At 42.4% G+C, this 67085-nt stretch overlaps 3 protein-coding genes across 6 annotated transcripts; all 3 read left to right on the plus strand.

Moving 5' to 3' along the window:
- Window positions 1–539: 539 nt before the first annotated feature.
- PRKCI (protein kinase C iota) lies at window positions 540–29466 on the plus strand. 3 transcript variants are annotated; one of them, XM_041406002.1, is made up of 18 exons: window positions 540–833; window positions 10672–10793; window positions 15117–15206; window positions 15933–15983; window positions 17174–17259; window positions 18283–18423; window positions 19275–19329; window positions 19797–19855; window positions 20337–20513; window positions 21247–21344; window positions 22109–22195; window positions 22788–22923; window positions 23407–23494; window positions 24428–24553; window positions 24657–24736; window positions 25692–25781; window positions 26091–26206; window positions 26953–29466. In XM_041406002.1, exons 2-18 carry the CDS (start codon window positions 10679–10681, stop codon window positions 27038–27040), a joined length of 1683 nt encoding a protein of 560 aa, XP_041261936.1. In that variant the 5' UTR covers window positions 540–833; window positions 10672–10678; the 3' UTR covers window positions 27041–29466. The 3 variants fall into 3 exon arrangements, with proteins under 3 accessions (XP_041261936.1, XP_041261935.1, XP_041261937.1); XM_041406001.1 differs by lacking the exon at window positions 540–833 and adding an exon at window positions 3443–3581; XM_041406003.1 differs by lacking the exons at window positions 540–833; window positions 17174–17259 and having other exon boundaries at window positions 10742–10793.
- A 3730-nt stretch (window positions 29467–33196) lies between these two features.
- SKIL (SKI like proto-oncogene) lies at window positions 33197–52689 on the plus strand. 2 transcript variants are annotated; one of them, XM_041405887.1, is made up of 8 exons: window positions 33197–33288; window positions 34201–34334; window positions 35448–36130; window positions 40932–41029; window positions 42788–43029; window positions 43230–43471; window positions 44493–44717; window positions 47543–52689. In XM_041405887.1, the coding sequence occupies exons 2-8, from the start codon at window positions 34256–34258 to the stop codon at window positions 47702–47704; spliced, it is 1731 nt and encodes a 576-aa protein (XP_041261821.1). In that variant the 5' UTR covers window positions 33197–33288; window positions 34201–34255; the 3' UTR covers window positions 47705–52689. The 2 variants fall into 2 exon arrangements, with proteins under 2 accessions (XP_041261821.1, XP_041261820.1); XM_041405886.1 differs by lacking the exon at window positions 33197–33288 and having other exon boundaries at window positions 34206–36130.
- A 3336-nt stretch (window positions 52690–56025) lies between these two features.
- Window positions 56026–66085, plus strand: CLDN11 (claudin 11). Its single transcript, XM_041405912.1, has 3 exons — window positions 56026–56403; window positions 58968–59132; window positions 65085–66085. Exons 1-3 carry the CDS (start codon window positions 56178–56180, stop codon window positions 65315–65317), a joined length of 624 nt encoding a protein of 207 aa, XP_041261846.1. The 5' UTR covers window positions 56026–56177; the 3' UTR covers window positions 65318–66085.
- The last annotated feature ends 1000 nt before the right edge of the window (window positions 66086–67085 follow it).

The raw sequence follows: 67085 nt of genomic DNA on the forward strand, positions 1-67085 counted from the left end.
TAATAACAAACCCTGCTGACAACCCACATCCACAACCACATGGTTTATTCTTTTTTTTTTTTTTTTTCAATTCACAACCTCTCCCTTCAACTCCAAGAGAACAAACCACAAAAAAAACCAAACTAAATAAAATTTTCCACCAAGCCTAACCCCTGCAGGCATTCCGGTATTTGACAGAGAGCTCCGAAATAATAAAATAATGATAACAACGAAGGTATGCTCTGTGGGAATACACCCCACGACACGTAGAGCACCGGCCCCGCGCTGAGGGGCCCCGGTGGCCCCTGGCCGGCCGCCCCCCGCCCAGGCCGGGCTGACCCACCCTCAGCCCCCGCCTCGCCCAGCCCGGCCCCGCCACCGCCCCCTCAGGAGAGCAAAGGCAGGCGGGGGGGAGGGGATTTTCTCGCCTCCCTCACGGGGGAGGTGCCGCGCGCGCGCGGGGCGCGGCCGCCGCCGCGCACGTGACGGGAGCCGCCGCCATGTTGGCGGACCCCGTGAGGGGCTGAGGGAGACCCGCGGCGGGGCCGGGGAATTGAAATGTGCGGTGTTTTCAGCACAAATAACTTATCGACTTCCCTGTGTAACAAAACGGGGCACCTCTTTCAAGTGCCTCCTACACTTAGCAGCTGTTGCTCAGACACTGTTAGCAGTGCATCCACCCTAATCACGGTGTGAGCATCTCTTTCCTTTCTGAGGCTCTGCTTGCTTCCTTCCATCCTTCCTGCAACTCACCAGCTCAAAGCACTTTGTGAATACGAGTTAGAGTAATTACCTCTGGTCTCTCTTGCATCGTGCCTCGTTTTTTTAGCACCTACAAAGTACGCACCTACAAAGTAAGTATAGTAAGCCTGTGTTTGGATGACTTTGGGAGGTGCCTTCAGGCTAAACCCTCTGTGCCTGCCATGCTTGAGAGAGTTCAAGAAGTGTCTGGACAATGCACTCAGGCACATGGTGTGGCTCTTGGAGATGTTCTGTGGAGGGTTAAAAATTTGCCCTTATGATCCTGATATTTCTCAGAAGCCAGGCTGGGGGATCCCCATGGAATGGTCAGGGATGTGGGGGCCACACTGGGGGATCCCAGAACGGACTTTTGGAATTCCATTTGGAATGGAAGTTCATGTGATGGAGACTACACAGAGAGGTGGTGGAGTCCCCATCCCTGGAGGTGTTCAAGGAGCAGCTGGACATGACATTCAGTGCTCTGTTCTGGTTGACAAGGTGGGGATTGATCAAAAGTTGGAACTCGGTGATCTTTGAGGTCTCTTCCAGCCTAAATGATTTTTTGCTTCTAAGAAGGGAGGGAAATTGACAGACACTTAACAGCTAGTTGGGATAGCTAAGTTCTTTACAAAGAAAAGAGACTCAGCAAGTGCCTAACAAAACTCAAATACCTGCAGAGGCATTAGAGATGAGCTTAAACTGTTGACAAGTGAAACAGTTGCACTGAGTAGAGGTGAGATGCCTGCGACAAACAGTGACAATTCCACAGGTCTAATGAGGATGCCTCCTTTCTATAAAATATTATATAATTCAGCAGGAGAAAATGGGAATTTTCATAGGTTAAAAATAAAGGTGTAGGGAAAATGATGACCCATTTTGAAGTACTCTTGGAAATCCTCTAGGATTGCTTGCAGTGACAAGGTGGCTTGTGATTTGTAGCCTTAATAAAATACCTTTTGTTAACCACCCTGCTTCACCCCTAGTTGAAACACATCCTTCATGTTACTTTCTTTAAAAATATCGCAGACATTTGATAAAAGGGAATTAAAGCTTTGCCTGAAATTAACACATTTTCTTGTGGGCACTGCACATTGCAGGAGTCTCCAGAATTCCCAATGAAGACACTTTGGTCAGCAGTCTTTGTGAGGAGCACATTGCCATTGCCTCTGAACAGCTCCTGTTGCCCCTCAGCTCTGTGCCGGCTGCGAAAGGGCAGCGTGCTGCTTTTGCCATGGATTTGTGTTAAAATCCCGATTTTTCTCTCACCTCCCAAACTGGGTTGGCAGCAACCACAACAGTGGAGGAGCCGTGGTGTGAACAGATTGCCGAGGTGCATAGTTAGATGCGTCTGGTGCTGTTTTTCCTAATGCTGGGACGGGCTCGGTTTTATGTAACAGCTCAGATGCAGAGCCTGGTCCATGGCTACCACCATGGGCACCTCTGGTTCTTTCGGGCTTAGAACGAGGGCCATTGCAGAATGGTTGGGACTGGAAGGGCCCCAGATGCCATCCACTTCCAACCCCTGCCATAGGCAGGGGCACCTTCCCAGGCTGCTCCAAGCCCCATCCAGCCTGGTGAGTCTGGGCATTTCCAGGGATGGGGCAGCCACAGCTTCTCTGGGTAATGTGTGTCAGGGCCTCATCACTGTCACAGGGAAGAATTTCTTCCTAGTATCTAATCTAACCGTTCTCTCTTTAAATTTGAAGCCATTCTTTCTTGTTCTGTTACTCCACGTCGCTGTCCAAGTCCCTCGCCGGCTCTCTTGGAGACAACTTTAGGCACTGGAGGGGGCTCTGATGTTTCCCTGCAGGCTTGCTGTCTCTGGGCTGAACAACCTCTCAGCCTGTCTCCAGAGCAGAGGGGCTCCGATCCTTGGACCCTCTCCTTTGCCTCCTCTGGACTCGCTCCAGCAGCAGCACGTTCTTCTTCTGTGGATGGACCACACCGCAGAGCAGGACCACAGCACTGCAGGTGCTCAGTAGGAGGTGGAGAATTCCCTGCTGCTCACGCTGCTGGGGATCAGCCCCATCGCTACTTGGGCAGAACAAGTTTCCCTCCTTGGCTCCCTATCACGGCGGCCACCCGCGGCTGAGGCGTCCCACAGCCCGCATCCCGCTCCGCTCCCGCCGCGCCGGCGCCACGGCCGCCCCGCCGCCCTCAGCCCCGCCATGCTTCGCGCTGGGCCGTACCAACTGTGGGTGGGGCAGTGGCACACGCCGCGGTGTCGCCCCCGTTGCGGACGCGGCGGCGGGAGCGGAGGGACCTGCGTGCGATCTCGCACCCGCCTGACCCGGAGCGGCCGCTGCGGCGGCTCCGCTACGGTGCTGCCGGTTACCTGGGTGCCGGTGCCGCCGCCGCCGCCCCCCCTCCGTTGCGGCGTGGAGCATCCCGCTCCACAGGTGTGGAGTCCCGTCGGAGAGAGCCCATGTAGAGCGCAGGGGGACGCGCACGGGACTGGCACCCGCATCCCGGGGCGGCGGAGCTGCCGCTCGACCGGTCTCGGGGCGGCTGCTCCGCCCCGCCGGGGCAAATCCTTCGCTGCCCTCCCGCGCCGCCTCGCGCAGCTCCGCGCTCCGTCTCGCCACCGCTTCTGCGCGGTCCCCTCCCTCCCCCGCGCGTGGTGCCGCCCGGCGCGGGCGGGGCGCGCTGGAGGCGCGGGGGTCGCGCAGCCGCCGCCCCGGCCCGCTCCGAGCCTGCGGCTCCCCCGCTCCGAGCCTGCGGCTGCCCCGGCCCGCCTGGGCGGCGATGCCGACACAGCGGGACGGCGGCGCCGGGAGCACCATGTCGGCTCCGGGCGGCCTCGGGGGCAGCCTCGGCGGGGACGGCGCCCACCAGGTCCGGGTGAAAGCCTACTACAAGGGGTGAGTGCGGGCGCCGAGCCCCCGGGGACGGCCGGGCGGAGAGCAGCGTCCGGAGCGGCGCCGCGGGTGTTCGGGGCACCCGGCACGGAGTCCCGGGGACACTCCTGGCTCAAGCCCTGGGAATGCCCTGACTTGTAGGGGAGGAGGGAAAGAGCGGAGGAAAAACACTCCACGGCTAACCGGCCGTGCTGAAGTGGATGTCAAGTGCAGGACTGGTGTCAGGGTTCAGGGGGAAGTGGGATCCTCCCTTCTCCTGGGGTGGCCGTCCCGGTGAACAAAGATGTGCCTGAGCAGCCTCTGCCCTGCTCACCCTGCTTCCCTTCACCCCCAGGCCTTGGCTGCCAGTAATAAGTACACATTCCTTCATAACACACGCCAGAATGTTTGGGATCCAGCTTTTGTCCTGGTCTTTCTATGTTAAGTGATGTTCAGGACTAAAGGAAGAGGATGTTTGTATGAAAATTTGTTTCGTGGGGTTTTAGGCTGTTTGCCAGGGACCGAGAGATTTCCGGGGGAGTCTGTGAATGGTAACTCAGATGCATCTACTGTCAGTTATGCTTCTGCTGTTAAAAAAAACCCAAAATACTCAGTGTCTGCAGAAATAGAAATCGGAATTTTGTGGGCCTAATTCAGTGGCTCTCCAGCAATAACACACAGAGCAAAAGAAACGTCCTGCCTTGTGTTCACAGCCCACTATTAAATAGTAACAGTTCCGGGACTTAATAAGTTTCAGTGCAAGGGTTGCCAGTAGTTCACTGGGCCATTAAGTTTGAGGGGAGGTGATCTAAGCAGAAAACAATGTAGGTTGCATTTTTGGATTAAGTGTGAACACGATGCTCTTGATAGCTCTTGAGAGCTTCCAGTTATATGTGTTGAGCACAAGAAGAGGTGAAAATACATTTTCAGTATTTACTCTCTGCTATCTCTAGCTGTGTAATTTTAAGGAGAGGCATAGAAACTACTCTGAGCTTTTGGTATTTGCTGCTGTGTTTGTTTTCTGGCTTGTGTCTGCTTTGGGGCTTTTCTTGACAGAAGTCTGTAGAAATTAGTGTAGAGACTGGCACAATCTGTGGTTTTAAAGGACATGTGAGACACTGTCCAGGTATGTGAAATTCGGAGCTCTTTGTTTCACAGTCCCTTTAATCCACTTTTTCTTAAGGAAGCAAAGATGCCCCTGGCAATCATCTGGTAGAGGTGTTCATTTGGTCAGATAGTGAACTACAACGGGAACTCTTCTGGGTGAAAACTTTTTCTTCTGCTGGGTCAGTTTTAATCTTGATCATTTCCACATGCAATCACATGGATTCTTGCTTTAGCATAGGGAGGAAGCAGCCCAGGGTTGTGGGAGTGAGGAAAAAAATCTGCTACATTGGGCAGGAATGCTGGCTCATGACACTGGTAATAATTTCACAGGCACTGGAATGTTTCTTTTGAGTCCTGTCCATTGACTTTTTATCTGTTAATGCAGTTATCAATTTAATAATGGCATTGAGTCATAGAGGGTGTTGGTTAACCATTGTGAATACCAACAAACTAACAAGCTGAATGCCTTAGTCATGATTTATTTTGAGATGTAGGCTTATTCTCTCCACTTTCTTGCAACAGCAGGTCTCAAGCCCCCTCTCAGACTTGCACTATCAAGTGGATATCAAAGCCAAACATTTTACCTGCACTTACCCTGGAATGACTCGGAGACTGAGAACTGAATGCTGATACCAAAGGCAGCTTTTTCCCCGTTCTGCAAATAAACTGTCTCAGAGCTGGATCGAGGAATTAATGGGAAACAGTGTTAATCAGGAAGCGTTAATCTCTCCTAATTTCCTTTTAATGGAAGCATTTAAGTGGGTTGTAGAAGTTATTGGGAAAGTCTGGCTGTGAAGGTCTTTTCATCTTCCAAAAAGAGTTTCTGGTTAAAAAGAAAAAGAAACAAAAAACCACCAAGCCAGCCCAACCCAGCCACTTAGAAGCACAGATTTGTTCTTGAAGCGTTTGGGAATCTGACAGTCGGGATACTTGCCTGGGGCAGAGAGCCGAGCCTGAATCCCCAAAACTCGGCTGGGTCTGGCCAGGAGCCCAATTGCTTTTCTCAGCCAAGACAAAGACTTCACACAGGACCCTTTGAAGAGTCTTTGTTTCATTGAACCGTGCGGTGGTAATTCTTTATCTGAAATTCATGAAATATGTTAAAACAGGACGGGAAATTTTCCTAAAAGTGAACACGGATCATGAGAATAAGGGGATGGGGAATTCCCAGAGGCTTGGGAATTAGGGCATTAAGTTGAGCTTTTCCAGGTATTTCCTTCTCTCAGTTAAACTGTGCTTATCTTCCACATAGGGTTGGTTGTTTAAAATTCTTAAAATAGTGTTACATATTTTAGAGAGTTACTTTGATCTGTGCAGCGTGTGTAACAGATTCCTGAGGGGGTTTTTAGGAATTCTCTTTGTCACTCTAAAGGTGGATTTTTGTTGATAGAATAACAAAGTATAGCAGCTCCCAGTGTGTGGCACTGATCAGCATCTGTAATTACAACCATTTCAGTGCTCTGATGATATTCAAAGTTTGCCTTTTGTTTTACCTGATGCGCTGGAGATGCTTTTTGTCAGGTCAGTACAAGAAGTTGTTACATCATTCATACCTGTGCTGTAGGAGTAGGGAACAGGTAGGAATAATTCACTGCTTGTGCTCAAGGAATCATATAGAATTCATGCTGATTTGAAAAACCAAACAGCTATAATAACCATTTTTCTGTCACGATTGGATCTGCTGGCATGTATTCTTTCAGTGCCTGACATAGATTTTATGCTGGTTTTAACTGTGTAGGCTGTAATGAATTTTTAATAAAAAGGGGTAGATACCAATGTTTTGCTCACCTTCAGTTTGATTTGGTTCAAATGAAGAACACACCTGACAGTCTTCTCATGATACATGGTATACCTGCTTCTTTTCTTAATTTTACTTAATTACTTCAGTTGCATGAGTAGAAAAAGTGTGAGGAGAAAATATGTTTTAATTGTAAAATCTAAATGTACCTCCATGAAGATTCCCAGGGTATTAATTTCTTAAGGATTCTTGAATTCTTGCATAATTTCTTTTTATTTATCTTGGGCACTTTTTTTGATCAGTTCTTCAGTACGGTTCAGTCCTTCTGTTGTCTGTTGACAATCAATTTCTTTGTAGGAGAATGTTCAGCTTAAGAAAACTTTGAATTAAGCCTGTGAATACATTTTCCCCCCTTGATGTTTCAATATTTATTTAGCTTTCTGACAATATATTTTCTCCAGAACACAGACTTGAACAGGGAGAAGCAACACTGTAAATGGTTGTGAATGGCAGTGGCTGCAGCTCATGGTACAGAAATTACCCCGACACAGCAGAATTCCCCACGAGTCCTGTGGGAGTTCATTGTGGGGAGCTCTAATTAGACTTTTTCAAAACTCTTAATGAGTGGCCCAGGTGTGTGATGCAAGTGTGGATATGTAGGTAACATGTATAATGTGTCTGTACATTTCCCTATACATAATGTGGGATATATGAGGCTGCAGGTGGAAAAGTCTAAAGCAGTAGTGTCTGTTCTCACAGGGTTGTTCTCTCACAGGAGTTCAAGACCAGAGTGAGAAATTAGGTACAGATACTGAATTGTGTTTAATTGTTGCTACTAGTTTTGGGATTTTTTGTGTTGGATCTTTTTTTTTTTTTTTTTTATTGAAGGACATTACAGATCTTGGGTGATTTGTAAAAGAAAGTGAGGAAAGCTGTAAAGCTGTAAGATCTCAGGACAGGTGGACAATATGGTCTTCTATATTTAAAATATGTTCTCTACTGTGTTTACATTTACCATTTGCCTTTTCTTGGTCTTCCTAAGATTTATTTTTTACTGATTCTGATATTTGCAGGATATTGACTCAGGCCTTCTAGTAGTATGAATAAATAATTTTTATTGATATTTATGAAAGATAGAAGTGATAGCATTTTCAGTGAAAGCAATTCAGGACAAGTTCTGTCTTGTATAGTTGCATGTTTCCTACTCACAGGTCCCTGATTAAGACCAACTACAATAGTGCTAAAACAAATTGTAAAAAGTCCAGTGCATAGTAAGAGTTAATTGGCCCCTCCAGATGTGGTGGTGCAAAAAGGTGTTCTTGAATCAGATTTTCTTCTAATTTCCTATGTGTGCCAGGAGGGGACAAACAGAGATATTTATTTCACCTTGGGATAGCTTTGTGACAAACGTGTTTATTCCCAGCAGTGTATATATATAACCTTATCTTCATCACAAGGAAAGGCCTATTGCCAAGAACATTTTCCCCACATCTCAGTAAAAGAAGACATTTTGTATCTTTAATGCAAGTCAGCAGGCTGTGGTCCATATTCACTTTCATTTGGCCAACTAACTTTTATTCAAAATGCAGAATTTTTTCTTGATACAGTTTAGCTTCTTCTTGGCTTGAGTGAATGCAGCTTTTTCCTAACAAAGGCATCATCGGTGCTGTGTTAGGGGCAAGAAGTGTGGAGGCACAAAGGTGTGACAGCAGTACCTTTGTGAAAGTGAGATCTGTGTCAGCAGGACGTGTGGGGTCATCAGGGGAGTTCAAATGGCAAAATAAAGCACTAGGGAGACCTGTAACCTTTCAGTTCCTGTGTTATGTAGATATTCCTTGTGGAACCTTGTTTATACTTGACATCATCTTTCACTTTTAATATTGCTGTTGGCTAGAGTTCTCTGAAAGACTGATTACTGTCTGCTATAGCAGAAGAGATATTCCAGATTATTTGGAAACTGTTTGATACATGTCCTGCTAGAGGTATTAGAGTAATTTAGAGAACATGCTTGAATTCTGAAATAATTAAACTCCTTTTTTTTTTTCCTGAAGGAAAACTGCTTTGCTACTTAAAGGTACCAACAAGTAGTACAAGTAGTAAGAGATTTTTTTGCAGTTGGTATCATCTTTTACTTTAGAGATATGAAGAGATTCCAAGGCTGTTCAGTACATGTTAACATTGTGATTTTTCCTTTTTGCTGCAGTACAGATAAGTCTATTTTAAGTTAGCTTGGATCATCACATTTGAAAATGTGCTGAACAGATTTTCCTAATATATATATAATTTAATCTTCAGTTTTTGCTGAAGCATCGATGATTAGTCTCAAAAAGTGTGGTCTGTAACTTTCTGCTTTTCTGGCAGTAGTAGTCATGTAACAAACTTTCTACTGGCTAGTTCAATCCCAGAAACCCCTGCAATGTAAATTTATATAAATACTTTGGCTTCTCAGCACTCTTCAGAACTAATTTTTCTGTTTAAGAACATATTCCACAGTGAATAAATCTGTGCTAAAATGTGAATCAAGGAAGGGATGGTAAACTCAGTGGAGCTGCTAACTAAGCAGTGCCTTATTTCCTTCCCGGAAAAACAGGAAATACAGGTTAAGGCTTTGCCTGCTAATCCAGGCTTGCTGTGTGGTGGCTGCTGTGTGTCTGTGACAGTGACACACTGTCAGATCCTGCCAGATCCACCTTGCTGGCATTGAGCTCCCAGCTGCTGTTTCTGTAGAAGATGCAAAGGGAGACCTGTGTGTCTGAGAGAAGAGTTTGCTGGGTTGGATGGATGTGACTGGGGCTTTCAAATAAAGCCCCATTTGCTGTAAATGACTGTGCTGTGTCTAAATACCAGGGTCCAGTTGTTGTTTGTTTTGCATTTTGTCTCACGTGGAAAGAACAGGAGTGACTCCTCTCCCAAATCACGTAGCAGCTTTTTGACTGCTTTATTCAGATTATTGAAGAGATGTTGTGTTTATCCTGGGCACACATCTGCTGTATTTACTGGAGTCTGTCCCCTAACTAAACCTGACCCAAATGACGATGCTCATAAATCCAGAAGCTGGCTTGTTGTTCTTCCACAGTGCTTAGAAATTGCCAGTTGATTTTATTCCTGCTGCTGCTCTCAGAGGAGCCTCAGGCATTCAGTTTGGTTTTTGTGTGCTCTCTGCCCCTCCTGAACACTGTTCCGGTTCCATAACCACAGCATTTTATGTTAAGTCACCTTCTTGATCTCAATCTGCCCATGCACATGATGATTTAAAGATATTTAACTTGCTGCATACATACACTTCAGTCTGGTAGGAACCTTGATGATTTCTGACCAGTAAAAAAATCTGTTGTTTCAATTATTTTTTTTAGCACCCCCAAACAGTCCTGGGCACTGGCACCCACCAGAGCAAATCCAGCTGGGTGAGGCTTTTATGGGAAGATTAATCTGGTAGCTCAAACATGGAGCTTTTGTGCTATGTTTGAAGAGTGTGCTGTAAGCCTTCCTCCTTCCTCTGTGTCTCCCAACTCCTTTGGTTAAGGGTCTGAGCCCTGTCACCTGTACCCCTTTAAGGCCCAGCTAATACAGTGAACCAGCATTTTTTGCTAACATATAAAAACCAGGTTAACTCACTTTTAATTTTCACAGAAATATCCATTCTGCACAACAGTAAAGCTGTACATTTCAGTTCCAAGTATGTGGCTCTCTGTCAGCCTTCCCCTTCATTGTGTGAAGCACCACTCTTTTTTTAAAGGCACTTTGAATATTTGCACATGCCCCCAGATCTGCTAGGAAATCTGTTTAGTATTTGTCATTAATTTTTCGTAACATCTACACAATCAAAATCTAGTTGGAGTAGATGTATGCGTTTTTACATTTTGATACTAATAACTAAAGAACTGTTAAAGAGGAAGTAAAACTAGAAATGTGTTTTGACCATTATTCAAACATTTGCAGCATTTCATTCTTGAGTTTCCACTGGTGTAAGAGATCTAATTTCTCTGTGTGGTTATTGCCTGCTGCAACTCACTTCTTAGTTACTTATGGGCATAAAATTTGAGTTTTCTGAAGCAGATACCTGGAAGATTAAATGTCAAGTAATAAAAATCACTTGGAGCCCAACTTTGCTATAAGAAGGGAACTTAGGTACTTTATTTTACTTCAACATTTTAGAGGGAGCTGCTCAGGGATGGGGTTAATATTAGTGGTCTGTGGAAGGTGTTAGAGATGATGTTCATTGTTATGTTTTGTGAAATAGTTTCTGAAGTTTATTTTTCTCTTTCCCAGGGACATCATGATAACCTATTTTGAGCCTTCCATCTCCTTCGAGGGGCTGTGCAGTGAAGTTCGAGACATGTGCTCCTTTGACAACGAGCAGCTTTTCACCATGAAGTGGATTGATGAGGAAGGTAAATCAGTGCTCATCAATGCATTGCTCAGCTTTCCAGCTTTTCTGTCCCTTTCATCTTTTCCTCTCCCTCTGCCTTCATAAGATAAGCTTATAAAACATAGAAACTGACTCCAAAAATAAGTTATCCAATGCCTTCTTAAGTAGAGCTTAATGAAGAGGTATTTGTTTCACACTACGTAGTGTGTAGCTTGCTCTCAGTCTTTGTAAACCAAACAAGACCTCAGTGACTATGAAAATGTTAATTCAATGTTAGGATTCCTTTTGAAGGCAACAGAAAAAACTCCTTTATACTGCTGAAGATTCCCTTTATATCTTATATTTTTGAAAGAGTCAAACTGACATTAAGTTATATAAATTGCAGTCTTTATTTAAAATATTGATATCATTTAATGTATAGTTGAGTTGTATGTGTAACCAAAAACATTATATCTCAAGTGTTATTATCAGCTGATACTTTAGCAACCTAAAGTCTATTAACACATAGCCAGTAATAAAACTTCTTCCAAATACTAATGATGTGTGGTAACTTTTCATCAAAATGCAGTGACAGCCTTGACTGAGAACTCATCTCTAGTGCTTACATAATCCATCTTCAAGTTTACCTTGGATGAAAGAAGTCCAGAGTCTGCTCTCCCTGTTAATAATGTCATCCATTGAGCTGTGTGTGTACAGTAGTAATTTTTTTTTAAGGCTATTTGTAGTTCTGTTTTCTCAGTGGAATTAGGTTTTGAGCTACAGCTACAAGGAAGAGCTCTCTGAATTATGAGATTGCTGTGGAGTTATTTTAGCTGATGCAGTGCATAAAAGGCTGCAGTGTGCAGTGATTTGTTGGCTGTGGTTGGTGTTTGCATGCAGCCATCAGCATAAATGGTGCTTATGGAACTGTTTCCTCCCGTGTCAAATTGGGCCACTGCCAGTTTAGTCAGCCTAAAGCTAAACGTGGAGCAAAGTTGATTTTTGGAAGTGCCATATAGGCAGGTGTGTTGAAGATTATGTGGTCTTGGGAGTCTGAGTCTTCTCCTCATCATTCCAAAGTTATTTATACCAGGCAGATGCAGTACAGTAAAATGGACAGTGTTTATGACTGAACTGTGCAGCAGAGCTACTGGGAGTTGAACATTTACTTTATAATATACTGGCTGTGTTGTTTTATCATCAGGAAGATAATGGACTCCTCACTGCAGTGGAGGAGTCTGCAGTGTCACTCACAGCAGGAAATATATATATATTTTTAACAAACATTTTGTACTGATTCAATAATTTACTTGAAGCCACAGTTTATTCTGTCTTAATTTCTGCTCTTTAATTAGAGATAGGCCTATTGAATAAAAAAGGAAGGTTGCAGTTTGCCTGGACTATTTTCATGTGGAGAATTTGATTTTCACAAGCAGTCCGTGTTTTCTTTAATCATTGACTTACAGTTTAATGTCAGTGGAGAAAAAGTTAATCTGCCAATGAGGAGTGTGTTTAAAGCAAATCCTCATGTCTTTATTGTGAGTAATTCCTGCATGTACATACAATACATGGCTTCTGGCCAAGCTCCCTGCCTCTTCTCTCAGCACCACTCTGTAGTGTTTTCAGTTGATATTCTTTCTAGAAACCTGTTTTGCTTTACTGGAAAATGCCTTTATCACATCCTCTCCACCAGCCTGAAGTTCACTGTTTAACAGTAGCATGAGGAAATGTGTGTGCTGTAGGCTGGTGCTTGTTGCACTGTTACTCATGGTTTTTATAGTCTGAGAGAAGATAAGGGGTCTGGGGCATCACTACTTCCTGACTAAACTGGATTTACCTGGACACTGAGTTTTGATTTGTCATATATTAAATGCCTTTGCACGATGAGGGCTTCATGTGTAGCTACTCTGGTTTCATAGAGGTAATGGCACACAAAGATACCATTTAATTGAGTGGAGTAATTTCCAAATTTTTCAGATACAACTGGAAAATAGAATGAACTTGATTTGATTTTAGACAAATTTCTGTTTTTTCCATATATAGTCAGTTCAGCTTCACTCTGCCTTCTGAAATATCCTGTGGGTTGGACACTGGCCTCGTGTGTGTCTTCAGTCTGTTGTTTCTTGCTGTATAACTCAAAAGTAAATATTTTCCTATGTATCCCAGCTGTCTTTAGCTGCAAAATTTGTACTACTCAAGCCTGTTGAGAGAGATGTCTGTAAACCTTCTGTTCTGAGTTTGCTTGTTCTTGGGACCCTCTTTTGCTTCTGCCAAAGGAAAACACAGAATTGTTTGCACAGGTGTCAGAAACAAATGAAGAAAAACTGGTTTGTTGATTCTCATAGTGAGTCTGAGTAAATACAATTGTTCCTTCTCCTCCCACCCTGCTCTGCACAGTGTAAGTTTGTGCTGTGGGTGGGCACTGTGGTGTCCAGGTGTCCAGCTGTAGGGGGAAGTGGTTTGGTGGAAAATGACTGGTGGCTTCAAAGACTCATCTGGAGGATTTGATGTACAGGAAACAATAAAGACAGAACTCTGAAAATGGACCATTTCCATTTATTATTTATCATTTTTTGCAATAGCATAGAATGCATAGAACCACAGAATGGTTTGGTTGGAAGGACATTACAGATCATCTCCTTCCACCTTCCACAATCCCAGGCTGCCCAGAGCCCCATCCTGTCTGGCCTTGGACACTTCAGGGGTGGGATGGCCAGAGCTGCTGTGGGCCACCCTCACAGGGGAGAATTTTTTCCCAATATCTAACCTCACTCTGTCAGTGTGAAGCCCTGTCCTGTCACTCCATCCCTTGTAGACAGTCTCTCTCTTCACATTCCTTGTTGGCTCCTTCAGGTCCTGGAAGGCCACAATTAGGTCACCCCAAGCTGCTCCAGGCTGAACAGTCCCAGCTGTCCCAGCCTTTCCTCATAGCTGAGTCCTCCATCCCTCTAATCAACTCAGTGACCTCCTCTGGGCTGGCTCCAGCAGGTCCATGTCCTTCCTGTTCTGGGGGAAGATACATTGGAACAAAGCATTGTGATACATTAGAAACAAAACAAATTCTCTGGGAAAACTTCTGTGGGGTGAGTTGAAATGCCTCCCGCTGCTGGGTGTGTGGTGGCACTGAAAAGCTTTAGCAGTGGCTGTATTAATTTAGATGCCTTGCAGTATAAAACACAAAGAGAATAGTTAATGGTCTGTTGCTTGTGAACTTTCTGACTGTGGTATTGACTCAAAGCAGTAAAACTTCCAGACTGGATCCAGTTTAGCTGGGATGGAAATGATTCTGCCTTCCTCCAGTTTGGTTAACTATAACCAGTTTGCCACTTAATGACATGGAAAGTAGTATTTCTGTTAAAAATTAGGAATATGGAAAGGCAGGGTTGCTGTATGGGATTTGGGCTAAAAATGAACTTCTGCTCATGCTGGAGGGCAAGCAGGCAGAGATAAATCCCTTGTTCTTGCACAGAACATCTTGTGCAGATGAAGAGCGGGGGAAAAAGTTGAGTTTATAACTAAAAGTATTTTCTTTCTTTGGGGCAGTGATGATTGAGACTCAACATTGTTTTTAAAATATTTCATTTACAGTATTATTTTGAAACAGGCTTATTCTCTTAGGGGGCTAATTTTTAAATAATGTTACTAATCTGCATCAGACACCAAAGAAAACAGAAAAGTTTGAGAAACTTTATCATCAAGGATTTGGTATGTAATTTAGTCTGCACCATCACAAATGGTCAACAAAACTGCAGTTGTTTTATTTAAAAAAAAACCAGCCAACTCCCACCTTTTTTTTTTGCCTTGGTATCCTTTCTTTAAGGAATTTTATTTCAAATAGTTGTGTGAGTGTGAAAGTAGTAGTTACAAATCAGAAAAATGGGATGTTGCACTTAGATTATGTTATTTGTCAAAAGTTTCATTGAGGTTTGAGGACAGACTCGAGCTCTAACATCTTTTGCAAGTCCTGGTGCAAGTCTTTGCAGTGCTGAAGCAGCTGTGAAAATAGAATCGACCCAGTTTTAATTAAAAATCAATGAAATAAAAGGTACTCTTAGAAGGGTTTTAGGTGCTGGAATATAGCCTGCACCTCCTGTACTGAAATATGTGTAACCATGCTTGTAGCAATGATGTTTTGTTCTTATGATCTGCTTGCCTCTTGGGAATATCCCATATTTTTATTTTCCCTGAAAGAACTCAATATGATTCTATTTTTAGATATACTCTTTGAACAGTGTTAAAAAGAAATACTACCACATTTGAGAATATTGGATTTTTCTACAATAATTATCCTGGAACCAACTGTGAGGGAGCTACTGAATGATGTGGAATTGACTGGGTTGAGTTTTGTGCTATTTTCTTTCCACAGGAGATCCATGTACTGTTTCCTCTCAGCTGGAGTTAGAAGAGGCCTTTCGGTTGTACGAGCTAAACAAGGATTCAGAGCTTCTGATCCATGGTAGGTGAAATTTACTGAAATTTACTGCTGCTCATGTTTGTACCTGTGAATGAGTGGAATTCTTACCTTCCATTCCTGTGCCTTTCACACCCTTCTCTTCTCAGGCCTGTGGCCATCCTGTCAAGGGATGCTGATGACCATTCACTGTGCTTTTAGCTCTTCTTTTTTAAATTAAGGGAGAAAAAAATATTTTGCTGTTAGTTTATTCATGAAATCCAGCCTCTGTTTCATGCATTCAGCCCAAGTGCCTTGAGACACGTGCTGGCAGCGAATGGTAGAAGTGATAAAGTACAATTTATTCATTTATTAGATTTTTACATTATCCTGAAGTTGATTGTAAGTGTTTTAGAGCAGCATCTCTATTAGAGAAAAAAGTTAATGAGCTCCATTTGTAATGGCAGATTATTGAAAAGTTAAACTTTTCTAAAATTATGTACTTCAGTTTTAAACTTAATAATATCATGCCTCTGTTTAGTGTGTAGTTGCTCAATTTTAATTGTTCAGGGTTAAATGCCTATTTTGGCAGCTTCTCCAGAATATTTTTCTAGCTATTTGTAACATTTTATCTGAAGGTCGATCTTGGTTTATCAGTGATTAGAGCAGAAAAGTCATCATTATGAAGTGTTGGTGTGTTACACTACAGAGTCTCAACAGGCTCCTTCTCTTAAAAAGATGCAGATTTATTTTGTGTCTGAAATGAAAGCTAATCTAATGTCTTTCTTGCAGTGTTTCCTTGTGTCCCAGAGCGGCCTGGCATGCCTTGTCCAGGAGAAGACAGTAAGTAGGCATTTCAGCTAAGAAACACAGAAAATCAGTTCAGATTTCCTGTCTTAGCAGATTTTGATGTTCTTTGTTTGGCATCCTGCACTTATGAATATTAATAATGCAAATCTGTAACAATCAAATATTTAAAAGGAATAGGAAATCTTGCTCAACTTAATGTTTTTCACTTCTGAATCATTGTTAATAAGCATTTCACATTCTTGTTAACTACCCATGTCACTCTGCTTTCCTTGCTTTTGCCTCTTCATTTATGACAGTTTTTTATCCTATTCCTGTCTTTTGGGGATTTGCCAGATTGCTGGCTGACAATTGTGAGCAGAGGCTTGTAACCAGTGATAATGACTTGTCATGTCACTATTTACAAATCTGTGGTTAATTCATTTGAAATTGATGTTTGGGTGCTGTCAGGAGGATTCTCCCAAAACCTCTAGTGTGTTAACTGTTCTAGACATTAAAGAGGTTATTTCCCCCCAGTCTTAAAGTTTTATAAAAAAGGGTGTGTCTGTTATGCACACAAGCATCTGTCAGCTTGGTGTCCAAATCTCTGACCAATCCAATCTACATGTGCATGTTTAAAAGTTAACTTGGGCAGAATGAGTAATGCTGGTTATCTGAAAAATGAGGTTGCAGACTAAATCAGAAAGAGATTTACAGCTCGGTGTAGTTTTTCATATCTCTGTTTTCAGTTTTGGTTTCTGACATGCCTCAAGTAATGAAAAATAAAGTAATAGCTAAAAAAAAAGGATGAAATTAATAGTGGCAGCTGTGGATTTAAAACACTGGAGGATTTGTCAAGCAATCCTATAAATCATGACATGCTCCCAGTTTGCCTTCCTTCCTCCTTTCCCTTCCCCACAGCTTCTCCCCAGGTTGAGCTGAGGTGTGTGTGTACTTTGCACACAAGTACTTGTATTGTTTTGACAATTTACTTTCTCTTGACTCACTGTTCCTTTTAACTTCAGAAAAATCAGAATTAACTTTGAGTTGATCAGGATATTCTACTTCAAATGTTCTCCAAAACTTAAAAAACAAAAAAAGGAAAAAGATACTTGGAGCATTTCTCTGTTTCTGTAAGGAGCAGGAGTGAAACTTTGCGAGTTACTCTGCACAGAAACCTCCAGGAGAAGATGATGTAGTTCTGTGTTTGTATTTGTCTGGATATAATCCTGTGTTTTTCCTCTTAGAGTCCATTTATCGCCGAGGCGCCCGCCGGTGGCGAAAGCTCTATTGTGCAAATGGTCACACTTTCCAAGCCAAACGCTTTAACAGGGTGAGACTCTTGTTGGGTACTTAAAGCCGTGATACAGGGATGTCTTATTTTCATAATGATGATGCCACTGCCTTGAAAAGTTGTCAGGTAGTTTTAGTCTCATTTTTGTTGTTTGTCTACGCACTTCTGGTAATCCTGTATCTTTGGGAAACTTAAGCAATATTAAATCATCAGGAACTTGAAATAGAAAGAAACAAAGCAAATTGGTTGCAATTCACTTTACATGTACTCTGAAAGCATAATGTCAAAGCTCCTGTGTTCCCTTAAAATCTTCCCAGAGGGCAAACTGGAATGTATGACATGGCTAAAAGTAAATACTCAGTTTTCCAACTTCTGTGAGTAAAATGGTCTGAACTTGCTTATGATGCACAGACTTTTCTTTCATGACTTTTAAAGGCGAAAGCTGAGATGTTTCTCCAGACAGTCTGTTTCTGGTGCCATGTAATCAACGGAAAATAACAAACCATTCAGAATGTTTTCAGGAAGCAAGGGTCAAGTATAATTAGCTAAGGACCAAGAAGGCTGTGCTGTGTTTAAAAACAGCAACAGCAAAAACCAAACCCAAAATATTTGAGTAAGTCAGGTCCCTTGACAGCTTCAATAATCTTTCCTTCTTCTCTAAGCTTAGTGTATTGTGTGCTTAATGCTTGAGATCGTCTCCACTAAACTTCATCTTGAGCATCCTCATGTCTAACTTCAGCTTTTTTGTTGTTGTTTTTTGATGTCATCTGGGTTAAAGGCTGTCAAGGCACCACAGTTAAATCAAAATCCACTCCTGCCTCCATGGGCAGCCTGTTTTCATGGATCTTTGGAGTTGTTTTGTGAGCATCCTTCAGCGAGTGGTGATCTTCCCATTCGCATTGTCTGGTTGTTTAAGGTGTTGAAGCTTCTCCTCTTCTGCCTTCCTCTGTAAGGGCTCACCTACAGAGAGGTGACGAGATGAGCTTGTTTAATGCACGAGTGGCTGGATAGTTTTGTTCTTCAGTTTTGCTCTCAATGAGTTTGGTTGGTTTCTGGTTGCAGAGAGCTCACTGTGCCATCTGCACTGACCGGATATGGGGCCTGGGGCGCCAGGGCTACAAGTGCATCAACTGCAAACTCCTCGTTCACAAGAAGTGTCACAAACTTGTCAACATTGAATGTGGCCGACACACACTACAGCCAGTAAGTAAAACCTGAGAAATAGTCTCAAAAAAGCAGCAACCAACCAATCAAACAAATAAACCCCCCCCATTTTGTACTGTTGGTTTTCAAACTGCAGCCTGCAAATAATCGCAGTAGTTGAAATATAATTTTTATGGTTACCATGACTTTTGCAAGAAAGTTTGGGGTTCACTGAGCAAAATTGCAACTTCTAGCAAGACAGGAGTCTAATCTGCACATCTAACATGATTTCCCTTGTCACATATAAGGGACATTTATCCTCTCCTTCATGGGGACTTTGCACAGCATGTATATATGTACACACTATTTTACATCTTTAAAATGGATAGGTGGAGTAAATTCTCTAAATATATGATAGATTATTGGATTTTTTCCCATTTACAGCAAAGGAATATGAAGAGCAGAAATTTCTCCTATCCTGAGAAAAATTTAGATTATTACTGCTCCTGGTTTCATAAAGCAGACAGCTTCAAGTGTATCTTCTGGGAATTCTTTTGACTAATATGTATATTGTGCTGAAAGACTTGAGTTTTTCTATCTCACTTCTCATCTGCTGTATTGCTTTCTCTTTTGTCACTTCTGCAGCTTCTGGAAACATGTCATGACTTCCAGAAAAGAGGGAAAATAAAGAATGCAGTTGTTTAATTCATTGTGTATGTTCTAGTTACTAAGTTGACTAATCAAGTTAGAAAGTAGCTAGATTATTATTATTATTATTATTATTATTATAATTTAGTAGCTAGATTAATATTATTATATTCCTCAGGGCTCATTAATTTCATTTATTGATTCTAAAATAATGTGTCTGACACTTGGACAGTCTATTACAAAAATCCTATTTATGATTGCAGGAGCCAATAATGCCTATGGATCCATCATCAGTGCATTCAGATAATGTAGAAACAGGTAAGATCAATAATGTTTTTCTTTAAATTACTTCAAGCTGAAAAGTGAACTTTGAAGTAAAATTATTTTTAAAAGCCTTCTTTATTTTTTCATAGAATAAGAAAAGTAAGACAGCTTCTTAATGCTAAGGGGAATATAAATATAAAAATTCCAGTTTTCCACATCTTAGCAGTTTCAGAAACTTGACTAAACAAAGAAGAATTTATGCTGTCAGTTACATTTAGTAAGCTGAGTAAGCTGTGACCAAGCAAAAAAACTCAAAACCAAACATGTTTATTCTTATGGCAGTCAGAGTGATGGTCCTAATGCCAACCTATCTATTCTGAATATTTTCAATAGAAGCATTTAAACTGTGTTTCTCTGACTGATAGAAGCATGTAAACTGTTTCTCTGACTGTGGAGATTTTAAGGCAGAAGAAAATCCTGCTGTGTTGCATCAGTCTAACAAATTTTTCTTGCGCCTCCAGTGATACCATACAATCCCTCGAGTCATGAGAGCCTGGACCATGTTGGTGAAGAAAAAGAGGTAAGATCTCTTATCCAAGCTAACTCTGCACACAGAATCACGAAGTATCTGAAGGTGGAAGGAACCCTTGAGGATCTTCAGAGATCTTAAAGCCTGTGTGTCTCAGTTTCAAGATTTTAGTAGTTTAATTTGCCACAAACTGAAAATTAGCACAGAGGGCACATTTGGGTTGCTTCTGAGATGTGTGCATGTGTGGCTTGCATGCTGCTTTATTTTGAAATAAAATAAGGCTGAGTTGAGATGTGCTTTGATTGACAAAGTGTTCTAAATTCTCCTAGTTTGGTTTGTTTCTTATCTGCCAAGACTGCTTTGCCTTCTTTGTTTCCCAGCACATTCCTTTCCAGGACAGTACAGTCTTAAGATAACAAGTGTTAATTGAATTACTTGTTTATATTAATTTTGAAATGTTTGAAATGCTGACTTTTGCAGTTGCTGACACTGGCAAGGCTGCTTCCTCATTTCAGTGCATCTTCATCCACAGGCAATGAGCATTAGGGAAAGTGGCAAAGCTTCCTCCAGTCTGGGCCTGCAGGATTTTGATTTGCTGCGGGTCATTGGAAGGGGCAGCTATGCCAAAGTGCTGCTGGTTCGGCTGAAGAAAACCGAGCGCATTTATGCCATGAAGGTGGTGAAGAAAGAGCTCGTCAACGATGATGAGGTGGGCAAGGTGTTCCCAGTGAATTGGGCAGCTCTTCCAGACAGCTCCAGGGTCCCCCAGGAGGGGGGAGCCAGGTCTGGGCTGCAGCACCCAGTGAGAATTCTACATGTGGTTTCTTGTACTGCTCTGTACGAGGTTCACAAGGCAGGTAGCCAGCTGGAGTCTGATTTTCATAGGTTCAAGTCTGGGTTTTTGTCACAAATAAATCTCACCATGTTATTTTAATTGCTTCTTATATCAGACCCCCATCTTAACAATTTTTGCACAGTGATTAGTGAAAACATGTCAGAAATTGCACTATTAAACTGCTAAAGACTTCTTGTTCCTGAGGGTTTCCCTTGGGTTTCTTTAGACTACTCTGAAAACACTGGAGTGACTGTGGCTTGCTGTCCAAGAGCTTTTGCATTTATTTCTCAGTCTACCATTGATTCCTTCTGCATTTCTTGGTACTACTTTACATTTCCCTGCACCAGTTTATCTTTTAGCTTATCTTATCAGTGTGTTTTCATTCTCAAGGTGCTTACACAGTGAGGCTAAGAGTAGAGTACATCCAGGAAATAAAAAGTATGCTATCAGCTATTGCTTCACATTTCAGAGCTACAGAATATTTAATTTCTTGCAAGTAAAACAAGGACAGCAAAGCCCTTGAATGTCTTTCTGCTAATTGTCATTAATTCTTGAGCTAAGAAGTGCAACAATCCTTTTCTGAATGTCATTTTTCTTCAAAAAATAGGATATTGATTGGGTTCAGACAGAGAAACACGTCTTCGAACAGGCCTCAAATCATCCCTTTCTGGTTGGACTGCACTCTTGCTTCCAGACAGAGAGCAGGTAAAGGTCATAAATTAATAATAAAATAGTCTTATTAAAAACATTTCATCCTATCAGGCACCTCAAAGGCATGAAGTGTTAAGTAGCAAAGTCAATGTTTTGTAAATCTTTGTAGCATTTTGTGATCCAAATGCCATGTGCGTCCGAGGTTTTCAGATGGAGAAAATGCAGAAGAATGTAAAGTAGTGGTAGATGTGGTGGGAAGGATTCTGGACAGGAAGAGAAATGCAGCTAGTAGAAAAAAAGGGATTGAGAATATGTGATAGAAGAGAATGTACAATGGAAGTTAAAAAAATGCTTGAGGAGATGAAAATCAAAAGTATGAAAATGGAGGAATAATTGTCCCAAACTTGTCTGGATTCTTTGAAAACAAATCTGTGAGCAAGACTCAGAAAATAGCATGTGAGTTTCAAAAGGAAGACCAAGTAACAGAGATGAAAATTTTGTTATTTTTCTATCCTGTACAGTAATAGAAACTGATGTGGCTCCATACAGTGACGTGTGTAGTAATGACAAGCAGTACCTGTAATGGATGAGGAATATGGGAACATTACATTCCTTTAGCAATGAAGGAATTATCTAGAGAAACTTTGTATACTTGATTTTTAACTTTGGGAATTTATTCAAAGGAGGTGAAAATGGTAAAACCAGTGGTGCCAGAGATGGGAGGAGTGGACTGGGCATTGTTCTATAACAGACCTGCAACATCTCACACCTCTTTTAGCTGTGCACACAATCATTGGTAACAATCCTGTGTGTTCCAGGTTATTCTTTGTTATAGAGTATGTCAATGGAGGAGATCTGATGTTCCATATGCAGAGGCAGAGGAAGCTGCCAGAGGAACATGCCAGGTGTGTCTCATTCCAGATTTCTTGCATCAAAACAGTGGTTTTCTGACACGGTGCAGCAGTGCAGAGATGATAAGGGATGAGCCAGCAAATCCTCTGCAGATGTTAAGGATTTAAGAAATGTGAAACTGCATCGTCCTTTTGCTGCTGCAAGCCACCGTGGTTTTGTTTCAAGAAGGAGCTGTAATAGGAACATTTAGATGTTGTTTGCATTGGCATTATTCTGTATGACTTCAGTATGCTATTTTTTTCTAGAAGAACAGTTTTGTGGTATTTTTTTTTTCATATCTAATGATATCAATGTGTTTCTTGTACAACAACCACTACCAGCTGTCCAGGCAAATGCTGAGTTCTTGGTGCATATGCTTAATCTCAGATGGTGAGATAAAAGGATGATTGCAGGAGACATTACTATTAACTAAAGACAACTTTTGAAGTGCATAGAAACATTTGTATGATTATAAAGAATTTGCCACTTCTCTGTGGAAAAATAATAGAATACTTGGGATTATGTATAGAAAATATCATACTACCAAGACTGTGTTATTGTGTTTTTGGGTTTTTATTACTTAATCAGTATTTCTTTCTACACTAGGTTTTATTCTGCTGAAATCAGTCTAGCACTGAACTATTTACATGAGCGAGGGATAATCTACAGGGATTTAAAACTGGATAATGTGCTCCTAGATTCTGAAGGACATATTAAACTCACAGATTATGGCATGTGCAAGGTAAGGTCTAGTTTCTTGCTTACTAGAAAAATCAACAATTAAGAAATTGTTATAAATTAAAAGATGCTGGGACTTTTAAAAGTGAAATTTCAAGGTCTCTCTTTGTACACAGTGCACACAAGCTGTATATTCATTTCAGTTCCACATGTGGAGAAAAGGCAGATGCCAGAGTGCACGGACTACACTTACATAAAGCTCCTGGATCAACTTGTCTGGGAGGGGTTGGCTGAAATAGTCAGGATAAGGTGATTTCAAAAGAGGTTGAAATGATCAGTCAGTTGCTCCTGTTTGGATTCTGTGGCACTGCTCATTTCCCCTGGGAAAACTTGTCACTACAAAGGCACTTGGAGCACAGCTTTGACTTTGCCATGGAATTGCTATAATGCTGATTATTCAAGACTTAATTCAAAATGAAGCTCTTAGCACAGGAGTGGGGGATCTTCAGTTAACTGTAAAGTATTTTCTTCCCATCTTTTCCTAAAGGAAGGTCTGAGGCCTGGTGACACAACCAGCACATTCTGTGGGACTCCAAACTATATTGCACCTGAAATTCTCCGAGGAGAGGATTATGGTAAATGGAATTTCTTGTTGCTACTTTCTAACTTCCACCTTATCTCTTCTTATTTGAGTTGTCTAAGCAGTAGAAAGTAAAAAATATCCATTAGACACATGATCAGTCTTGATTCCACATCCTGTCTGAAAAAGTAAATAAAGCCTTCAAAGGAAGAGCAGAAAACATCGCACAAAGCAAATGAGATACTCTGCATTGCACATTTTAAATTCTTTTGAACAGTATTGAAGAATAGCTTGAGTCATCCAAATTTATTATTGTTTTATAACTATTTTAGGTACTACTAATGATATACTTGCAGTCTGGAATTGTGTTTGGTTTTGGAGTTTTACATTTGGCAGCAATGATAGATTAGATACAAATTCATTGCAAAAAGGCCTAGATAGTAGATGTCCCTTTACATATTTTTTTTTAATTTGCCATCTTATTTCAATCAAATATTTCTTTCATGCTGGCTTCAGATATTCCTGCTTATCACAAGCTTTCTAGGCCAGCCAGACTGTATCAGCCCCAGCCTGGCTACTGGGATTTCCTTTAGCAGTGGATAGTAGGGGAGATATGCTTTGCTCCATGAATGACTGACTTGCTGCTATTAAGACTTACACGATCCTTCCTTGGCCTTATCTCCCAGCCTGGATAATGCACTGTTGGTTAGTAATGATTAGTAGTAGTTTAAATATTACCTAAACCTTGGTTAAGGGCTTAACACCAACCTTCAACCTCTTTGCATTTCCTCTGCAGAGCATCATCTCCTGTTGTGTACATAATGATTCACGTAATGTCTGCTGTAGTCCTTATCTCCTTTATTCAGCTAATTGGAAAGACTGGCAATTTACATTTTTAACTTGTTCTTTTCTGTCTGTTTTTAGCCCCAGAGGTGTTGGTATTTTTGTTGTGCAATATCTCCAGTGGTGTTTTCTCTCTTGAATTCAGGCTTCAGCGTGGACTGGTGGGCCCTTGGCGTGCTGATGTTTGAGATGATGGCGGGCCGGTCGCCGTTCGACATCGTCGGGAGTTCTGACAACCCTGATCAGAACACAGAGGATTATCTCTTCCAAGGTGAGTACCATCAGTGTTCCTACACTTCAGTGCTTTGCTTCTACTTAGCCTTTAAATTAACTTCAAAGACACAAAGGCTGATAGGATCCTTGTTTTCTTGCAGTAATTTTGGAAAAACAGATCCGAATTCCCCGATCCCTCTCTGTGAAAGCAGCAGGTGTTCTAAAGAGTTTCCTTAACAAGGTGAGAGCTGATGTACTTTATCTGCCATATACAGAAACAGGGTAGAAAAGGTGAGAGCCTAAAGCAATTTCAATGGGGCTGGGGACCCTGTTCTAGATACTTCTCTTAAAATCTGAAGCTCCTGGTTCTCTGGCTGGGATTATGAGTAAATTCCTAAGTGAAAGGCATAGAAGTGCTCCAAGCTATTTCTTTAACGTGGAGAATTGAACAAACTTACCAGATTTAGGTTGGTTCTGAGAGAAGTGGTTTAGCAAATCATTTGGACAGCTTCTGATGACTTCCAGGAGGGAGATGCAGAGGCAGGATGTGCTCACTTCTTGCTGGGGGCTCTCCAGCCTGAGAGCCAGAAGGTGCACGTGTGGTAGTGGATGATGAGTCCAAGCACTTGCTGGCTTTTAGTGAGTGTTACGTGAGTGGGAAGAAAGAGATACAGGAGAAACCAGATTTGGATAAATTATTCTAAGAAAGTCACACCATTCACTGCACACTGTCACAGCTCCCTGGTAGTGTGTGCATGTTTGTACCTAGAGATGGAATTGTCTTGTTAAAATAAGCTTCTTTCCACAGTATTTACCAGGAGCTGCAGTTACTGCCCCAGTGTGATCTCCTGGCATAATCTGTTCAGAGAAGAGCAAGGGAAGGTGTGGGGAAAGAATGAAATTCATTAGTAATCTAACCAAGCCTGCTCTAAAACCTATGGAATGTTTAACAGGTCTGAATGAAAATGAAGAAAATCAGCATAGTCATTTATATAAAATTTAGTTAAGGGCTTCCATGTATTCCTCCCTATTTCAAAGAGTAAATTTGAGCAGTTTCCAAAATAAATAATGCTAATTTAGTTCTTCAGCATTCCTTGTAAATCTGGTGTTTCATTTCTCATGGGATTTGTAACATTGGCATTTTATTCATGTGTAGGCTGTGGCATTCATTTAGAAATATATTTTTCCTTGCACAGGATCCAAAGGAACGCTTGGGCTGCCATCCTCAGACAGGATTTGCAGATATCCAGGGCCATCCCTTCTTCCGTAACGTTGATTGGGATCTGGTATGTGAATGCCCCCTGCCTTGGCTGAGGTTCTTGGCATACAGTGACAAAGTTGTTTTGAACTTGACAAAGTTGTTTTGAGTCTAAGAGAGGACCTTAAGCTCAAAAACATTAAGCTCTTAATTTATATTATACCAAAATGACAATACACAGTCTTTTTCCCCTTTTACACACAGTAAATGCAGTAGATTATTAGAATGATTGTAGAACGTATAAAAAATAAACTTAATGGTAATTTCCAGCCTTGTTTAAAAATAATTCAATAGGTTGCAACTCATTCTCAGTGTGACTAAGTGCATTTATTCTTAGATGGAGCAAAAGCAAGTGGTGCCTCCATTTAAACCAAATATATCTGGAGAATTTGGTCTGGATAACTTTGATTCCCAATTCACCAATGAACCTGTGCAGCTCACTCCAGATGATGAGTAAGTAATGTAGAATTTAAGAAGTTCAGAGAAGAGAAGAAGCATTTTTTTTTTTTACTTGTTTGGGTGTTTTATATGCTAGTAGTCAGTGAGACTATCCTGGCTGAAAAACCTTTATAAAATGCATGATGATAATGTGCTTGGTTTTGGTAGTGGATTTGTGGTTCCTTACTCTTGAGAGGCCCTGATTTGGGATGAGGAGGAAAGGACCTTTCTAGTTTAGTTGAGCTGCTCCTGTTCACATTTTAGGAACTTCTGTAGTGTTTTATATAACATTCACATAAACAGTGTGTATTAAATGTTAACATAAACATGTAAACATAAACAGTGTATATTAAATGTTACCTATGCAATCCAAGTTCCTTCCCCATCCCTTTCTAAATGCAGACTGTACAAATTGTTTAGAAAAGCTGCTGATGCAGGTGCACTATCTATCACATCCTAATGTTTTCAGGTCCCTACAAAACTGACTGTTTAGGGCAAGTTTTGAAACTGCAAACCTTGCAGACTGCTTTGTGAGTTAGTGAGTGAAGCCCAGTCACTGCTTTTGAGGGGTTTTGTGTTTTGGTACCATTATTGGGCTTAAAAGAACCCAGTGATAACTGTAAAGGTGGAGAGGGACAAAAAAGGGAAAGGAAATTTTCTCAATTGCAGTCTACAGAACAATTTAAATTTTAAGTCAAACTATCAGTTAATGTTATCTTTCTAATTCTGCTCAACTAATGATTGTTTTTTAATCCTAATAGTGATATTGTGAAGAAGATTGACCAGTCTGAATTTGAAGGCTTTGAATACATAAATCCTCTATTGATGTCAGCTGAGGAATGTGTCTGAATTCTCCATTTCTGAACTGTGCCAATTGTTACTCCGTTTGTTTCTGCATGGATAAACATCTCTCCATTTGGATGCACTTGCATAAAATGAGTAACTCAACATCCTGCCCTTGCCACCACCTAGTGTGAATTTTCTTTTTGTATTGATTGTTGTCCAGGACAGTTGTTGTGCTGAACCTTCAGCTGCCAGATTTACAACGTTAGAACTTCCTAACAATTTTGCCAAATTTGAATTTTAATACAGGAGTTGATCTCTGGGGCTCCTGACTGAACAAAGGGTCTGACTGTATAGTTTGCCAGTACAGTGTTCTGAGCAAGGAAGGGTTTTCAGTGCTTAATGAAAAAACAAATTGCATCAGGTGACGTAATAAATTATCCTTCAAGGATTTCAGATTTTTCAGCAAGATAAGTAAGAACTTAGTTCCTAATCTCTTCTCTCTGAACATCTGATTTCCCTGTTCTAGACATAGAAATTAGAGCTTTGTTTGTGCCCTTCAGACTGAAATGACAGCAAGGAGAGCAGATATTTACACTGAATAGGTCAAGACTGGCTGCTTTCTTGGGAAATATTGATCCTACCCTGAAGGAGACTATTAACTCCATATCAGAATTGGTAGACTTTGCTCCAGTACTCACACTAGGAATTGTACACTGATACAGAGAGTGCCTTCCTAGCCTGGCCCTTTCAGCAAGGGTTGGACATGGCATCAAGTGTCAGTTTAATGAAAGAATTTAGTTAACTCTTTGAGAAATTAAAATCTGTACAGAGTAATTCAGCAGTAATGGGCAGCTTATACTGAACCTCATCCTATTTATTGCTTTTATATTTGCTGTCTTAACTGCATCAGAAGTGCACACGGTACAGCCACAGCCTGGAAAAGGGCATTGGTTCCTTTTTTTATCTTACTGCCACACTGCTGAGAATGAGTTCCGCTTTGCCAGTGGAAAAAGCATATCTAGAATAAAATAGGTGCTGTCCACAATGACTCCTTTAACTTCTGCCCTTAGAGATGGTGATCTGTACTCACAATCAAACCTGAAATGTTGGTAGCAGGCTCAAGGAAAGCAATTGAAAGAATGGGTGGAACTAGGACTAAGAGGTGTGTTTCTTACATTTCATGTTAGTAAGCAGTGTAATATACAGCACAGATAATTCTTATTTTTAATGCTAAAGCAATAGTTATGAATGTGTTGGGCTGAAGAAATGCCAAATGTACCACTTTTTTTTATTATTATTTTGGGGAAAAGGGATTAAGAGACACTGAGGAAAGGAATCTGTGTTATGTAAGAGCTGTAAGAGAAGATAAGCATCACTGAAAGCAGATCTGAGAATCTGTAAGCACAAGTTGGCAAACATTACCTGAAGCTTTTGGTAGATTTTTGCTTGGCCAGTGTCTTTCTGTGAAAATTCTTGTATGGCAACACTAATTTCATAGCACAAGTTTTCTGTGTATGTCTGTTCACTTCCATGTCAGCTGCAAGCAGAGAGATTGCACAAATCCACACTGGTGTCATGGTATGAGATTTAGTTCATGTTTTAGATTGCAATGTGAATAGGAAACTCTTTGGTATTGGGCTGAGTTTCCAAAACTGAGAAGTGATTTGAGGGGCTTCAGTTTCAGTGAAGCACTGAACCACCTCGCTGTTAAAAATCAGGTTTCCTTAAATTCAAGCTGCATCTTTTCAAATGTAAAATATCAGAGTTCTCTAAAGAACCTTCCTTTAAAGAGCAGCTAATGGGGTCAAGTGAACTGCTCTGCATGCAGCTTGAAAATGGTGATTGTTTAGCCTCTGACTCCTGTACCCACATGATCAGTTTAGACATTAGGGCATAACTGATAGTAAACCTGGGAATCATTTAAAGCAAACAAGAAAAGCCTTGTCTCTACAGTGGCATAATTTCCTATAAGGTATTAAGGGAAATGGCTTTATGTAAGGAAGGACATTTCTGCCATTCAGCACAGAAGAGTAAAGCAAAAGTTAATTTTTTTTTATAATGTCATAGCAAAATACTTTTTCTATTTACATATCTAACCATTAAGAATGTTGCAAAGTGACAAATATCTTCAATTACAGTAAATCCATTTTTAAACTTTAATTTTCTCCAAAGTGCCATGACATTAACTGTTATTTTTCATTGTTAAGCATACAGAAATTGTCATAAATATTCAGAAGGGATATTGGGTGTAAACAGTCCAGTGCAGTAGTTTTTGTTTTTTGGAGAACGTGTCTGCATCAGAAGCATGATGTATTTATATGGAGTAACCTCTTTTTTGTACACGAGTTGGATTCCTATGGGTGCTCTGCTAGTTAATATTGTCACTACTTTTTTCCTGTTTCATGTGGATTATGGTCTTGTACGTTGTTGCGTAGTCATTCCCTTTATTTGTGCACACTTTTTACTTTAAATAAAACATTTATATTAGACCCCTGTGTGTTAAAATCTCAGAGAAATACTGTGAAATGCTGGTCTTGGGATCATCATCTGACCCTTTTAAACTATCCATATCCCATGGGAGCCTTGTTCTAATATTTTCATTTCTTATAGAAAATTGCACTGGGATGGGCCACAGCAACCCAAGAAATGCCTTTCTCACCCTGCATTTACTAAACGTGTCTGAGAATGCAGGTTGTGCTCCAGCATCACTCCCAGCCTCATGCTCATCTTGCCCTTTGGAATAATACCATCCTTGTAGGTTCTGTCTTTCCTTCCAACACCAGTGATGAGGCAAAAGCAGTGAGGCATCAGTCCTCTGCACAGAGACAGAAATCTTAAAGGAAAATACAAAATGCTACTTTAGCCTGCTCGTCCAAGGGCTCTTTCAGCTGGAACTTGTACAACGTCATCTCAGCTGCCGGAGCTGGGATTTGGAGTTCAGAGCAACGCTCTCGCTCTCGTCTGCTGCACTTACTTCTGCATGATTTATTTCTTTGTTTCTTCAACTCCTCCCCTGCATTCTCAGATTTCTGACACAGAGGGTGATGGCACTTAGCTCATACCCCGCCACAGATGCAGTGGTTTAATTTCTGTATTTCAGCATCTTTTAAAAGAGATTTTTGTCTTGCCGGTTAGCACGGCTGTGCGTCGGCAATCCTGGCGAGCGCTGCAGATGGCTGCATATCTTACATGCTTAACCTCCCCCCACGCACCTCCCTCTCTCTGTTCAGTTGGGTGCCCAGCTGCTCTCGCCTCAGTCTGAGCAATTGTTTATGCTGAGGCACTCTATGGAGGAAGCTAATAGCTTGGATAATCCATACATACGCTTGGTAAGTGCTAAGCAAGCGTCCTCGCTTCAGCGTGGATGGTGTAAGGCGTTGAAGCAACAGAGGTGTCTGCAACTGAGCACAGAATAATGATGTTTGCCTGGGAAGAGAGAAGGTAGGCATTGGAGCCCCTTTGAGAAGAAACAGATTTTACCATAGCTCGCTTTTTTTTTTGTCAAAGAGATCCCCCATGGGTTTATTTTAATTTTTTTTTCCTGCTTATAATAAAGGGATCTGGACTGAATACTTGAAAGGTGGACTCTTACCATTTAATCACCAATAATTGAAGGCAGAGCAGCATCTATATCCCAGGTCTGTGCAGCTTTGGTGGGAGGTGGCTTTTTCAGGCATAAATAGAACCAGGAATCTCTTGTGTCCACATTGGACTGCTAAGGATGAGTAAAGTGTCTGGGCTTATACTCCTCTTACATCAGAGGAATAGCTCAAGTCCTTCAGGAGTGTTTTGTGCACTGTCCCCACTGTGACTTGTCCTGCAGGATGTGGTGTTTGCAAAATCTATCAACTTTTTGTGCTTAAAACACAACCTGTAATAGGATATCTATTTTACAAGAGTGAAACCTCCCATGACAGATTAGCTAAATCTGAACTGTTACAACTTACTATTAAACATGACTTCCAAAGTGATTTTTTTTTCTTTAAAAAGCACAGTGTAATCTCATCAGAGAAGAAAATGTGCATCTTTGTTCACAGTTAAATTGTGCTCTCCAGGGCATAGTTTGTAGTTAAATTGTGTATCTTCAGGGACTGTGTATCAGGGAAGTTTGTGAGCTTCCCTAGAGCCTCAGCACTTCTTGAAAATTCAGACACTTTATTAATCAAAGCAAGATTCCTCCTGTGCTATTAATGCACTTTATTGCCACTTGCAAAGGTCTGTAACTCACGTTTTAGCTGCGCAGTGTCTTCAGAACTGCTTTTCACAGTCCACAGTAGAAGCTGTAGGCAGAGCTAACACCTTTTTTTAGACAATTCTCTACCTACAAACTTTGTATTCCATCGCCTGATTATTGTAGCTCTATAGCAACACTATCATTACAGCACAATAGTTACCAAGATTTGTAACCTGAAATGGAACATTTCTGCTGCAGAACCTGAAAAAAAAAAAAAAAAAAAAAAAAGAACAAATTAAACAATGCTACTGAATCCTAATGTTCCATGTCATCAAGAGGTCTAATAAAAGATGGAATACCTGCCTACATATGTTGCCTTCCTCACAGACACTGATCAGTCCAGCTCCAATGTTAGATGTTACATTTTCTTCAGTAAATTCGAAAGGGATTATGACATAATGCATTTCACTGATTGGTATTTGAAGAGACTTTTTTTTTTTTTTAATCAGGTAATAAAGTCCAAGAGGGTGAAGCAGACAGGAATGTCTGTAATGTCTAGACAATTCACTCATAGGTTGATATCTTTCAGAATCAGCTCCAAAAGCTGGTGGATTCAGAAATCTTGTTTAATGCTGCCATATTGTGGCTTTTAAGCAGCCCTTATATCTGCTTAATAAATAAGTAGTGGGTGTTAGTATTCTTTGCAAAAATGTTTGCTTTTCTATTAAACCCTAGTGATTTGGGTTGGAAGAGGTCTTAAAGATCACTCAGATCGAAAGATATTGTAGATATTGTTGCAGATAGTGCAACTGATGAGGTGGTTTAAGTGCGAGCTAAGAGGCGACTCCTGAAGCAGCTTTGCAGTGATGCTCATGGGCCTCTCCATCAGCGAGCCAGCCCGGAGGAAACCTGAGCATATCAAAGGTGCGAAATCAAGGATTAAAGAGCACCAAAAGCCTCTCCCAGCAGATCAGCAGCGTTCTGTGGCCGTGCCATAATCCTCCTGGGACGGAATTAGGGATCCCGGCGGCCGCGGGCAGCGCTGCCCGGTGCTAAGCGGTGCCTGGTGCTTGTACAGCTGCCCCATTTTCATGTGCCGTGCTTTTGTACTCGCATCAAAATATGTAACTGTGTGGGATGAAAGGAAACGGCAAATTGGATTGCGCCGTAATCCCAGCAGAAGCGCTGTCTTCACAGAGATGTAAACTGAAAAGCTTTGGGCTTCTTGCAGGCAGAAGAAACTTGTAATACACGAACGAGTTGCACAGCGACTAAGCTGTCCCCGAAGAGCATCTTCTCCTCCCCTCCGCGGTTTGATCATTTCGCTTCCCAAAAACATCTCATCCTGCGAGCCCGTGGCTGGAGGGAGCGGTCTGTGACACTGCTTCGGGGACAGGCACCCTCACACTGACCCGCCTTCCCAGTCCCCAGCAGCGGGGTGCCAGGCCACTGCCCTCCCTCGTGGGGACCCTCGCTGGGGGACAGTCACTGTGAGACCCTTGCCGAGGGACGCTCTTGGAGGGACAGTCACTCAGGGACTCTCACTGAGCGACCTTCTCTGAGGGACAGCCAGTGAGGGATCCTCTTTGCGGGGCCCTCTCCGCGGGACAGTCACTGAGGGACCTTCTCTGAGGGACAGCCAGTGAGGGATCCTCTTTGCGGGAGCCTCTCCTGGGACAGTCACTGAGGGACAGTCACGGACAGCCCCTCTCTGGCCGCCTCTGCCCGCCGCCGCCGTCGCGCCTCAGGCGAGCGACACGACAGCTCCCCGACAGCGCCTGGCCCTCCTCCCGCCAGGCTTTTCCCCTTCAGCCATGGCCGCTCTCCGTCCCCCGCCCCAGCTGCTGCTGCGTCCCCGTCCCTCAGCCGGCCCCTCACGGCCGCCGACGGGGGAACGGCGACAGGGCGGCGCGGGGCAGGGTCTGACCGGGCGGGCTGAGGGGAAGCCGGGCAGAAACAACACTTTTCCATGTACATTCACTTTTAAACGTATATTTTATATATATATATATATATCTGCAAAGGGGTGGGTGAAATACCTCCAGCGTCTCGGTCTCCGCAGTGAGGTCACGGGTGGGCGGCGCGAGCGCGGCGCCTGTTCCGCTCCCCGCGGCCGCCGGAGCCCCCGCGGCGCCGGGTGAGCAGCCGGGGAACTTACTGGGAACGGCGGGGAGCGGGGCGGCGGAGCCGTGGGGGAAGGGCGGGAGCGCCCGCCGGGGGATGGGAGGGAGCGGCGGCTGCGGAGAGGCGGCGCGGGGGCGGCGGGGAGAGCGAGAGCGGGGTACCGGGGATGGGAGGGGGCCAGGGACACGGGGGCGGCGGAGCGGCGCCGTACGGCTGGGGACAGCGGGGAGCCGGGCAGGGCGGAGGGGCGAGCCCGGCGGCGGGAGGGGGAAGGGCTGAGCCGTGCCCGGAGCGGTGCCGGCGGCGCCGGGGTGAGTCACGGCGCGGGAGGGAGCGGCGGCGTGCGGCGTCCCGGGAGGGGCTGCGGGGCGAGGGGTCGGTGCCCGGGATGGGGGGGCCGCTGCCCGGCCCGCCGAGCGCCCGTCCTTTCGGGCGTGCACGCCGGGAGAGCCGCTCCGGACCGCCCCCTCCCCCGCCGGTATCGCCCGTCGGTCGGGGCTTGTCCCGGTGCTCCGCGAGTTACTGGGAAACGCGCCCTGCCTCTGGCAGGGAATCCCGGATGGTTTGGGTGGCAGGGGGCCTTAAAGCCCATCTCATTCCAACCCCTGCCATGGGCAGGAACGCCTTCCACTATCCCAGGCTGCTCCAAGCCCTGTCCAACCTGGCCTATGACACTTCCAGGGATGGGGCAGCCACAACTTCCCTGGGCAACCTGTGCCAGTACCTCACTGCTGCTATTACAGAGAATAATTTCTTCCTTCTATCAAATCAAAACCTTCCCTCTCTCAGTTTAAAGCCATTCCCACTTGTCCTGTGACTCCTGTCACGCTTTTGCCCTTGTCAGAAGTCCCTCTCCAGCTGTCTTGAAGCCCCTTTAGGTACAGAACAAACCCTGAGATTGCTTGAGCCTCTCTCTCTTTCACAGGTTATCAGGAAGGACGGGCAGAACCCTGTGCTAGCACACGGCATGCATTCAGCCCATGGCCTGGATCTCACCTCTATTACTAATAACTTGGGCTGGGAAGATTCTGACACACGCCAGTGACATCTGGGCGAAAGGTGACTCTCTAGGGACGTTTCGTTTTTGCCGTCGATCTGGATCAGCCTTTAATTTCAGGATTTATTTGTGAGCTGCCATAGTAGCTGTCACGGTGGTGGTGGTGAAATCATAAAGCTGGCAGCACAATAAAGCAAGCCCTTAAGATTGTGTTTGATCTCTGGGAGCTGAAAGTGCTGAATAAAATTTTCACACAACTTAAACTACGTTTTGGATCAGTTTCGTTAAGATTGACGTGCTTCTAACTGAGCCCATTTTTCTATTTTAATATTTAAATAGAGACTTATTTGAAAAGACAGTATATTTTTTAAAGGAAAAAAAACGATTGAGGATGAACACGCATCAGCGCATCGTTTTTTACTAAATTGCTGGACAAGACTACTGTGTAAAGTAGTGGCTAGGGTATGAAGAAAACCTTTTGTACACATATTGCATTGGGGTTTTTATATTATAAATTTGAACAAATAACTAAGAAAATAGTGTAACCTCTCCATTAGTAATTTTGTGGTATTACATGCAAAATGGGTTACAGTTTTTACTGTTGGATGCTGAAGAAGTAATGTTTTAGTGAAAGGAGTGTGCAGCTTGGTGTACCTGAGGTAATCCAAGATCACATGAAACTATTTTTTTATATGAAAAAGCAAGAAAATGCACATTCAGGACTGGCTTAATTAAAGCTCAGTGTTTAGCAATGGAAAGCCCACAGATAAACTTCCCTCTAGGTCTGGTTTCAGACCAAAAAAGGAGCAGGATCCAAGAGGATGGGAGTCCTCCACTGAAAAAAGCAATGACAGAAATGCATGTAAATAACAAAGTACAGGTAGTAATAAATAAATTGCCAACAATAAAGAAGGAAAACCTGGATGATTATGATGAAACTCCGGTGGAGGCTGATGGGGAAACCACCAAGCCAAACAGCGCTTCACTATCTGAGCCTTTGAGTTTAAATCCAGGTTTGAAACACACGTTGGCACAGTTCCACCTAAGCAGCCAGAGTTCACTGGGTGGACCTGCAGCTTTTTCAGCTCGGTATTCCCAGGAAAGTATGTCACCCACTGTCTTCCTGCCTCTCCCATCACCACAAATCCTCTCTGGTCCGCTGCTCATCCCCCCAGACAGCTCCACGGAACTCACGCAGACCCTGCTGGAGGGGGAATCCATCTCTTGTTTTAAAGTCGGAGGAGAAAAAAGACTTTGCCTGCCTCAAGTGTTGAATTCGGTTCTCCGAGACTTCTCCTTGCAGCAGATCAACACGGTGTGTGACGAGCTCTATATCTACTGCTCAAGGTGCACTTCTGACCAGCTTCACATTCTGAAGGTTTTGGGAATTCTTCCGTTCAACGCGCCGTCCTGTGGGCTCATCACGCTGACGGACGCTCAGAGACTATGCAACGCTTTACTGCGCCCTCGCACTTTTCCCCAAAGTGGCAGTTTCCTCCCTGGTAAGAACACCTTGGCCCAGCTGAAAGAGACTGGCAGTGCCTTCGAAGTAGAGCATGAGTGCCTGGGCAAGTGCCAGGGGTTGTTTGCACCTCAGTTCTACCTTGCCCCGGACGACCCGTGCATCCAGTGCTTGGAATGCTACGGGATGTTCTCACCCCAGACCTTCGTGATGCATTCACACAGATCCCCGGACAAGAGGACCTGCCACTGGGGGTTTGAGTCGGCCAAGTGGCACTGCTACCTGCACATTAACCAAAAATACCTGGGCACGTCAGAGGAGAGAGAGCTGAAGCATCTCTTGGAGGAAATGAAGGAGAAATTCAGCGAGAAAAATCAGAAGAGAACTCGGTCCAAAGTAAGTTCACCTGGTGTAAAATTCCCAGATCTCTTTCTGCTCACATGTAAATACTTGTTTTAGAAGCACATTACTTGGCTTTTCTTAGTGGGAATACTTGTCACATCAAACCTAAGTTAAATTTGTGAGAGCTTCACCATGGAAATAACATTTCTCATTAAGAGGGGTGGTAATTTCTTTCCTCTTTGGGCTGCAAGTAACCATTCAAGCTGGCTTGGCTTTGTTGGTTCTTGTTCTGTCCTAAGGTATACAGACTCTGGAAAACTCAGGCTATTATGAAAATTTTCATTCTCCCATTTGACCTTTGAGTAGATTTTATGCAGCGTGTGCTGCAGCAGCTGAGCAAAGCAGAAAGGAGCTTGAAAAATCAAGTATTACAAATGAATTCTTCATTTGTTATTTGTACTCCAGCATGCACACGTGGGCTGGATGGCAACCTGGCTTGCTGGCCACCCATCTCATGACTTGTGTGCAGGGTAGTGGTGCTTTGCTAAATGGCTATTTAGAAGCCCAAAGTCTGCTTGTTCAGCAAGAGCTTTCTGTTTAAACCACTTGTGCAGTGAAATATGCCAAAAAGAGGGGGTTTTAAGCAGCCCAAGTAATGAGCTGTGGGCCGGTATCTTGACAATAGTTAATAATAGACATCTTATTTTTTCCTAAAATACTGCTGCAAGTCTGCGCTGTGGTTCCAAAATACAGAGCTTTTTTGTCCCTTGGAGAGCTTCTACTTTAAATAATAGGACAAGCAGCAAAGAAACATTAATATCATAGGTGTTCCCATTCATAGAAAACACAATTTTGGGGTATAAACTTTAATAGGCTTTTAATGGTTTCTGCCCCATGACAGTTTCTTTTCAGTGTATTCAGTGTTTCTATGTCTGTTTGATGGCTGCTGGTTTGATAAATCCATGTTGCCTGTTGGATGTTTTGTGGTGTGGATTTCAAAATAGCAGCAAGAGCAGCACAGATGGTTGAGCCCAAAAAGGGGTGCTGTGAGCTGACACCTTTCAGCACAAATTTCTGAAAAGTTGGTGTTGCAGGAAGGCTGACTGTAGTAACAGGTATTGTTACAGTGGTGCCAGTCTGCAGGAAGAGATTTTACCAGCAGATTCCCATGGAAATCTGCAGTATGGCATGCTTCCACATGCTGAATTATTTGAAGATGCAGTCTCCTAGCAAAGAGACTTTGCTTTTCAACTGATAAAGACATGTCAGTGTTTATTCTTGCAATGCCAGTGTAAGAGATGAACTACAGCATGGCGGATGCATCAGTGGAAATATTCTTCCATGTTCACACCTATAAGTGCTGCTTTTCTGCCCACAGCAGCAGATTTCAGATAATGAGATGTTTCAGTTTCATCTGCAAAGATGAAAAAAACCCAGCTGAAATGAACAGTGGCACTAATTTGGACTGGACTGATGCAAATGAAATTGTAAAACTTTCTGCAGTCTTCTGTTGCAGACCTGTGTAGCTCTTTCTTGCAAAGCAATGTGTGAAACCAGAGTCAGAAGCTGTGGAAACCTGAGCAAAATCAATGGTGGGGGAGGTTTTGGGGTTTTTTTTTTTTTGTTCTGTGGATATTCATCTGGGAAGTAGAAAAGAGTAAAAAAAGTTTAAGAGGGCAGTGCTGGACTACAGTTTCCCTTTCCTTGTCCTGGGGGAGCTTAGGCTGCTTCAGTTGTCTTTTCATAGAATCACAGAATGGTTTAGGTTAGAAGGGACCTTAGAGATCATCTCATTCCACCCCCCTGGCCTGGACAGGGACACCTTCCCCCAGACCAGATTGCTCACAGCTCCATCCAGCCTGACCTTGAACAGCTCCAGGGATGGAGCAGCCACAACTTCTTTTCCTCATTTCTGTGTTGTGGGAGAGGTATCAGGTACAACACGTAGACATTCCCTTTCCTTACACTCCTAGGGGAATTTATTTGCAGGATGTTCTGTTTGCTGTTCTGTCACCTCCTCACCACCTTTGCTGAGTCAGTAGTCAGAAATGCTGACACATCCTTTGTGGTTGTCTTGGAGGACCCACGAAGAACAGTTGCCCTTGGCTAGGTCTTTCCCCATCCAGTAATAATGAATTAATTAAATCCCATAGTCTGTGGAGCATCCTGGATGCCAAGCTTTGCCTTTCTCCTTAGCATTTCACTCTGAGTTTATTCACCCCACAGTGCAAATACACTTTTGTTTCAATATTTTAAGAGCAAAGTACTCTTGAGATTAATTCCTTTCTGTTCTTTGTGCTAACAAGAAAGCTGTAAGCTGCGTGCTTGATTGTCACAATTTTCTGTGGAGTTCTAGGCTGCAGTGCAACATGCACCTGCTCTTCATGGAACAGCTGTCACCGAGTCTCTGCTGATTCCTGCACTGACAGATCCTTGTTCCCTTTGACTTTGCGACAGTTTCTCATCATCTCTGCACTAAAACTTTGCCTTGCTTCTCAGGCTGATTCCTTGAGCTGGTCACAGTGTGTGGGGGAAATCTCACAGGGTGGGGGTTTTATAAATCCAATCTCTACTAAAACTACTGGCTTTATGATTACACTGAAACCATTACTTACCTATATATTTTTTTTCCTTAAAGAACAGCTTTGCCCAACTAGCCTTGAAGAAAAACATGTAATTTTTCATGTAACCCTTTTTAACAGTTTGAGTAGAAGTAATTCAATTCAACTTACTGTGTTTATAGAATTACTTAAGAGCATCTAAAATAAGCAGATTGTTGGGTAATGAAATAGACATATATATATATATATATAAAAATAGATGCCTTATTTCATTTACCTGAACGGTGAGGGAAGAATCCTGTTAGAAAAAGACTTCGTTTATTTATGGTAACATTTCATTTTCTTCCCTAAATAAAAATTTGATTGCATGCTATGAGATGCATTTGCAAGATTCACACTAACGGGTAGGCAGTAAATTCAGTTTCCACTTAAAATAGGTAAAAAAGAAAAGAAAAAGCAAAAATCTGACCTAGTAATTTGAAAATAGAGATGACCTGATAATTTCATATGTAAATATATAAGCATGTTAAAATATATAAGCATGTTAAAATGTGAGTCCTGAAATATGGACAGATGTGATCTAAAATCAGATCGCTGCATACTAGCTGCAGTATAAGTAGATTATATGTGATTATTTAAATTATTGAAATGATCTGAGTAAGTAGAAAAAACTTGGCAAGTGTCAGGATGAGGCCGTTTTTCTAGAGATTCCTCAAATCTTTTTTATTTAAAGCCTTTTTATGAATTTACAACTCCAGAGCCTCTCTTCCTTGTGCCCTCCCTCCTTTCTCTCTGTGTTGGAAGCGATTTGAGGAGCTGCAGGGGTGGAGTTGAATTCCAGTTTCTTTGTGAGAGCTGAGTTTCCTGGGGTGGGAGTTTGGGTCAGGATGGGGCAGGTGGGGTTTGCTCCCTGCCAGGGTCAGGGTTGTTGGATTGTGCAGACCATGGCTCAGGTCACTGCCAGGGATCAAAAGGTTCTCTAAAGGTTTATTCCAGGGTGTGTAAATACAAACTTTTCTGATAATGCAGCACATAAGAAGTTGTGAAGCTATTAGAACACTACATAAAGGTTTCAATACAGGATTATGTAACTTTTTTAGCTTTATGGGGTGTTTTTTAATTGGGCAGCTTGTCAGAGGTACTGGGTCTGGCTGGAATGATGTTGACTTACTTTGTAGCAGCCTCTCTGGTGCTGGGCTTTGGATTTGTGGCCAAAACTGTGGCTAACATGCCAATGTTCTGGCTACTGCAATAAAACCTGGGATAGAAGGAGAAGAAAGAGGGTTTGGCATCCAAGTGGAGCTGTTTGAGGGTGGCTGGGCAGTTGTCTCAGGGAGGGACATGCCCTTTGCTTCACTTGTGTTTTTCTCTTTCCTTCACCTCTTAAACCAGCTTTATCTTCATCCAGGAGCTTTCTTGCTCTTTTCCCTTCCATGGCTGGGGATGGTGCTGAGGGAGCAGCTCTGTGGGTGCTTGGCCTGGGGTCAGCCAACCACACCCTACCCAAAACCCCATGTCCCAAGGCTGTTCCAATACAGTGAACTTATCAATCCATTTCTGAGCTATGAGAATATTGTAAATATATTATGGTGAGACACCTTGCACTTGAAATTAAGAGCAATTTTGCAGGGGAGCTCAGAGTATCACCAGGAATTTTGAGTAAAGAGTAGTTCAAAAACATTTCTTGAGACACAGAACAAGAATTGCTTTCCAACTGCAAAATACACAGAAGTTTTTAAGATTATATATTCTGATGCACCTGGGTAAATTTTGTTTGTTACTGCAAAGGGAATGGCATTTTCATGCTACTGGGAGCAGTATTGCCTACTATGTAATAAAAATTTGTGATGACTGAAGAAAGTTCTGTCCCTGGAACACCAGCACGCTGTTCCATTTAATTTTGAAATAAAGTATCTGGCAGGTGCTTACTTTATATAGACACATTATTACAAAAGGCTCCTCCAACCTTTTGGGAATCCTGGTTTCTGCTTTCTGTTTCTCCCAAACTTGTTTAGAAGAATTTTGGAAACTCAGCAGAGCTTTTAGATAGGTCTGTAAAGACGTTTTCCTTAAATTTCATTGCTCTTTTGCCCACAGTGGTAAATTGGAGATCAAAGAATTCTGTGGCTTGCATCACCCTGCATCTTTGCCAAAGACACCCCATTTCCCAGTGCTCCAGTTTCTCTGGTGTTCCTGTATTAAATGGTGTAAATGCCATTTCTCTGAGGAGTGTTTATGAAATGTAAATAACCTGTATCCATATTCCAATTACCAATTTATTTTCTTTCCTTTAGGCAGAGCCACAGCAGAACCTGGAATTACCACAGTGGTATCCAGTTATAAAGCAAGAAGCAGAAACTGATCCTCAACCACCTTCCTTTTTCCACCCCAGGTAACTGAGTTTCCTATGTAGAACTATAAGCACTGACAAGTATTAAATACTTTTGACTATTTAGGGATAATTCAAACTGAAAAAAAATGTATTTGCAACCTGAACTGTTAGGAATACTCTTAAGGTATGACACAGGAATTATTTAACCCTAAATTTTTATGTATTTCTTAGTGGAAAAACTAATGAACTGCTTATGAGTGTTTCTTGTTATAGGACTCAAGCTGTGTCCTGTGGTTGTTCTTCAGCAGGCAATACAATTGAAATGTAATTAAAATTTCCCCTTTCTTAGTAGAAATGACAGAGGTAACTTTTGATCTTTCATATTGTAATACAATGCATACATATGGAAAGCTGCACAGGGCCTATTTACCATGAGGACAACTTAATTTCCTTTCAGAAAAGACTTCCAAGAGATGTCTGAAGGCTTTCTTCCACAGTGGAACAGGGCTGCAGCTGAATTATCTGTGGGCTGGTTTCCTGGTTTTAGAACCAAGTGCATTTCCTTGACTCCTTATCCAGTTTGTCACCTGCAGCAGTGAGGGAAATGGTTTTTCTTGATACTCCTCTTGCCCTCACCCCCTGTGGTTGCACAGGTCCTGAATTTGGGTCAGAGCAGACCCTTTTTGGTGCACGCACATCACACTGGTTCCCACGCAAAGAAGGGAGTGGAGGAACTTCTGTGATGGGCCCTGATGTTCTGTTCTGCCAGTGCCTTCCTTCAGAACCTGGAGAAAGGGAAGTGTTGAAGACATCAGTTGCAACTCCAGTGGCACTGATGATCTTGGCACTGACCTGAACACACCTGGGGCTCTCTTCCCTCTGTACTAGGCTGAGGTGAAGTTGGGACACAGGGATGCTCCCGGGAGTTCAGGAGCTGTGAAAATCCGAATGGGCAGCTCAGTGTACCTGGGAAGGAAGGTCCAGCATTGGTCTCAGATGTCCCCCAGTGTAGCTATGATATTTTATTAAAAATCCTTTCCTAGGATTTTTTCCCTCCTGAGGAGCTAGGCGCCTCAGGAAAGAAATGTAAACAATAACTATCTGCTGCTGTGGAATGCAGCAGGTGCATCTTCCATTGGTCCATGTGGATTGTTTTCCATTGATGGCCAATCACAGCCACCTGTGCCAAGGTTGTGAGCAGTCACAGGATTTTTGTTATGCATTCTATTCTTGTTCTTTGTAGCCTTCTGATCTTTCTTTTCTCTCTGTTCTTTTAGTATAGTTTTTATGTAGTATTTTAATATAATATATAACATAATAAATAAGCCTTCTGAGAAAAATGGAGTCAAGCCTTGTGTCTCCACACACAGAGAGCTCATCACAACACCCCAGGACTGTCAGAACACAGCTTTGTTACTTAAGTGAGGTGCTCATTCCCACTTCACTGATCATCTCCCATCCTCATAATACAAGAATTATGAAAATGCTGGAGACTCTGGATTCAGTGGCATTCTAATTTCACTGTTTGCATTTAAATGAAGCCTTCATATGATTTACTGTAATTTTTTTAAATTAGCCATATTTGAAAAATCTACTTGTTTTATAGGCTCAAAACCTCATCTAGGTAATCTACTCAGTAGAGATTAAGTGGGTTGTTAGGCTTTCCATTTGCATAGGAAAAATCTAAAAAACTATGTGCTTATTTTTCATTGATGCTTTCACAGTTTGAACTCGTGTTAAATTAAACTTACTGCTCTCAACCAGCCATCATTTATTATGTCTTTCACTATGAATTTTACTCTTCTGCTGTTTTTTCAGTTACTACCTGTATATGTGTGATAAAGTGGTTGCCCCGAATGTGTCTCTTGCATCTCAGTATAAGGATGTTGCAAAAACATCAGTAAAAGCTTCAGAAGTTAATAAATCCTCACCTGGGCAGTCAGAGAAGAAGCTCAGTAGTGGAAAGCACAAAAAACCTGCCTCCTATCCAGAGCTTTCTCTTGAAGAACAGGAAAAAATTGACTTGAAGACTGGGGTGGAGCAGCCAAATAAACGTTTAGGTGAGTAGTGAAAATTACATTGAAGGCTTTGATTTTTGTACCATGGAATTCTGGAGAGCTTTACACTGAGCTAGAATTTCGTGATGTCACTTCAGGTTTCCAAAAATTCCCTCCTCCTTTTTGTAATCTCAGTTTTCTTTGCATTTTTTTCTGGAATTTGAGCTTTCTGTGATTGTTGTTCTCTGTCTTTTCCTGTGTAGATCCTCCCGTGTCGACTCGTTCCGCGAGAGGTGCAAAGCCTGAGCGCGTTTCTTCCAAAATCACCAGGGACTCTGGCCGTGCTGAGGGAGGTGTGGATGCACGAACCTTGTCCCCCACGCTCATGAAGGACATCAGCTGTGAGGATGACAAGGGAAGGATCATGGAAGAAGTCATGAAAACCTACATCAAGCAGCAGGAGAAGCTGAACACCATTCTGCGGAGGAAGCAGCAGCTCCAAATGGTACCGTGGCAGTCTGAGTGCATTTCCCCCTGGGCAGCAGGGAGCTGCTGTGGGCTTGCTGGCTCCACAGTCAGCATCCCAAACTGCATCATTTAGAAACACCAGAGCACACAGATCATCTTCTCCTCAGCTTAAATCCAGACACCAAATCTTCAATATCCCTTATGCTCATGGATTTTGAGCCTTTTAATAAGTGATGTCTCTTCAAGTTGCAGCTGCTGGGTCCAAGGAGCTCCTGCTTTTGCTGTATGCTCTAAAATTTCTCAGTTTTCAGGTTTTTGAAGGTGCAGACATCAGTATTCTAAGGAATGGTCTTATCACTGCCCTGTATAAAAAAGAACACCACTTTCCTATTCCCATTTGCTAAGCTGTGCTTTTAGGGATTTTATTTTTAGTCTTTTCTTTAATAATGGATTATTTTAGATGCTGGTGTTCATTTGTGGCATTTCTGTTTTCTGAATTCAGTTAAATACTGTCTTTGCTTCTTGTATCCATGGAACAGACCTAATATTTTAATTTATTTTATTTTAATTTAAATGTTAATCTCAGAATCCAGGAGCTCAGATAGGGACCTAGAGCTACTGCTTTAAACTTGTTCTGCTGTTGGAGGTAAAGCTTATAGATAAGTTTAAAAAAACTACAGGTTTAAAAATATCAAAATGTCAGTGGACAAAGAAATCAAACACTTCATTTTGTTTTATGGTGCTACACCTCTTGCGTCTTCAAATTATATTTTAGTAAATCAGTGCTTCTGCTACCTGAGGTTCACTGCTGAAAATGCAAATTTTTTTCTGAAAGCTCCCTGTACTTGGAAGTAGAAGTAATTTCTTAAAAATTAGAAGCATGGTACAGAATTGCATGCTGCCATTGATAAGTAGATAAATACCATTATCAGGCTGTTGTTATTGGTAGTTACAAATGGTCTTTTTTGCCTCATTGGTTCCAGAAACACTTTTGAGTATTTTTTTAACTTTTCTGGTGTTAAGAGGAAGGAGTATGTGATTTTGATCTTTCTTTACAGGAAGTGGAAATGTTAAGCAACTCTAAAGCTATGAAGGAACTGACTGAAGAGCAGCAGAATTTACAAAAAGAACTCGAATGTTTGCAAGCAGAGCATGCACAAAGAATGGAAGAATTTTATTTTGAGCAGAGAGACTTGGAGAAGAAACTGGACCAAGTGATGAAGCAAAAATGTAGCTGTGACTCCAATTTGGAAAAAGATAAAGAAGCTGAATATGCAGCACAGGTGAGAAGGGAAGGTTTATTTCAAACAAAACATGTTTAGTGTCTCAGGAAATTGTGAAGTTGTTGTTCAGCCACCTGAAGGTTTCATTTTCTCTGTGTGTTCTGACACCACAGACAGATACCAAAATAGGTCAGGGACAGCAATATTTATTTTCCTGTTCCTTGATTGAAACTGAGGCAGAATGTAACTTACAGAAACATGTGATATTATTGATGAAATATTAAACTTAAATATGAGGTCTGCTACATCCTCATTTAAAAGAAATTCTGTTTTTAATGTATATGGGCTTGCCCATGATACAGAATTATTATTATTTTATGTAAAAAAAAAAAAAATTCCAAACCTTGGAACCTTCTTTTTGTCAGATTAGCAGCATACCTTGCTGCTCCTCATGTTCCTTGGTGGTAGAACCTTCTGCAGTATCTGACGAGCCCCTTCTGGGCTCTACCAAAACATTGGGCCAAGAGTTTTCTTGGAAATGAAAATCATATTGGTGTATCTCATTCTTGCCTCTTGGATTCATATGTCAAAACCTATGGAGTTGGTTTTTTTCCCTCACTTTCATTTTAGCTTTTACTATTGCTTCTTTATGTTGGAGGTTATTCCAATGGGAAAAATATAATTAATGATAAAGGGAGCCTTGGAATGCCCCTTTTAAAAATCAGCTGTAGTTATGATTAATTTTTTTAAATTTTGCACCATGTCACAGAAAACTAATCTTAACAGGCTCATTTTAAAGAAAATGAACAAAACCTAAAACTTGAGCTCAGTAAAGCTCTGTGGTCCTTTGTTCACAACTGTGTATATTTCCTGTTCAGACAGACTCAAACTGAGAAACAGGCACTACTTGAGAGACAGGTTTTGGTATTTTTGGTGAGTAGGGCAGAGACTTGCATCGTAAATCCTTCTCATGAATTTAATTTCATGACATCCCACTCCACTGATTCCTGGCCTTTGCTGCCAGAAATAATCCTCTCTGACTAAGGCCTGATTTACTAAACATCTGGTACAAGCCCTGTTAGTGCAAGTAACAACATGTTCTAATTTATGGAGATCATCATGTACAGCATGTTTTATAGGGCTTGTGCAGCTTACTCCCTTGGGAGGGTGAAAACTGGATTGTTCCCCAAGGAGATTGGTTGTGTGTTTCTTTTGAAGTTAGACTTTGAAAACTACGTACATTCCTTGTGTAAAAGTTTACTCTGTTATTACCTCTGTGCTAGATCTATTCACAACGTATAATTTGAACTTTTATTTTTTTCCATTTATCACATCTTGCACTAGATTCTGGTTCCAAGAAGCACCAGAGTTAAGAGAGGTCTTGGGAACAGAGAACTTGCCCAAGCTGTGTATACAGCATTTTAAAAGAGCCTTAATCTGATGTGCTCTTGAAGCAGTTGCCCAGGCTGCCTTTTCTGTCTGAGAACTGTGGACTGGGAGGAATCCTTGTGCATTAGACAGAATTAAGAATTTGGTATTTGCAGCTTGCTGAAAAGTCTCTTCTCCTTTCTAGGCCTGCCTGAATATGCACTGTCTTGTCCCCTTTTTTGACTTCTTTATTGAAATACTTGCTTCACCCTGTCAGCCACAGTAAGGCAGAATAACCAGTCCTGGAACCTTTCCTTAGAGCTGGAAATCAAAGCCAGGGACGTGTTGCAGCATGCAGGCAGTGGGCACTGTTGCACTGCAGCACTTCACTGCATCACTTGTGCAGCAGTCAGGACTTGCATTAACAGCCTGTTGTTGGCTATGAACTGCTGAAGTATTTCTGATTGAAGAAGTGGGGATGAAATGTGGTCTTTCTCTAAAACCAGCACAGCCATCCCTTCAGTACATTCTGTAGCACTTGGTGAACACCAGGAATACCCTGTATGTTCCTGCTCTTTCCTTCTCATGAGTTGTCTTCTTAATTCTCAGTGAGGGGGATGCTGAGTGATGAAGCACATCAGGTAGATACCTATCATTATAAAGGCAGATGGGTTTTTTTAGATGGAATTAAATTATAATAAATGATAAATAAATTGGATGGTCTTTTAGTAAGAAATAGCCCCATGAATCAATGGGAGGAGCATATCTGCTGTCCAGTCTCCTCCCTGTTTTAACTGCTGGTATTATACTATAAGCAATAAGTAACTTTCCCACTTAACTTAAAAAGATGTTTCCAGATGTCACTGTAAATAGTTTTGGTGACATTCTAGCAAGTTTGAATCTTGCTGTATTCCAAAGAAGAAAAGAATACTTAATTTCTGTGTTTAAACACAAATTATATCACTAAAACACTTGTGTGGACTCAGGTTTATATTTGAACACATACACATAAACACACAGATGGTTATGTTCAAGATTTTCTGAATGTTTCATTTATACTAAGGAATATCAGAAAACAGTGTTGATTTTTTTTTTCTTCTAGAAATACATTCAGGCTTTGAAATAAGGAAGTAATATTTTGTCAAGTAAGGGAAAAGGACATGAGAAATGAAAAAAATGCAGTTTGTTCTGGGATTTGTGACACATCCAATACAAACATCACCACAATTTTTCCCTGCAGATTCTGCATGTTATTGATAGTCTGGTGTGACAGTTCATATAGCTACAACTTATATGCATTTAAAAATTAGATTTTCTCATTTTTTAAATTGTAGTATGATGTTTATGCAACTTTGCACATTGACATTGTTTGCTAATGGTGTAGCAGGTAAGTGCACAATTCCTGATAACCGCATAATTCTGGAGGATTGAAATATTTGGATGTATAGAGTGGCCACCTGTGACCCTTTGATATTTGCTAAAATTGACTCTGCCTCTGTGTCTCTTGTGTTTCACAGCTGGCAGAGTTGAGGCAGAGGTTGGATCATGCAGAGGCAGATAGACAGGAGCTCCAGGATGAACTGAGACAGGAACGAGAGGCCCGGGAAAAGCTGGAGATGATGATAAAGGAATTGAAGCTACAGATCCTGAAATCTTCAAAAAATGGGAAAGGAAAATAGGAATTGGAAGAGGAAGCATGGCTGTGTCCTTCAGACAGGGTGTTTTGGTTTTAATGATTGTGAACAATTTTTGTGTGCTGAGAAAAAGTGTTCTCTGTGGATTTCTATTTCCCAGACAGGTCCAGATGAAGATATACATAGATATAAATAAATAGAGATAGACATTTTTAGATTTTCCTAGCAATGAAAATCTGCATTGATTTGTACTGGTGTTTTTCTCAAACAATGAAAAATAGAAAACTCTTGATTTAGAGTGACCAGTTTCTGTCTATTTCTAATGCAGTCTTAAGGACTCTACACCTTTTAACATTGTCTGTTAAAACATATGTGGGTATCTTTATTTTGCTATCAATTGCACATCCAGTTATAAAAGTACATTAAAAATACCCTCAATTCTTCAAGGTCTTAAATAGTTTAGGTTTCAGTGAGAATTAAATATTCTTGAACTGAGGAAACTAAAGGCAGCTTTTTGTCTGTAAGGCAGAGCTCAAAATTGCCACAACTGATTGATGATTGAGTATCAAAAGTGATTTACCAGCAGGAGTTTTTCCCATAATTTCATTGTGTGAAGTCAGCTGATCTTTGCAGTATTGTCTATTAAAAACTCATTATCAGTCTAAGGAGTGTTAAAGGCAGCACTTGCTTGCTCTGCTGGAAAACATTAGGGGTTGGGGTTATTTTGTTTCATTTTGGATTTGTGAATTTTAAAAAATTGCAATTACAGTGGAATCTTGGGAAGTTAAAAATTCACAAGCTTTCTTCTGTTTTTTTTCTGTCTAGTACATATGAAAAAACATTAATAAAAGGCTTAAAGGTGGGGCTTTTCCTTTTAGAAACTGAGAAAGCTTGACTTAACTGTTTTTCAGATATTAATGCTTTCAAGAAAAAGAATATTTATTAAGGAATATGTATTAATTTCTTCAGTACCCTAAGCCTCCACACTTTGAGCTTCTTGCCAACTTGTGGATTTTTCTTTCATCATATAGAACAGGCCTTAACTGACATTGTGATCATAGCTTAAAATATAAAATTCTGAGGTATGGCACTTTGAAAAATCATTTTGATAGTCTCTGTATTTGAATGGCATGGTAGGGTTACCATGAATTAAGAAAATACAGCATGTTTGTTAAGCTATAACATTGGGAAATGTGTAATTGTACAGAATTACTGTTTTATGTATATATATAATGTCTGAGTACTTCTGAAGTCTGGTTCCTAGTGGGTTAAATGCATGGCTAAAGTTGGATAAAGAAAAATTGTTTTGCACTTCTCTCCAAAAAATTGGATACAGCTGGCAGATGTCAGCTGATCATGTCAGTGATAGGAATATTTTAGTAATTCTAGTGTCTCATGACATAATTTTAAATTGTGCTTTTAGTTTCTGGTTTTGAGGTACTTAAGTTTAATATTCTCTTAATAATTCAGTTAATTTTGGATGAAACCACTAGTAAAAGCCTACACTGATTTTTTTTTTCCTCAACTAGTAAATCTGAAAACTCCTGTTCTTTTTTGTTTCTCTGTTAGTGATATAACAAGACTGAATATCACAGAGAAAGATAAAATTGCACATCTTTAAATTGAATGAGAAATGAAGTGGTAAATTAAATGACACAGAGTAAAAGGATTTTTTTTAATATCTGTACAATTTTGTTTATGAGCTCTGTGCCATATTTACACTGACAAGTAAAGCAAGTTATATTAAAAAAAAATTTCTTTGTCAGTGTTGAGAATCACAGAATGGTTTGGGTTGGAAGGGATCTTAAAGATCATCTAGTTCCACCCCCTGCTGGAAAAGTATATCAGGATTATATTTTTCTCTTCTTCAGCTCCCATCTCCAAATTTTATCTTTGGGAAAAAAAAGAAGAAAAAAAAAAAGGAAAAAAAAATCAAACTAAAAAGGAAAAAGCCTGTCTTTGCAGCTTGGTTTGGAGGGAAAGGTCCTGACTAAATGTTCCTGGTTGTGTGTGCACCTCTTGCTTTAAAAACACCAGGAATGTTTTGTTGTGCAGCCACAGGGAGAGCAGGCAGGGGGATTGCTGGAGGTGTGATGGCTGGGGAGCAGAGCTTGGGGCTGTCCAGTGGGACTGGCAGAGCCTGTGTTGGATGGGCTGGGGAATGGGGAATCCCACCTGGCTGCTGCTGAAGGATGGAGAGAGTTCCTTTGTGCTGCTTTTCAGGGTTGTGGGGCAGGGTAAAGCCGCAGCTCGTTCTCACAGCTGCAGTGCCTGATGCACCACATAGCTTGGCTGTGGGATGTTTGGAACCCTGCTGGGACTACTCTTAGTAGGATAGTGAATATTCCATTTCCATTCAGGTCTTGTCTGTGTTCTGTCCTGCTCAGATGTTCCCCTTGTTCAGCAGTGGCCCTGGAGGGCTGGTGCAGCCCAGGTTCCTGTGCCTCAGCCAGCCCTTGGGTCACTGCTGGAGGCTCTGGAAATGCTGTGGCCATCCTTTGCACCAATAAAAAGGTGGCCATCCTTTGTACCAAAATTTTCACTGTTGCAAGAACTCCAGCAGCTATAGGAAGTTTCACCAATTCCAATTGCAGATAAGGCCTCCTAATTATTTTTGAACATCTGGCTGGTAAAGCCAATGGAACATTTATTATAAAATGACCTTAAAAGTAGCTTTGTAAATATTCCATTTAGTTAATCTAAAGTTAGAATGCATTTTAAATTATTGTAATCCTCTTAAAATTCTTAAATACTACTTTCAGGCTCTTGACATAACATAAACAATTTTCATATGTGTAGACTTAATTTTATACTGATTTTAAGTAATAATGTATACATAAATGTGCCATAGACCTTTGTGTGCTCACAGTTTCTGAAAGATAGTTTTTTAGTAAATTGTAAATAATGCTCTTAAGTTTTAGAAAAAAAATATGTTGACCTTTTTTTTGATACCTTATCCTAATTCTGTTGAATGGTTAATTTTACAGCCTGACATAGGAACTTGGAATGCACACTTGAGGGCCCTCACTTAAGTGCACACTTAATGGTAGAGACTAAATCCATCATTAGGTCTTTGCTTTTAGTCATAGCATGCTCATTTTATGTATTACTTGGTTTGCCTTCAGTCATTGCTTACTGATCTTTTCAGGCAAGAAGTAATTTTCCCAGGTAGATGTGACATGAAGCCTGTAGAACAAAGCCCTAAAATTGTCTATAATTTGAAAGTTGCTTTCTTAAACACCTACACCGAGGTGGAAGTTGCCTAGTGCACCTTTTGGAATAAGTAGGATCGGAGGTGAATACCTAATTTGCTCCTATACTTTTATAAAAGAGAAGTTTAACATGCTTTGTATACTTTAATCAATAAAATATGAGAGCTTAAAGGGTAAAACTCTTGTAATTTTGGCAGTCTGGAAACACCTCACTCACAGTGTAGCCAGGTGTCCCTCAATGAAAGAGATTTTATCTAAATCTCCAAATTTACTTAAGTCTGTGGTTTAGTTTTTGTAAAGCATATCGTTCAGTTGGAGTATTTAGATGAATGTAGTTATGTTTCACATTCTTAAACTAATTTTATTCTATATTTAATATATTGATAGCTTAGGTGTAAAACCATCTGTACATAGTAAAGGCATAATGCAATTAGTGATGTAGGAAAAGTTGGGTGGGAGCATAAAGCTACTGGTGGCCTGAAAAGAAATAAGTCTTGGCCTGTATTTTAGAAGTCACAATGTTTTATTCATACATTCTTGTTTTGTACTGGGGGAGGGGATAGCTAGAATGTGTTATGAAATTTTTGGAAACCTTTCCTAGCATTAGTTGGGAAGTTGGCCTCGAAATGGTGTCGTGGTCAGCTTCCTGGACTTCACTTGTTTGTAGAGTATATATTTTGATTGTCAGTAAAGATAACAACTTTGTATTTTTTCTGCACTTAATTCGTGTAATTAATCCACACAACAGAGTTTTCTATAACATGGTGAAGTCTACAAAAGATGATTTCTCCTACCTATTAATCTGTGCTTGCAATATTTTGGTAATTTTATTTAAGCCATTGATAGTAAGCAGCAGAAAGCTGCAAATTTCAGTTTTCTTTTTGCTCATTACATTTGTAGTGTGAGTGTTCATTGGTTTTCTTTACAGAAAGCTTGTAGAATTTTCTATTTGCTGCATATATCTATTTAAAAAATGCAGTCATTTTTTAGCTTTTGTGAAAGCAGTTATTGCCTACGAATTGCACGACGATTTTATAGTGTGTCTCCATTACTTAGCAAATTGTTTTTTTCAGGGTTAGTGGCTCAGTTGAAAAATGCTTGAAAAATGAGTTTTAAGCACTTCATCAAGCACAGCAAACACGGTATAAAATTTTGCTATTTGAAAATTAATTAAGTGTAACGATATCAATTGAATTTTTTTTCTTCTAAGAGATACCTCACTTAAAGGAAAGCACAGCTGTACTGTATTTAAACGAATTCTAGGAAATAATAAAAAGTTGGTCTGAAATATTTCGTTGCCATCACGTTGCTTTCTGTGATTGACAGAACATTTTTTTGTGTTTTCATCCTCACTCTCTAAAGTATTTATTGCTGTTGACATGCCAGTGTAATTCTCTCAAATGACAGAAAGTAGCTGCAAAACAGCTGAGTCCGTGTTAGCTCAAGGCAACAGGTTGAGTGACAATTCTGAAACCATAGGAAAGGCCTGTGAAAAACGACCAGTGCATTCAACAATTTTTAATACTTTGCCAATGATGTACAGTCTTATTGTCAGCGTTGCTGTGGTTGCATCACATGACACACAAAACTGTCCTCTACCTCACGTGAGATTTAACAGATATTTTATATGGTTTTAGTAGACAAGATGCATCTATCTGGTCACTTAGTTTACAAATTTTGAATTATATTTATTGAAACATGACATACTGTGCTCTTAGCTTATACCTCAATTGTATTTTGTGCTGTTATCCATTTCCATGCCTTGTAAATACCTGTATAGATCGTGGACTCAAAAACAAATAAAGAACTGTAATGTCAGAACACTTGTCTCTGTCGTATTTTTGAACACTGACTTCTAAACTTGGCTCTTTGAAGGTGTTTAACTCAATGCTTTTCTAAGAACAGAGCCTTCCTTGCCTTGATTACAGTAAATTAAAATCTGATTACAACAAAACTTGTTAGCAGAGCTCCCACAGCCTGCAGCAGGTCCCCAGTTCTCTAAAAGGTATTTTAAGCAAAATTGACAAGCTCAAAGCTGTCCCTCCCTGTGGATCCGCTTTCTAAAGCTCTTAAGATTCTGTAAAGGCATTGGCACCAAGTTTTCTATGTATCTTGCCATAAATTTGGTGTTTATACCTGAAAATAGAACTCCTTGCATGCTTGGCAAGTTCTCTGGTGCCCAACTTTGTTGCTGCTTGACTGCTCAAGCAATGTGTGAGTTATGCACAACTCTCTTCCGTAGCTCAATAATAAATGAGATTAAAAACACACATTGCCAGAACAAATGCTGAGATTATCCAAAGTTAAAATCAGAAATGAGAATTTTACTCTATTTACTGAAAAAAAAAATAGTTACTCTCAGGAGTTCTTATTTTTTGTAAACCATGTAATTATATTACCTTAACTTTTGCTACAAATAATATTTTGGAGAATTTCTGGGGGATTTTATTCATATTGAGAAGATTGTCTTGATGCATAAGAAAGCACATTCACACACCTTTGGCATTTATTCTTCCTCTCAAATCACTGCAAAAATACTTTGTCCTTGTATTAAGGACCTGCTCTCCCATACAGGAAATCGTGATGATGTTTCAGATAATTGCAAACCTGTATTTTACAGATAAAGAGAGAAAGGAGCAGTATGAACCAGGATAAAGATGAAAATTACAATGAAGAGCTCAGCCTTTGGTATAGAACGAAATTAAGAACTGACTGTACCACTTAAACTTGTTTATTTCTGCATCCCGTCTTGCTTTTGTATACTGCTGTATTTCCAAACAGGGAAGAAACAATGAGGCTGAAAATGTAAAGAAAAAGTTCAAGGTGAGTCATTTGGATGAGAAGGCCCTGGGGTGTTGATAGCTTGGATAGCTTTGACTAATTGCAATGCCTGTCTTTTGTCAGAGAGAACAATGCAGATCAGGGGAAAACTCTGGGAGTGAAGGGTAAAAAAATTGATTTTTAAGGAGCTCACCCTGTTGCTGGAATAAATGCTTGTGTAGCACTTGCTTTTAAAAAGGCAGCTTTTGAGACTATTGCCCAAAGTGTATCAGTTTATTTGGCATATTGCTGGCAAGCCCTTCTTGTTCCTTCTTTTATTGATCTTGTAAATCATTGTCCACTTGCCTTGTGTGAACTTATATTCACTTAACTGTTGGTGGTGTGATTTATAACACTGACAAAATGGTAAATGCCTCCTGTCTCTATTGACATTAATGAAATAATTCACACTGTGCCCTGTGGGCACCAGCTCGAGTTCTGTTGAACAGTGCTGGTTACCAAAGTGTCAAATGTTACTCCTTGCTCCTGCACACTCCTTGATAAATACGTTTGTGAAGGAAAACATGGAGTTAAGAAGCTTTTGTGGTTAAGGAAACCAAAAATGTAGTAGACTGAATTACAGAAGGATGTATGGACCAATGAATGCCTTCAGCATTTAAAAAATACGTATATTGTGCATTAGGATGTGCCTGCACTATCACAGTGTAAAATTATTCCAAACCTCAGCTTTGGGGTGAAATCTCTCATCTCCTTTTGAATTCAGGAGGTGTCCATGGTCTGTCCAATGCAATTGCTCAGTCCAAGAAGTGGAACAACACCACTTTCACCCAAAAGATTGCAAGTTTATCTCCTGAATAATAAATAAGAAGGAATGGTTTTTAGGGGAAGATTAAATCCATCTCGAATTGAGCCCTAGACAACATAAATTGGTGTTTGGATGTCAGTGACAGCACACTCCACCTGAGGTGGGTGCAGTAGGAGGATAGGCTATGCAGGAAGGTGGAATGACATCAGGAAATTTCATGGAAGGCCAGCTGGCAGTTTGGCTTCACAGAAATACCATAAACCAGGTATAGAAAAACCCTAAGAAGTAACCAACAATATAAAACAAATGCGAAAACAACTATGAAATTTATATTTATTAGAATTATCTTCTCTTGAAAAAGAGCTTTCAACTCTACTGGTAGTGCTCCAGTAGAGCACTACCAGTAGAGTTGAAAGCTCTTTTTCAAGAGTAGAGTAGAGTTCAGATGAGGCTTTGACAGAAAACTGTGACCTCATGTCCTTGAATTTTGGATCTAAGGAGCAGGTGACAAATTATAGTTAGGATGCTCTTTTTCTTCTTAGTTGTCAAAGAACGGCAAAAAATACCCTTGGGTGATGAGCAGGATGTATTGAATTCCTAGCACTTTAAACTCGGAGTGGCGTTTCCAGCGTTTCTTTCTCACTGACAGCTCTAGGAGTGAATGAAATTCATTGTTGTGTCACTTGTCCCTGCTCCTGCCCGTGCACCGCAGGCAGCTCTCCGCTAGTGGTCTCTCCAGGCATGCGGCATTGCCTGCTCCAAACCTTCCCTTCCCAAAACCGGCAGCGCTGGAGGAGAGCACACAGCAAGGAAATATCCTCAGGGGTGTGCTGGCACACGAGAACACACATATGTGCCGTGAAAATACAGAGCGAAGCTCGGAAAATGTCCTGCCTGCCTGTTTCTCCCGGTGCAGAACGGGAAGATGGGAAGTTTTTCTCCACCTCTGGTGTTTTGAAGTGGGCTGCTCCTGTTTTATCAAATGTACTAAAATTTGTATAGCAAATTTACTCGGACTAAAAGTCTGAGTTAAAAGCTGCTCGTTTCAATTTGAGGATTCAAAAGTGCGACTACGGTGCTGTTAAACACGTATTTAACACTCAGTGAGTGTTAGTTAATAGCTCTGAAAGCCCAGGCACAGCAGAGAAAGCAGTGGTGGGTCTTTTATATTTTTACAATTGCTGGAAACATCAGGAAAGACCCAAGACTGATTTTGGCCCTTTACAGCAGCTGTGCTGATGGCTTTGATGAGGTGATAATTCCACCTCTTGAGTAACTCTGTCCACCACATTTCTCCCTTACCTTTCCATGAAGATGCACCAGCGCGACTATTAAAGTTCAGCCGGCAAGCACTGCCATAATCTTTCTCCCTCCCTAATAAACAGTCGGGCTGTTTGTTTGCATTTGAGTAAACCCCCCCGGTTTGTTTTCCAGAGGAGATGGTGCATCTCCTCCTCTGCACTCCCTCCTTGCCTGCGGATGCTCCGGCAGAAGTTGGGGCTCCCCGCTCGCTCCTCCCCTGCGCTGTGGGGCTGGAGGCAGCTCTGACCCCTCCCAGGGAGGGAGCTGGGCAGAGGCAGCTCAGTGTTTGAGCAGAGCCTGACCAGGGACCTGCTCCTGCCCATCCCCATCCTCCCGCTCCAGCAGCCGGGACTCGCCGGGCGGCTCCGCTGACCCCGAGGGCACTGTCCTGTCCAGCTGTCCCCACGCAAGGACGGAGATGGTGGCCACCTGCCTGCACCTGGCCGGATTTGTCTGCAGCTTTGTCGGGTGGATCGGGGTGGTTGTGGCCACGGCCACCAACGACTGGGTGGTGACTTGCGGCTACACCATCACCACCTGCAGGAAAATGGATGAGCTGGGATCCAAGGGGCTGTGGGCAGACTGCGTCATGGCAACAGGTCTCTATCACTGCAAGCCCCTCGTGGACATCCTGATACTGCCAGGTGAGTGTGTCCCATCCTCCCCTTCCCACCCCGAGTGAGGGATGAAGCCTTGCCCAGAGCAAGGTGCTGCTGCCGCAGGAGGTGATGGTGAAGCTCCTCCAGCTTCATCAGCACAGGACGTGGTCCATTAAATGCACTAAAGAAGGTGAATGATAGCTCTTAACATGATTCTCATTGATTTACACCTGGTTTTAATCGTGCCCAGGTTTTCTGTGGCTGCTAAAATTCTGTTAATGTTTAATCATTGCTCTCAGTTAAAATCTCACTGCTCCTCTCACATCTTGTGTCTGGATTGCCCTGCAAAACACACAGAGCACACTGAGGTGTAATAGAGCATTTCAAGGGGAGGGTGAACTATTACAAATGTTAATGTTTGATTCCTTAAAGTGATTTGGAGTGTAATGAATCTTTCAACATCTATTATTAATACTGCTACGGCTTTTAATCTTTCAGAAGATCATCATTAGTCTTGATGGTCTTGTGCTTCCCAAAGGTTCTGAGGCAAGACAGAACTTTTACACAGCAAACTGATGTAACTACATTTAACTTGATATTTTTTAATGATATAGTAACTTTCATCTAGTTTACTGAAAAGCAAAAATTAAGCAAGGTGTTTAATCAGCATTAATACATCTTTTGGGCTAATTAAACCTGCCAAAGTCTTGTGAGGTCTGGTCCCTGTAAGTTTGGTTTGTGATCTTGCCAGTTTCAACCACTGTTAACTCTGCAGCACTTCATTCTGCTGTGTTTTAGATTGCAACTCCTCTACCGTGTCAAAGGTGCCTCTCTCAAAGCTGACAGGGCAGAAATGACCATTCCTTGTCATTTGCTTTCATGTTTTCTTATTTGCTGGTTTAAATTGTTGTGAAGATAATTTTACAAGAGGTGAAAAAGATAATTCCTGAATGTCTCTCTGTTGCAGAGCTTGGTCTGTGGCACACAGCACTTAGGAATGTTGAGTCTCTCATTCTCCCTTTCTCTGTGTGTGCTTACTTTTATTTTAGTAAGTTTGCCTTCCTTACTGCTGCTGCTGTTAAATCTGATCCAGCAGAGAAGGCAGAGGAAGGTTTTGCCCCAAAGAAACATTAGTGAATGCAACTTATTGTGAATGGGTCTTGCAGTAGCAGAGAGCAAAGCTTCCCTCAAGCAGAAGCAAATCACAAACCAAGATGTTTCTGCTTGTAGCCTGTTTGATGCCCACAGCTTGGCATGAGGGAAATTTATCCTGGTGTACCCAGTATCAAAAATATATTTAGAGCCTTTCTTTGTCTGAGTCAAGTATTTAAAATGAATTGTTTGTATTCTCATTACTTGGGATTGGTTGCACAGAATCCACACTGGGTACAGCCATCTCATTTGTTTAGGGTCTGCTTTTATGCTCTGAACTCAGGTAATAATTTTCTTTAAAGTTTCCTCCTGAAAAAAAAATCAAGGAAATATTCAATACACACAGAGTCTGCATTTCCAGAAACAGTAAAATTCTCATTCCTGGTGTTGTACCTGTGTGTCAGTGGGATATACTCAAGGCCCCTCTTTGCTGGTGTTGGTTGAAGCATCTTGGAATTCCATGTCTGCATCTGACAGCTCCTTTTTGTTAATAAGAGGGGACAGAGAGCCAGCACACTCACTGTGCTGAGACTGTCCTGAAAACTGGGGGAGGCCACTAGGCACTGGAGCAAATCTGACATTTGTCCTTTTCCTTTTGCATGCCAATAATGACCTGGTATAATTTACTTACATGCAATTTTTGTATAGTATATATACATTACATATAAATTATATATTTTAAAATTTAGATATACATATAGTAGATAAATATTTTTAAAATCATATATTGTGATACATAGACCCTCCCAGAGTGGCAGAAATGTGATGGTCCTGCCCAGCACCCCCACAGCCCCTGGTTCTTGTTGTTTTCTGCTGCCTTGTGCACAGGGACAGGAAGAGAGGAATGGGAGCTCCTGGGGTGCAGGGCTGAGGTGTGGCTGTGGGTGAGGAGTATCCCTCCTCCTCCTCCTCCTCCTCCTCCTCCTCCCAGGTCAACAGTGCTCATTGCCTCGGGGCAGCTGCTGGCAGCATCCCATGGACCTGCAGTGCCAGCAGTGGATCTACAACTATTCAGCCCTCTGAATGATAGGAGAGTCTTTGAGGTTTTACATTACTGTTATTTAATTTTGAAGATTTAAAAGTCTTGGTTTTTAATCAAACTCTTGCTACGAAAAAATATAGGGAAACCCCTTCCTAGAGAAAATTTCTCCTACTTTCCCTTCCCATATTTTCCAGCTCCATGATTTCTCAGTGTCTCTGGGAAGAGCTTGTGTTTTCCAGGCAGTGCTGTTTGTTTGTTGGGAATCTGTGAGCCTGCACATCCCGTGTCCACGCACTCCCCACTGCCCCGCAGCCTCACTGCCCCGTGCCTGGTGCAGATTTAATGTTTACACAAGAATGAACCCATTTCCCGTACTCCGTGCATCTCTTGGGCTCTAACCAAACAGGAGCTGTAGTCCAAAGCCTCCTTTTCTTGTGCCAAATAACAAAACCCTCCTCTTTTGCCTTGCCCACAGGGTACGTCCAAGCATGTCGAGCGCTGATGATCGCCGCCTCCGTCCTGGGCCTTCCCGCCATCTTCCTGCTGATCACGGTCCTGCCCTGCATCCGCATGGGCCACGAGCCCGGGGCAGCCAAGTACCGGCGCTCCCAGCTGGGAGGGATCCTCATCATCCTCCTGGGTAAGGCACCTGCCCCAGCTGGGGGGCTGCAGCCCATCCCTGCTCCCGGACCGTGCAGCCTGCTGGAGCGTGTTCTTCTCGAAGGGTTTGTGCAGGGCTGGCCCTGGAGCTCTCCAGCATTTGTGGGTGGACAAAAGGCAGGGACAGGAGTGGGAGGACAAGGAGAGGAGGCAGGGATGAAGCAGGGTTAGAGGGAGGGCTGTGAATCCCTCTGTCTTTGCCTCGTGGGGTCCTCGGTCACGGCTTTTCTTGGAAGGCCATCGCACACGGGCAGTGCCTGCAGGCACGGATCGTGCTGGTTCACTGTGGAGGTGATTTTGGGAAAGGGTCTAAACTTCCAAGCTGCTTATAGGGAAGGCAGAGCCTCCAAATTTTCCCTGGACATGCAGGGCAAGTAAGCTGAGGCATGTGGGAAGGGAAGCCCTTACTGAATGGGGCTGGTCCTGAGGCACCTACAGGGAAAGGAGCATGGAGGTGGCACGGACATGGGAAGAGGGATGGCGCTGGCACGGGGAGAGGACTGGCATGCCCTCTGTGCCTCCCAGCCCCCTCTGGCCAGCCTCGCCCTCGGTCCCCAAGCTCCCCTGGGAATTTCTTCCCGTCCTCGGTGCTTGTGGAGGAGATTGTTTTGAGCAGCACAGACTGTGGAGCTCATTGTCCCCCATGCCACACCTGCATGTTCTTGAGGCCTCGTCATCTCAGCAACAGCCTGCGGGGCCTTGTTTTCACCCGTCTGTGGCAGAGGAGGAGGGGAGAGGCAAAGCGACCTCTTTGTGTGGCTCTGCTGCTCGCTGGCAGCCAGCACTGACATCATGCCCGTCTTCTTTCTTCTTCTTCTTCTTTTTTTTTCAAAGTGGGCCCTGAATATTGCTGCATGCTTAGAAGGGCTGTCCTCTGGATGCTCCTTGCAGCAAGTCAGTCCTCCTCCATCACCTTGTGGTTAGCACAAGTCCATACATGTCAAATCTGAGGGATTGGGTCCAAGGGGTCCTATAGGTGCCTGTGGAGTTTAAGAGCAGAGCTGGAAGTCTTAATATCAGCTTTATAGGGCTGGTCTAGGATATCCCAATCATGGACAGCCATGCTGGAACGTGATCTTCACCCCTGCTCTGGAACCTTGAGTCATGCATTTGGGCTTGGAGAAGTGAAAGAAAAGATGGAGGTTTTCTGCCTGTGAATGAAATTTTAGTGCCAGAGTAGTCTGCTCTGGTGGATTTGCCCTGTCCAGCAGAGCTGCACTTTGCCACAAAAGCCACAAGATTTTGGTTCCAGTCAAGGAGAACTATACTGCAGGTCAGCCTGCTTGCATGGCTGCAGGTGTGGAGGCAGGAGGATTGTCCCTAAAAATCCCAAAGGGCAAGAGGATGACAGGACCAGCTCAGAGATGACAAACTGCAGTGACAGTGTTGGGTACCAGTGTGTTAGAACAAGTGAAATGCTTTATGCTGCAGTGTCCCACCAGGGTTTGGTGTCTGGTGTGCCACGATCCCACCCCAGTCACGCTGCAGTGGGACACCAGGGAATGTGAGGGAATGATGGAGAGTTGTGGTGCTCCATAAACCAGGTTCCCCTCTGCCTCAGAACTTGGCTTTCCAACTAGGCAGATCCTGTGAGGAAAGGAAGTGTGAGAGATCACATCTCTCACATTTGTGTCACAGAGACATTGGCAGACAAATTATCTTGGGTCAGATTTGGACCACATCTTATTGATTGTCACTGCTGTGAGCTCTGAAGCACCTACAGGTAATGATTTACTGGTGTTCCTCATGCCCTGAATGATCTGGGCTGGGATCAGCAGCCTGGTCACAATATTTTAGTCACAATTACAATAATGCTCTTTTTGTCAGATCACAAATGAAGAATAAATAAGCTTCTTTTGCTCCTAGGTTGCTTTAAAAAAAAAAAAAAAAAAAAAAAAAAAAAAAAAAAAAAAAAGGAGGAAGCCAATCCACATTTATATTTACAAAGCCCATTTTTTCCCAGGCTCATCAGCAAGACAGTCCCTTTGGAAGAAGAATAATGTACAGAGTTTAGGACTTTGACATTATTTAAGCTGATTAATGATCTGTTAGATGCAAGATGAGGTGTCACCATTCCAGAGCATTTAACAAGCATGGATCAGGCTCTGAAAGATACAATGCTGAGTTAAAATCCATTATATTCTAGAAGTAACATGCCCTGGACTGTTTTTATTCACTCTTCAGCCACTGAACTCTCACTCATGGTTTCCACAACCTCACAGGCTCCAGAATTTTCCTCTTAGGGGAGAGCAACACCCAGAGCTCTGGTTAAAAGAAAAGGACCCCTAAAACACTCCCTAATGCAGCAGAAATAGGGAGTGGGGATGCAAACAGGGGAGCTGGCCCCAAAGCAAACTTCACTTGCTGCTCAGGGAAGGGATGGCAGTTTGTCACTGAGATTTGGTATAAGGGAAAACAGGGACTGAAACACAGCTTGGAGCCAAAAAAGAGAGAGAGAGAAAAAAAAAAAAAACCAAAACAAAAATATAAAAATCTGAAAAGTTGCCAGGAAAACAATGGGCTCAGATATTCCATTGATTTTTCTGTCCACTGATAATCACAGGCTGCCAGAGTGCAACCTGTGTGCACGCCCTGCTATTCTGCTGCTGATGTGTTTATGGCTCTGTTTGATCCTATCTGAGAGAATTGATTTATGGCTGAAAACAACCGTCAGCAGAGGTTTGCTCTGAGCTGGTGTGAAAACATTTCACATGTTGGTGTTGATGGAAAAACCCTGGCCCAGCCCATGTTGTTGACACTGATTTGGAGGACCCCTTGCTGGTAACCAAGGGGGCATTTTCCCAATGGAGGAGAAGGACTCAGACACTGGAAAATAGATTAAATATATGTAAGTGGGAATTGCTGCTACAAAATAAGCCATTGTGTACTAAATAAAGGATCTTAATGAGTTTTTCTGAAGACTGCATGAGGTTTACTTGTAAAGCCATAGATATCAAGATAAAGAGATTGCCTTGAACACAGAAAAAAAATATGGTATCTATTTTTTTCAGCTAAATGCTTTGAAAGAGAAATCCATGTGACTTTGAGTCAGCAATTTGGAATAGTTAAATTTAGATGTGAAAGAAAAGTATTCTTTCTTCTGCAAAAAGCCTTTAACTTACTGTTAAGAAATTTGGCAGGGACTCACTGTCCCCTGAGTTAGAACAATCCTGTTCCCTCTCTCCCAGCTCCCCAAGCACCTTCTGTGCTTCTTGTCTCTGTGCACGTCCTTCTGACTCCAACACATCTATAATGCTGAGTATTGAGGGTTTCAGCTCAGCAGACTGAGCTACTGCAAATCCACAGTGAAAAAAGTCTTGGAAACACTGAGAGCTGGGATGTATCCCTGTGGATTCACAGCAATCTGATGGAGCAAGGACATTCATGCCATGCAGTGCTGAGAGGATTTTTTAGGTAGAGGCAGTGGCTTTTACAAGATTGCCTACTCCAGCTGTAAAAAGCAGGCAGGATTTCCACATGTGTGCCCCAAAACAGGCCTGTTTTCCCAGCTAAATTGGTTGCTCTAATAGGAAATATTCCTTCTTTTTGCAGATCTTCTTTTATTTTCCTGCTGGACTATATTGGCTACGGCAGCTCTACTGTCTGAAGATTTCTTGTTTAGAGAGAGGCAAAGGGTGTCCCAACATTAGCACAAGAGAAGGGATAAAAACTTCTATCTACACTTCTTTTCCACATGGGCAGCCATTTTAGGACTTGAAACTTGCCCTAAAACTCCTTTTCCATCTCTTTGGGTTTCCTGTCAAATCATCTTTTTTTTTTTTTTTTCAACCTTTCTCTTTGGTACAACCAGAATAAAATCTGAGCCCGCAGAGAGACATTGCAATTGCTGACTGTCCTTTTCCCATCCCCTCGGAGGATTTACAGCCCAGCCTAATCTATGCAGAGAGATGAAGCCCAGTCCTGTTCCAGGGCATTCCTCTTGCTCAGCAGCGGGGTCACTGGTGGCTGACAGCAGCTGGCAGCCTCCGAGGACAGAGAGGTCAAGTGAACCCGTGCAAAGCCCTTGGCTTGTGTTTCACAGCTTTCTGGTATCGTCAGCATTAAAATAAGGTGGTTTTACATGTAGTGGAGCCACATGCACAAGAGATGCCATTGTGTGAGCATCCCTGAGAGCTCTTCTCACCCCAATGCAAGTGTTTTCTTCGGTCCTGTCTTGTGGGGGAGGGTCTGGAGAGATAAGGCTCTTATAGTCTATAGACAAATATATATATATTTACTGCTGACAGAGAAAGAAAAGATGATTGTGTTTTTTCGGACAACAAAGCAGCTTTGTTCCCAGAGCCCATTAGAATGCTTTGTGGATTCCCAACTGATACATTTTTGTTTTAAAGCATTGGAGGTTCATGAGCTGTTTGCAGGACCACTCCACACGCAGGAGAAATGCTCTTGTCCCCTCCCTGCCTTCTCCAAAATTCCTTCCAAAGCTGCGGGGCCCTTCCTTTGAGGAGGCCCAAAATTATTTCTGGCTTTATAAGCATCCTTCAAATGTTCTTCTCTTTTCCATAAGAAAATATTTTCTCTCACAATAACTGCAGCTTTGGGGATGGGTTTTTTGCTGTACCGGCCAGGAGCTACGGTTTGTTCTCTGCTTTAACTAAACAATTTTATTTTTACTCTCACCCCTTTCTTTTTCCCTCTTGCAACCTTAACTTTCTGACACTGCCTCCAGATACCTTTTAACACGGTCGGTGGAAATCTGTAACGCTGCCATGGTCCTGTTATTGTTTTGCTCTGATTCTCTGATAGGCACAAGGATGGAGTCCTGCACAGCTTGTCCCAGAGGCAAGTAAATATTGACAGATTAATTCTTCTCAGATGTACAGGCCATCAAGGAGTATTGTTTTAGGACCTGCTCCTGGGAGGTGATTAACACCATCAACTCCTGTTGCCCTCGGTGCATGTGGGGACTCTCTGGGGACTGTCTCCCTCACATGTCACCTCACAGCACCACTGCAGCTGCCTTCTGGCTTTTTGTGGAAAAACCCCCTATGGGATATCAAGTAAAAGGTGAAACCTGCAGTCATTTTTTGACCCACTGTAGTGCCTAGGTAGGATCCCATTTTCTGCAGACTCTTCAGGTCCCATTTTTATTCAATTCAGTAAATGTCTGGAGAGCCTTGCTGGGTTTGTCCCCATTGCTTGATAGAAATTTTCCACAGGGAACTAGAGTCTGTTTTCCAGAGCTGCCAGACATTTCCTTTTCCATTGAAAAAACCCCAGCAATGCCTAACTGCTGCTTATTTTGTCCCTGCTCATTTTCTGCTCGTATTTCATAAACCCTACTCTGCCTTAGGGTGCTGGGAGATTTTGGTGATGTTTATGTGACCACTCAGTAGAGTCACTGCAATGATGAGGAGGGACATGGGCTGAGGACACAGCATGTGAGTCCATGTGGAAATAGGGATTTAAACCAGTTCACACAGGAGGGACATAGGCTGAGGACACAGCAGTCCATGTGGAAATAGGGATTTAAACCAGTTCACACGGGTCCACAGTTTTATTCTCTCACTGATCCGTGTAGTTTCCATGGCCTCTGCATATCTAATCTATTCCTAATTCTGCAGTTCTCCAGAACATCAGTTTCAGGGATGACTCTCACTTTTCCCTCTTAAAGATATTTCGAGGGAACAAATCTGTTTCCCTTCTAATAAATATACTACATTGTGTCAGGCAGCAGTTGTTTTCCCTTCTTGTTGGTGCCTGAGAGGGATGGCTGTCCTCTCTCCTCCTGAGGTTTCCATGTTGTCTCCTGCTTGGAGATCTCCTGGACCTCGCCCTGATGCCGCCGCTTCTGGGTCCCACCTTGGGACTGGAAGGGAGTAGGGATGAGTTTCCCCTCTGTCCCCAGACACTCTGCTGCCACTCCCTCCGGTTCAGAGCCCTAACTCTGTCCTTCCCGCCCTGTCCCCAGCCATGTGCGGCGTCGTGGCCACCATCTGGTTCCCGGTGTGCGCCCACCGCGAGACCACCATCATGAGCTTCGGCTACTCGCTGTACACGGGCTGGATCGGCTCTGCCCTCTGCCTCTTCGGCGGCTGCGTCATCGTCTGCTGCTCGGGAGACGCGCAGACCTTCGGCGAGAACCGCTTCTACTACGGCTCGGGATCCAGCTCGCCCACCCACGCCAAGAGCGCTCACGTGTAGGCGCCCCGGCGACGTCCCACGGCTGCCGTCGGATGCTTTGGCTGGTGGGTTCGTGTGCCCTGGGTTTGCTCCTGCTGACACGCGCGGCTGGCAGGCTCCCAGGGGGAGATTTAGAAAAGCAGCACAAAAGTCTGGTAGTTTGAAGCGTTATTCTCCCCGTCTCTTCCCCCCTTTCTCTAGAAAGACAGCTCCGGCCAGCCCTACCTCTTGGTCCTCACCGTTTTGTCCCGAGCACCTGCCCTCTCTTCTTGCAGCCAGGATGGTTTGGGGATGTGGTGTGGGGTTTAGGGACTTTAGTTTATCTTCTAGCTCCCCTGATAATAGGAGAGTTTAAAGCAATAAAGCAGAAATGAGAGAGACACTTTCCCATTGTTAGGAGGACTCGGCTTCTCCCCCATCCTCACTGTTTGATTGCTCCCACTCAAGGTCACGGGTCTGGCACGGCTGTGGAGAGAGGATAGGGAGAAAGGCTGTCCTCTCCCACCGGGCAAATGTTTCTCTTTTGGAACAAGAGGAGGGGATTTTTCTGCCTTTCTCTGTAAATACTTTTGTATGAGTCTGATCATTTTAGTAACAGTGTTTCCCCCACCCCCACAGTCATCAGTATGAAGGAAACAGAACCCAAAGGTCCTAATGACATGGTAGATAACAGTGCCTTTTTAAATAGTTATAAATGACTTTGGGGGCTCTAATCCCTGCCCTCTGGTTCAGTTTCTTTTTTTTTTTTTTTTCTTTTTTCTTTTGTACAGATCAGTTACTAAAAAATGTATTTTTACATTTTTTTAAACTCCTTTCTTTCTTCCTCTAAGTTTGTGTTCCATCTTGCCTCGTTAAAGCAGCACATTTTAACATGCAGTATAATGTACCTGTTACAATACAATTCTGGTGAGTACTGATGATGCCTTTGTACTTTCAGTGAAATACTGTACAATAAATAACAGAGTACCTGCAACCCCTGACTACTTTTTATTTCCTTCCTTCCTGTGTGTTTCCATAGCCAGTTTTTCCATGACAGGGATTGCCAATGATTTTGAAGATTTTCTTTTTTTTTATAGCAGTTCAGGATGAAAAACTGCTCTGCTGTGGCATTAAATGAAGAATATTTAAAATATGAGTAATCTGCCTGCATGGGACTGTCTGTTATCTTATCCTTTGGTTCTTTCAATTCTCCCAGTAGCAGCTTGTACCAGTTGTACCCACTAGTGGGTTTCTTTATATTAGAAAGAATTAGAAAGCCCCTGAAGTGGTGGAGATGACCTTGAGCACTGTGAAGTTGAGACCTCATGTTGCTGAGAGTGCTCTCAACTGAAGTAGGGGTCTGATCTGGGGTCACTGCTCTGATCAATCCTGTGTAAGATCAAGATCTAGCTCTGTCCTTACCAAGGGCTGTAGTTTAATTACACTGGTACAAAATCCCATCTGTTCCCAGAGATGTTAACTCAGTTCAAACAATTTGTGTAGGCCAAGAGAAGGAAAAGAGGAACAGCTGCTGCTCAGACATGGGCAAGAGGAGAGCCCCAGTGGAGGGGCAGCAGGAGGAGGAGAAGGGTCTGAGCAACCAAGTTTCTTGGGATGATGAAAAATGGGAAAACAGGGCTGTCAGTAAAGCCTCGTGCATTCTGGACTGCCCTCGCTCTGCTTCAGCTGGAGAAACCAAACTGAGTGATGCAGCCACGGGCAAGGATGCTGCAGCTCCCACCTCTCCTCCTCCACCTGGGAAGCCGCAGCCTTTAAAAGGATCCAGAGGGAGGCTGGCTGTGCTCCACGA

Source organism: Onychostruthus taczanowskii, unplaced genomic scaffold, assembly GCF_017590055.1.
Source record: "Onychostruthus taczanowskii isolate IOZ18803 unplaced genomic scaffold, ASM1759005v1 scaffold24, whole genome shotgun sequence".
Lineage (NCBI taxonomy): Eukaryota > Metazoa > Chordata > Aves > Passeriformes > Passeridae > Onychostruthus > Onychostruthus taczanowskii.

Excerpts from the sequence above, each read along its gene's own strand:
- PRKCI (XM_041406001.1), top strand. The coding sequence starts at position 3,466 with ATGCCGACACAGCGGGACGGCGGCGCCGGGAGCACCATGTCGGCTCCG. Across the intron at positions 15,207-15,932 it reads TTCAGAGCTTCTGATCCATG|TGTTTCCTTGTGTCCCAGAG; the intron begins GTAGGTGAAATT and ends TCTTTCTTGCAG. Across the intron at positions 26,207-26,952 it reads CAGCTCACTCCAGATGATGA|TGATATTGTGAAGAAGATTG; the intron begins GTAAGTAATGTA and ends TAATCCTAATAG.
- SKIL (XM_041405886.1), top strand. The coding sequence starts at position 35,024 with ATGGAAAGCCCACAGATAAACTTCCCTCTAGGTCTGGTTTCAGACCAA. Across the intron at positions 36,131-40,931 it reads AGAAGAGAACTCGGTCCAAA|GCAGAGCCACAGCAGAACCT; the intron begins GTAAGTTCACCT and ends TCTTTCCTTTAG. Across the intron at positions 41,030-42,787 it reads CCTTCCTTTTTCCACCCCAG|TTACTACCTGTATATGTGTG; the intron begins GTAACTGAGTTT and ends CTGTTTTTTCAG.
- CLDN11 (XM_041405912.1), top strand. The coding sequence starts at position 56,178 with ATGGTGGCCACCTGCCTGCACCTGGCCGGATTTGTCTGCAGCTTTGTC. Across the intron at positions 56,404-58,967 it reads GGACATCCTGATACTGCCAG|GGTACGTCCAAGCATGTCGA; the intron begins GTGAGTGTGTCC and ends CCTTGCCCACAG. Across the intron at positions 59,133-65,084 it reads GATCCTCATCATCCTCCTGG|CCATGTGCGGCGTCGTGGCC; the intron begins GTAAGGCACCTG and ends CCCTGTCCCCAG.